This window comes from Miniopterus natalensis, chromosome 4 (genome assembly GCF_054644295.1).
Source record: "Miniopterus natalensis isolate mMinNat1 chromosome 4, mMinNat1.hap1, whole genome shotgun sequence".
NCBI classification, from domain to species: Eukaryota; Metazoa; Chordata; class Mammalia; order Chiroptera; family Miniopteridae; genus Miniopterus; species Miniopterus natalensis.
The window spans coordinates 75,116,706-75,186,952 of NC_142084.1; the positions used below are offsets into that span (position 1 = coordinate 75,116,706).

The 70,247-nt window shown below is 45.1% G+C and overlaps 3 protein-coding genes, 1 long non-coding RNA gene and 2 pseudogenes across 4 annotated transcripts in view; 3 read left to right on the forward strand and 3 right to left on the reverse strand.

Moving 5' to 3' along the window:
- Positions 1-18,702: 18,702 nt before the first annotated feature.
- Positions 18,703-29,216, reverse strand: LOC107536089 (uncharacterized). The gene is made up of 3 exons (XR_001603100.2): positions 28,815-29,216; positions 19,172-19,240; positions 18,703-18,762 (listed from the first exon to the last, which is right to left on the reverse strand). It is a non-coding gene; the product is annotated as an uncharacterized LOC107536089 (long non-coding RNA).
- On the reverse strand, positions 19,919-20,537 carry LOC107536088 (ubiquitin-conjugating enzyme E2 E3 pseudogene; annotated as a pseudogene).
- A 231-nt stretch (positions 29,217-29,447) lies between the features above and the next one.
- On the forward strand, positions 29,448-38,655 carry CHMP7 (charged multivesicular body protein 7). The gene is made up of 10 exons (XM_087816858.1): positions 29,448-29,746; positions 31,737-31,908; positions 33,392-33,577; positions 33,714-33,847; positions 34,825-34,873; positions 35,123-35,242; positions 35,523-35,621; positions 35,848-35,908; positions 36,801-36,980; positions 37,215-38,655. Exons 1-10 carry the CDS (start codon positions 29,448-29,450, stop codon positions 37,265-37,267), a joined length of 1,353 nt encoding a protein of 450 aa, XP_087672984.1. The 3' UTR covers positions 37,268-38,655.
- Positions 38,656-42,272: 3,617 nt separating this feature from the next.
- Positions 42,273-42,877, forward strand: LOC107536094 (transmembrane emp24 domain-containing protein 2 pseudogene; annotated as a pseudogene).
- Positions 42,878-55,205: 12,328 nt separating this feature from the next.
- R3HCC1 (R3H domain and coiled-coil containing 1) lies at positions 55,206-64,340 on the forward strand. The gene is made up of 9 exons (XM_087816185.1): positions 55,206-55,232; positions 55,960-56,109; positions 56,542-56,669; positions 57,086-57,223; positions 57,958-58,558; positions 59,323-59,492; positions 60,786-60,853; positions 62,131-62,226; positions 63,211-64,340. The coding sequence occupies exons 1-9, from the start codon at positions 55,206-55,208 to the stop codon at positions 63,345-63,347; spliced, it is 1,515 nt and encodes a 504-aa protein (XP_087672311.1). The 3' UTR covers positions 63,348-64,340.
- Positions 64,341-64,558: 218 nt separating this feature from the next.
- The window catches only part of LOXL2 (lysyl oxidase like 2), an 86,319-nt gene continuing 80,630 nt past the window's right edge, over positions 64,559-70,247 (reverse strand). Inside the window, exons 12-14 of the mRNA XM_016211726.2 lie at positions 69,470-69,606; positions 66,199-66,310; positions 64,559-65,474 (exon numbers count right to left, since the gene is read on the reverse strand). Of these exons, the coding sequence (XP_016067212.2) occupies positions 65,395-65,474; positions 66,199-66,310; positions 69,470-69,606 (329 nt within the window). The 3' untranslated portion in view covers positions 64,559-65,394. The remainder of the gene's footprint in view (positions 65,475-66,198; positions 66,311-69,469; positions 69,607-70,247) is intronic.

A 70,247-nucleotide genomic window follows, 5' to 3' on the forward strand; every position in this document is an offset into this window, starting at 1 on the left:
TTATACAGTTGGGTCTTGTTTCTTCATTCATTCTAACCTTTCTACTTTTGAATTATACTGATTTGGAATTAATGCGATTACTGATAGGACTGAAGTAGATCCAGAAATAAATTAAATCATGCAGTTCCTGTTTCTCCAGTCTGTTCTTTTTCTTGTTGCTCCTTCCCTGCAGACTTTAGCATTAACAAAATATTTTTTTTATTATTTTTTAGAATTGCATTTTAATTCCATGTTGGCTTTTTGCCTACACGTTTGGATTATTTTTTAGCAGTTCCTATAAGAATTGCATTACATACTTTTAACTGTTTACAGTCTGTCTATTTAAAGTTCTAATAATTGATTTAGAGGTATAATTGACACAATAAACAACATAATTAAGGAATAAAATGTGATAAAATTTGACATATGTATTCATTTGTGAAAATCTGACCACCATCAAGATAATGACCATGTCAACATCACAACAGTTTTCTTTTGCCTCTTCTGCCCTATCATTCTCGCCCCAGGCAACTACTTTCTGCTCTCTAATGTTAGAGGTTACTTTGTACTTTCTAGAATCCTATAAATGGAATCAGATAGTATGTCCTTTTCTGCCTGGCTTCTTTCACTCAAGACAATCATTTGGAAATTCATTCATGTTGTCATGTACATCAATACTTTATTCCTTTTCATTACTGAATGGTATTGCTGAATTAATAGTGTTACATTAATAAAAAATTTTGGCTCTGGCCGGGTAGCTTAGTTGATTAGAGCATCGTCCTGACACACCAAGGTTTCAGGCTTGATCTCCAGTCAGGGCACATATAAGAATCAACCAATGAATACATGAATGGGTGGAGTAACAAATCAATGTTTCTCTCCCTCCCTCTCTCTCCCTTTCTAACTAAAATCAATTAAAAAATAAATTTAAAAAAATCTTTAAGCCCTGGGCGGTGTAGCTCAGTTGGTTGGGCGTCGGCCTATGCACGGAAAGGTTGCTGGTTCAAATCCTGATCAGGGCACATGCCCACGTTTCGGGCTCAATCCCCAGTAGAGGGTGTGCAGGAGACAGCCAATCAATGTTTTGCTCTCACATCGATGTTTTTCTCGCTCTCCCTCTCCCTTCCTCTCTCTTTAAAAAAATCAATAAAAAATGTTTTTAAAAATCTTTAAAATTTTTGAGATTTGCAACAACATTCAACACCTCCCATTCAACCCTGTCCCCTGCTTCCCACCCCACCATTCTTGTTGCTATTGGATTAACATGGATATAGTTTATAAACCTCACAAATAATGCATAATTTTTTTTATGTGTCCTTGGCCAGAATCGAACCTGGGAACCTTTAGTCCACAGCCCAATGCTCTACCACTGAGCCAAACCGGTTAGGGAAGTGATGTATAATTTTTGGGAGTGTATAATATCACAGAATTAAGGGGAAATAACAATCCTTTACATTTGTATTTCCACTGATTTTTCTTCTTTCATAAGATCCGTGTTTCCATGGTGTTCATCCTAAAATCTTCATTTAGCATTTTGTGTAGTGCAGGTCTACTTGTCACTGGAAAGGGATGGGGCTGAGGTGGGTCTGTCCTGGCACATCTTGGAATGTGTGGGTTCTTGACTTTGTGCAGGAAAGAATTCAAGACACAAGTCCAGAGGATGATCTCAATTTAACTAAAAATAAGTCACAAGGGTATTCACATCCTAGGCCCGTAGATTCCTTGACAAAGGTCAATCTTTATCTTAAGTAAGCCTATCTATTATCTTTTTGTATCTAAGATAAACACACCCTTGTAATAATGTCAGAGTAATCCTTGTTTCCCTCAGGGCACACATACCCACAACCAGAGGCCACAAAACCCCACTGTTAACTTATTCTCCAAATACCATCTCTATTTGCTGTAAATGTTCATTGTTAACTATCCTGTACCCATCAATGTAAAAGAAGTATGTGTCTCTCCATTTTACTCTTTATCTAACCTTAAAGATTTCCCTGCTTTGCTTCCTCCCGCCTCCATGGGTTTCATGGAACCCTCCTTTTACTCTAATGTGTAAAATAAGCTGTAAAACTGCCATTCTACAGAGCATTTTCTCAATCTGTTGAGATTTTGCTTCCCAGCAACTGTCGTCAGTGTGGTTCAAATAAACTCATAAAAATTCTCTACAGGTTTGGATGTTTCTTATGTTGACAGAAAGGACCGGAGGCACACCCAGGCCTGAGAAAATGGTTCATGTTCCCCTTGATCAGATCTCATAAAAGGGGTGTTCGATAGCTATCAGAAATTAGTTATTACATCCTTGGTAGTGATAAAGACTAACTGGAACCTTAAGAAAACATAATCAGCCCAGCCGGCATGGCTCAGTGGTTGAGCATCGACCTATGTGTGATCTAGGAGATCGAGGTTCGATTCCCAGTGAGGGGTTGCGGGCTCGATCCTCAGTGGAGGGCGTGCAGGAGGCAGCCGGTCAATGACTCTCTCCTCATTAATGTTTCCATCTCTCTCTCTCCCTTCCTCTGTCCGAAATCAATAAACATGTACTTTTTAAAAAAAAAAAAAGTTATGAACTCTCTGCTTACATTTATCTGTGTTTCTATATGCATGTTCTAGAGATAGCATATTTCTACCATTGAATGTTATTGTAAAGTTATCAGAATTAAATAATACTTTTATTCTACCTGGGCTTATTAGTTAAGTAAATTCATGTTATCTCTGTTGCAAAATATGTCAGCAAGAAAAATAACTGGGTATGATAAATTTTTGGCCTCCCACAAGTCCCCTGCTGGGGATCGAGCCTACAACCCTGGCATGTGCCTTGACCTGGAATCGAACCTCGATCACCTGGATCCTAGGTCGATGCCCAACCACTGAGCCACGCCGGCCAGGCAAAACTGTATGTTTTAAGTAATAGATGGCATAAGGTATGAAAATACATTTTTGAAGTGATTTAAAAAATGAGGTTTGTACTAAAATAAGGTTGGTTATTTCAGATTGAGTAAGAAGAGAAAGACTAAGAGGGACTAAGAAAGTTGTAGAGGGTTTGTGGAAAAGGAATCTTAAGAAAGAAAATTTTATGTGGAGTTTACTTCTTTTTCACTTGGTTAAAAAGTTTTTTTCCTGTATTTACTCTACTCTAGACAAGATATTATAAAAAGTTTTCTACCTAGAAAGCAGGAATTCTATATTTTATTAAAATAGTTTTGCTGTCTTAATCAGGTCCTTGATTACTTAAGAAAATTTCTCAATACTAAGAACTAAAGTTTTGCTAATCTGTGTTTTTACTTGATGCCTTTTTATTATCACTTTACATAAATGGGTAATTTAATGTTGTTTTATAATAATATATGATTTTTTTTAAAAAAACACTTCTTTATTGATTTCAGAGAGGAAGGGAGAGGGAGAGAGACAGAAACATCAATGATGAGAGTCATTGATCGGCTGCCTCCTGCATTGCATGCCCCCGACTGGGGATCGAACCTGCAACCTGGGCATGTGCCCTGACTGGGAATTGAACCCCAATCTCCTGGAGCCCAGGTTGATGCTCAACTGCTGAGCCACACCCAGCCGGGCAATATATGATCTTTTTGATCAACTGTGTTTGACAGACTGCCCAGGGTTCAAATTTTAACAGGAGACCTTTTTCTTAACCTGGAAATGGCTTTAAGTTGTTCCACTGGCTCCCTGGAACACCTGAAAAGATCTGTTTTCTCTCCTTGCAGGGAGTAGTTTTGAACTAATCAGGCCTATTTGATATGTTTAAATGGCACGGGAAGTTTTGTCAACTAAGGAAATAGTAGTGTTGTATTTCTGTGTATACATTATTATTCACTGGATATTACATATTGGAGGTTATCTCCGGAGTCTACAAAGTCCTGATACAAATTTCATATGGCTCCTAAGGCTGAGTTATGAGCCACTGTAAAGGAATTCTGTGGGGTAACTGAGGATCCTCACAAGTTTGCTGAGGAGTTGGATATTATTATTCAGGCCTATCGGTCTGGGCTTTCTGATTTATATCAGCTAGTTCTTTACATCTTAGTTGAAGGCCAGGCTCAGCACTGGGTGAAAATTGCCAGAAGGAAACATCTTGAATGGGACTTAGAAAAGTAAACCTCCAGTTTGGGGGAAGAAGCTAGAGAACTTGCTTGAAAACAATACCAAGCAATTCCTAAGGCTTTCCCAAAGCCAGTGTGAGGCAGGAAAGTTAAAATAGGAAACAAAGGCCTTAAGCTTTACCCTCCCCCCTTTTCTGTCCTGGCTGGAACATCAAAGGCATGACTTTTATTTACCACCTGATCTCCCACTTCTCCCTCCCCAACTTCTTATAGTTGAGACAAACAAATCTGAACTGGTCTCAACCAGATTCTACAGCCTTATTCACCTAAAAGTGACCAACAGGGCCATTTGCATTGTGACACCCTGAATTGCCATGACAGTTCTGGGAAGACCAAAAGAGAAATTGCTATCTGGAGAGTAGGGACAAGGACAAGCCACGTCAGCAGTCACCCCCACCAGCATCAGAAGCTGAGGGCTACCCTATCCCGCCCTTGCCTATGTTTAATAAAAACCTTCCATCCAGACACCATCAGGACGTCTCGTTCTCTAAGGTCACCCGCTCTCACTTCTTCAGTGTATACTTTTGCTTTAATAAATTTACTGTGCTTTGCTAAATCTTCCCATCCAATTTTGAATCCTTTCCTGGGCAGTGACAAGAACCTGGATCCAGTATTGGGCTGAGGCCTCCCTTGGCCTCCCTGGGTGCCCCCCTCCCCCCACTCCTGGGCACCATTTTGATTAGAACAAAATTCAGACTTATTCACAAAAGTCTGATGAATGTGTTCATGAACGTTACAAAAGACTTCAGGCTGTTTTTAAGGAAAATCCTGGTCTTCCTTCAGATGTTGACTCTACTCGGGTAACTTTTAATTCTTTGTTTTTGAATGGGTTGAACAGAGATCTTTCCTTCCTAGTTGAGAGAGCCAGGAGGGAATGAGAAACCACAGCCACCCTAGATTTGTTTAATTTGGTCAATCAGCTTGCCCATACTCTAGATGAGCCACCTAGAAGTAAGATTGCCAGAATTATTAATTTTCAGCCTTGGCAAATGAGGGGCCCTACGTGAAAGTAAAAGACTCCAAACTTTTGCTATTGTTGCAGAGTCAGTACAGTGGAAAAGGGATTACTGAACCATGTTTAATTATTTCAGACTCTCTCAGCCTTCAAACCGTAACCACGTAGAAACTTCACTAATATGACCTTTCCTCCTTTCTTTCGATTCAAACTAGCCTCACCCACCATCATAAATCACCTGCCTTCTTCTGCCCTGCACACTCTACTCCCGTATCATTAAGTTCTCAGGACAGTCAGATACTGGCCAGCATCAAATAATCTAGGAAGAAAGCCTCAGGACTATGGACCCCCAGAGACAGAGTTTCGTTCAAACTAGAGATAACATCTAGGCCTCAGTTGTGTTTCAGTTCCAGGTCAGAAAAGCAGCAAAACCAGATGAAGCAATGCCATGGTTGACATCAGGACCAGATACACTGGACATTTAAAATTGCCTTACAGGCCTGGCTGGCATGGCTCAGTGGTTGAGCATTGACCTAGGATCCAGGAGATCTCAGTTTGATTCCCAGTTAGGGCACATGCTGGGGCTGCAGGATCGATCCCCAGGAGGGGTTGTGTAGGATGTGGCCGATCAATGACACTCTCTCATCATTGATGTTTCTACCTCTCTCCCTCTCCTTTCCTCTCCCTCTGAAATCAATTAAAATATAAAAAAATAAAGTAAAACTGCCTAACGGACCATTTGAGGTTTGGCAAATAGATTATATACAGCTTCTCCAGTTCATGGATATAAATAAGTTTTAGTTATGATATGTATGTTTTCCCACTGGACTGAAGCTTTCCCTTGCAAACAAACTAATGCCTCTACAGTAGCTAAAGTCCTGTTAGGAAAGATTATTCCTACTTGGGGGACTCCTACTGAACTTCAGTGATCAAAGTACCCATTTTACGGGTCAAGTGCTACAATAAGTCTGTGCTAATTGGCCACTTCCACAACATTTTCATTGTGCTTACATCCTCAATTCTCAGGTTTAGCTGAACATACTAATGGCATTATTAAGATTCAATTGGCAGCCCTGGGTGGTGTGGCTCACTTGGTTGAGTATTGTCCCACGCACTGAGAGGTCACTGGTTCGATTCCATATTAGGGCACATGCCCAAGTTGCAGGTTCAATCCCCAGTAGGCAGCTGATCAATGTTTCTCTCTCTCTCCCTTTCCATTCTCCCATCCTTTCTAAAATCAATAAAAAACATTTTTATTTTTTTTTAAATCCTCTCTTTTAAAAAAAATAAGATTCAATTGGAAACTTTGTAGAAACTCTTCAAATACCTTAGCCAAAAGCATTGCCATTAGTCTCTTTTGGGACTCATAAGCTTTCACCTTTCGAGATAATTACAGGATGCCACGTGCATTTGGCTACTGCTACTTTTGATCCACAGTTGGTAAAGGAGACATATTTCAATATTGTAAAAGCTTAATTGCTTCTATTGAAAATAATCATGCTTTGGTAGAACAATATTTTCACAGTGCCCTCCAAGAAAATGAAAGACTTAAAATCCATACTCGACAACCTGGAGATTTTTTTTACTTAAACATATTGCCAAAACGACTGAATCTGGCCTGTACAACACTTACTTACTGTTTCCTTTTCTTTGAAAGGATTGTGCCCTTGTTTACATTTCCTAAGCTATTCTGAAAGGGAGAGACATAAAAACAAAAACAAAAAAAAAAGAGGGAAACTTTTCCAGTTATTGAAGCCTTCATCAGGAACTTGGACCGGCCCTGTCCCCAGTAGCGCAGTTTACCTGATATGGATGGAGCAGTGCACCTAACACCATGTAAGGTGGTGGGTGGGTTCGATTTCCAGCCAAGGAAGGCTTCTAGTGTGTGCATTTGATTCCCGGGTCCAGGCAAGAACGGGAGGCAATGAGTCAGCTTTTCTTTCAGATCAATGTTTCTCTCTCTCCCTTCCTCTCTCTCTAAAAATCAATTTTTTAAAAAAAAAAAAGAACTTTGATCTATCCAAGATAATAATGGTCTTTGTTTCATTATCTACAGGTTTGAGCTCCTAGTTTAAATTCATGTAGACTGGGTTATGTTGTCCTAATTCTGTTTTGAAATCTTCTTACACCTTGCTGACTGCCTAGCCCGTGAAGCTGGCTACTTTGGTCAGCAACATGTTTAATATTACTTAAGTTGCCAGGCCAGGCCTGGCTCAGCAGTTGAGCATCAACCTAGGATCCAGGAGATCAGGGTTCGATTTCCAGTCAGGGAACGTGCAGGAGGCAGCCAATCAATGACTCTCTCATCACTGATGTTTCTATCTCTCTCCCTCTCCTTTCCTCTCTCTGAAATCAATAAAGATATACTTAAATATATATACTACTTAAGTTAATGTAAGTGCAGACACAAGTTATTGAGTGACTGGTCAGCAAGGTGTTAAGCATGCACCAGATGCCTGTTAACCTTGGACAGGATCCATGCTCTTCCTCCTCTTTTGTGAGAGACAACACCTAGAAAAGGTCCTTCCTAACATGGAGGGGCAAAAAAGCTGAAACTGGAAGACCTGACTGTTGATCAGCAATGTTTTCAGAAAGTTCTTGATCAACAGAGGATGGGGAATGGTAAAAACTGGAACTTTAAGAAAACCTAATCTGTCGGGCAGTTGTATGACAGAAGCTGGGGCTTATCTAACGCTCTCCTCTACAGCAGTCTCGGGAGAATAAGGGAAAGGAAGCCTATGATTCAGCTTCCTCTTCCCATCTCGGCAAAGGGTGCAGGTGACTTACAACCATTTTCTTCTTTTCTAGTACACCTAGTCAAGAGTAGCTAACGAATTTAGCCAAGTAAGGCAAATGTAGCTCAGGCATAAAATTTAAAAGCAAATACCTTCTTAACTGTGACCAAAACCGTACCCAAACCTCATTAAGAGAACACAACAAAAGCAAATACCCAGAAAAATAAAAGTAAAGGTCCAAGGAGGCTGTCTAAAGTGCTAGCCCACTAGGCTGTTAGGAGATCCTTTCTCCCTTTCCCAACTTCTCCCAGTTACTTGAACAGGAATGGCAGTAGATGCTTTCCCAGGCCCAATACAGCTGCTATTCTAAAGGAGATCAGGCAAAAAAATAAAAATTTTTGCCTTCTGACTCAGTTCCTTCCTGGGCAAAGTAGAGGGAATAATGAAAGCACAGTCCCCAGCTGAGTGCGGGACACAAGCTGCTGGAAGAGACTCAGTGCCTATTTCTGCTGCCCACGCCCCACCCTGATGTGGAAGGTACTGTAGCTTTTTCTTCCAGCCCAGGAACTACGCAGCTATAAATAAGAAGGATCGCGTACCCTTTGGGACAGTATGGACAGACCTGGAGAGTATTATGCTAAGTGAAATAAGCTGGGCAGAGAAAGACAAACATCACATGATCTCGCATAAATGTGGAATCTAAAGAACTTAATAAACTGATGAGCAGAATAGATTCAATGACACAGAAGCATAGATGAGACTGATGAATGTGCCAGGGCAAAGCCCTGCTCCGGGATTTCTGAGTTGCATTTCCTCTGAAGTATCCAGCCAGCCCAGGGGGGACCGGGCAGGGCGAGGCGGGCTGGAGTGCGGCTTCGGGTCTCAGCCAAGGGTCCCCTCTCTTCACCACGACTCTGCTCACGGTTCGTCGTGCCCGAACAGGCTGGGGCAGGGACCCCCACCCCACCGCGTCTTGTTCCCCTCGCCTCCTCCCTGCCAGGCAAGGCGGCGGGCACTCACCAGTTGCAGGAGAGCAGAGACAATCAAGACCGGGGTTTTGGGTCTCCAGCGTCTACGCCGAGCGCTCACCTCCTCCGACCTCAGGGCTGGGGCGCGCCCAACCTGGCGCTGCCAAGTGCTCCTCGTGCGGCGGGAGAGCACGGCCGGCGGGGGGTTACAACCGGGCAAATTCATCAGGATCCTTAGTGTATTTCGGTGGGGGGTCGTGTCCCTTCAGCCTGCAGGAGGTTTGGTACTCAACTTGCGGGGAAAGCTTCCGATGTCACTCCAAAGTTTCCACAATGTCGGAGAGGCCTCTGACTCAGAGTGCAGCAAAGTTGGGAAGTCACCGAAAGCTTCACTTCCGCGTGGGGTGACAAGGGCGGGAGGGGCAATCTGATGCTCTCTGACACATCCAAAGGCAAGTCCTGAAAGGGAAAAGAGAATAAGAATTCTAACAGCTGTCTTTCGGGAAAAAGTTGGTCTCAGCTAGAGAGAAAGCAGCAATTGCTCCCGATTTTATCCTGGACCCTGATGGGTTCACAAAGAAATTTAACTGTTGGAACATGTAATCCTGGCTATTGTGACCTATTCCAATTAATACACCTACTGGTTCCTGAGAGCAAGGCAACAGAATGGCTGAATACAGTTCACCAGCATACCCCTGTAGAAGATTTTTTAAAACAGAGACAGATGGAATTAGCCCACCGGCTTTATCAAGCCATACCTGAGATTTTTCCTCAGAAAATGGACTGGACCAAGATCCAGAAATGTAAAAGAAAGCCTGACAAACCAGTGCTTGATTTCTTTGCTTTGAAAAAAAAAATTTTTTTTTCAAAAGTAACCATCCAAGAGGTAACTAATTTCGAGACTCACTGAATGTTTGCTAACTATCTTCTCTTCGTTATTAACTTTCATGAGAGACTGAGAGACAGCTTAACAGGGTACCAGCCCTACTCAGAATGGCCTAAAACAGCCCAGAGACTTGCTGAGATGTCTCTAACTCTCAGCTTGCTACATATGTCTCTCTGTAAACAGGGAACCAGTCCACAAGGCGTTGAGAGTCCCCTTTGGGGGTACATACTTGCCAACTGGGAGAAATTTGACTCTGTCCCTCAAGAAAAAGGCTAATCTTTTGTAACATGGCCTGGTCCCAATAAAAGAGAGATTGGCCAGTTAATGGCACCATTAATTTTAATACTATCTTGCAGCTAGGACCTGTTTTACCATTTCCAAGGGAAATTGACAGAGATTCCATATATCTAAAAGCCTTTATGGCTTTCAGAGACAACCCAAAGCTATGTGTTTTCTGTAAACTAGAAAAATATACCCAAATGGGAAGAAACATTCTAAAATTGGGTGAATAGATTTGTCAGCCCGATGTTGAGGTATTAAAATAAATAAATAAAAAGTACTGTCCTTGTTTTACAAAGCAGTCTTTACTGGGACAGAGGTGTGACTCCAGAACATTAGAGCCCACTAAATCCTTTTATCTTCCCCAAAACCTCCCCTGTTTGGCTCAAAAGTTTATGAAACCAAAGTCCTAAGACCTTTGAAATGCAAATGCCTAGTAAACAAACAAACAAACAAACATAAGAAAAATCTTTTATCTGGGCCATTTTATTTATTTATTTTTATTTATTTTTTTAAAGGTGAGCAATTTTAATTTTATTTTTGTTTAAAATATTACAGATGTCCCTTTTTCTCCTCAATGACCCACTCCACCCCGTCCCCTTCCCTTCCCCAACCCCTCTCCCCAACATTGCCCGTGTCCTTGGGTTGTGCATATATGCATATAAATTCTTTGGTTACTCTCTCCCTCTCCACCCACCCGCCCTCCTCCGTCCTTCTGACATTCATCAGTCTGATCCATGCTTCCATGTCATTGAATCTATTCTGTTCATCAGTTTATTAAGTTCTTTAGATTCCACATATAAGCGAGATCATGTGATGTTTGTCTTTCTCTGCCTGGCTTATTTCACTTAGCATAATTTTCTCCAGGTCCATCCATACTGTCCCAAAGGGTACAAGATCCTTCTTCTTTATAGCTGCATAGTATTCCATGGTGTAAATGTCCCACAGCTTTTTTATCCACTCAGCTATTGATGGGCACTTGGGCTGTTTCCAGATCTTAGCTAGTGTAAACTGTGCTGCTATAAACATCGGGGTGCATATATCCTTTCTGATTGGTGTTTCAGGATTCTTAGGATATATTCCTAGGAGTGGAATCACTGGGTCAAAAGGCAGCTCCATTTTTAATTTTTTGAGGAACCTCCATACTGTTTTCCATAGTGGTTGCCCCAGTCTGCATCCCCACCAGCAGTGTACCAGGGTTCTCCTTTCTCCACACCCTCGCCAGCACAGGTTGTTTGTTGATTTGTTGATGGTGCCATTCTGACAGGTGTGAAGTGATACCTCATTGTGGCTTTAATTTGCATCTCTCTGATGATTAGCAACGTTGAGCATTTTCTCATGTCTCTTGGCCATCTGTATGTCCTCTTTGAAGAAGTATCTATTCAGGTCCTTTGCCCATTTCTTAACTGGGTTGTTTGTCTTCCTCTTGCTGAGTAGTGTGAGTTCTTTGTACACTTTGGAGATTAGCCCCCTATCAGACACATCCTTGGCAAATATGTTTTCCCAGACCATGGAGTTCCTTTGTATTTGGAGGCTGTTTTCTTTTGCTGTGCAAAAGCTTTTTAGTTTGATGTAGTCCCATATGTTTATTTTTCCTTTTGTTTCTCTTGCCCTAGGAGATGTATCAGCGAGAATTCCACTACATGGGATGTCTGTGACTTTACTGCTTATGTTTTCTTCCAAAATTTTTATGGTTTTTTGACTTACATTTAAGTCTTTTATCTATTTTGAGTTTATTTTTGTGTATGGTGAAAGTTGCTGGTCTAGTTTCATTTTTTGCATGTATCTGTCCAATTTTCCCAGCACCACTTATTGAAGAGACTGTATTTACTCCGTATGCTCTTCCCTCTTTTGTCAAATATTAATTGACCATAATGGCGTGAGTCTATGTCTGGGGTCTCTGTTCTGTTCCACTGATCTATATGCCTGTTGTTGTACCAATACCAGGCCATTTTTATTACAGTGGCTTTGTAATACAGTTTGAAGTCCGGTAATGTGATCCCTCCCACTCTGTTCTTTTTTCTCAGGATGGCTGCAGCTATTTGGGGTCTTTTTTGGTTCCATATAAATTTTCAAAATATTTGTTCTAGGTCTGTGAAATATGCTGTTGGTATTTTAATAGGAATTGCATTGAATTTATAAATTGCTTTGGGTAGTATGGAAATTTTAATGATATTAATTCTTCCAATCCATGGGCATGGTATATTTTTCCACTTGCTTAAATCTTCCTCTATTTCTTTTTTCAGTGTCACGTAGTTTTCTGAGTACAGGTCTTTTGCATCCTTGGTTAAGTTTATTCCTAAGTATCTTAGTTTTTTAGTTGCAGTGGTAAATGGTATTGTTTTTTTAGTTTCTCTCTCTGAAAGTTCATTGTTGGTGTATAAGAATGCCATTGATTTCCAGATGTTGATTTTGTATCCAGCTACCTTGCCAAATTCATTTATCAAACCTAGTAGTACTTTGATGGAATCTTTAGGGTTTTCTATGTACAATATCATGTCATCTGTAATTAATGACAGTTTTACTTGCTCCTTTCCAATTTGGATACCTTTTATGTTTTCTTCCTGTCTCATGGCTATGGCGAGGACTTCCAGTACTATGTTGAATAAGAGTGGTGAAATTGGACACCCCTGTCTTATTCCTATTTTTAATGGAAATAGTTTTAGTTTTTGCCCATTGAGTATGATATTGGCTGTAGGTCTCTCATATATGGCCTTTATTATGTTCAGGTATGATCCCTCTATTCCCACTTTGCTGAGAGTTTTTATCAGAAATGGGTGCTGGATTTTGTCAAATGCTTGTTCAATATCTATTGATATAATCAAATGATTTTTGTCCTTCATTTTGTTTATGTGATGTATCACATTTTTTGATTTGCGATGTTGTACCAGCCTTGCATCCCCAGAATAAATCCCACTTGGTCATGGTGTATGATCTTTTTAATGTATTGCTGGATCCAGTTTGCTAGTATTTTAGTGATGATTTTAGCATCTATGTTCATCAGGAATATTGGCCTGTAATTTTCTTTCTTTGTAGTGTCTTTATCTGGTTTTGGGATTAGGAATGATCCTGGCCTCATAGAAAGAGTTTGGGAGCTTTCCCTCCTCTTGAATTTTCTGGAATAGTTTGAATAGAATAGGTATTAATTCTTCTTTGAATGTTTGGTAAAACTCGCCTGTAAATCCATCTGGTCCAGGACTTTTGTTTGCTGGGAGTTCTTTGATTACTGCTTCAGTTTCATTAGTTGTTATCAGCCTATTCAGGTTTTCTGCCTCTTCTTGATTCAGCTTTGGAAGGTTGTATGCTTCTAGGAATTTGTCCATTTCCCCCATGTTGTCCAATTTGTTGGCATATAGTTGCTCGTAGTATTTTCTTACAATCCTTTGTATTTCTGTTGGGTCAGTTTGTTATATCACCTCTTTCATTTCTGATTTTTTTATTTGGGTCCTCTTTCTTTGTTTCTTAGTGAGTCTGGCTAAAGGTGCACCAATCTTATTTATCTTTTCAAAGAACCAGCTCTTGGTTTCATTGACTTTTTGTATTGTTTTTTTTTTTTTAGTCTCTACATCATTAATTTCTGCTCTGATCTTTATTATTTCCTTCCTTCTACTTCCTCAGGGCTTTTCTTGCTGTTCTTGTTCTTGTTCTTTTAGTTGTTGTGTTAGATGGTTCATTAGATCTTTTTCTTGTTTCTTGAGATAGGCCTGTAATGCTATGAATTTCCCTCTCAAGACTGCTTTTGCCGTGTCGCATAGATTTAGGGTTGTTGTCTGTTCATTTTCGTTACTTTCTATGAAGTGTTTGATTTCTTCCTTAATCTCATTGGTAATTCATTCATTGTTTAATAACATGCTGTTTAGCCTCCATGTGTTTGAATATTTTTGAGTTTTTTACAGTGGTTGATTTCTAGTTTCATGGCATTGTGATCCGAGAAGATGCTTGATATGATTTCAGTCTTCTTGTATTTGTAGAGACTTGCCTTGTGCCCTAACATGTGGTCTATTTTTGAGAATGTTCCATGTGCACTTGAGAAGAATGTGTATTCTGCTGCTTTAAGATGAAATGTTGTGTAAATGTCAATTAAATCCATTAGGTCTAGTGAGTCATTTAAGGTCTGTGTTTCCCTGTTGATTTTTTGTCTTGATGATCTGTCCAATGCTGACAGTGGGGTGTTAAAGTCCCCCACTATGATTGTGTTGCTGTCAATACCCCCTTAAAGTCCCCCAAGAAATTTTTTATATATTTAGGTGCTCCTATATTGGGTGCATAAATGTTTATATAAGGGTTATTTCCTCCTGTTGGATTGATCCCTTTAGTATTATGTATTGACCATCTTTGTCTCTTGTTATGGTCTTTATTTTGAGGTCTATTTTGTCAGAAATAAGAATTGCTACTCCAGCTTTCTTTTCCTTTCCATTTGCATGGAATATTTTATTCCATCCCTTCACTTTTAGCCTGTGTGAGTCTTTTGCTCTCAGGTGGGTCTCTTGTAGACAGCATATATTTGGGTCCTCCCATATATCCATTCAGCTACCCTATGTCTTTTGATTGGACCATTTATTCTGCTTACATTTAAGGTTACTCTTGATATAAACTTATTTAATGCCATTTTTTCCCTTTATGCTGACGTACTTTTCTCTCACTATTCCTTCTTTTTCTTAGTGCAGTCCTTTTAGCATTTCTTGCATTGCTGGTTTGGTGGTACTAAACTCCTTTGGCCTTTTTTGTCTGGGAAGCTCTTTATTTCACCTTCAATTTTAAATGATAGCTTGGCTGGATAAAGCAATCTTGGTTGCATGTTCTTGCTTTTCATTACTTTGAGAACTTCATGCCACTCCCTTCTGGCCTGAAGAGTTTCTGTTGAGAAATCAGCCGTCAGCCTTATAGGGGTTCCCTTGTAAGTCACTGCTTGTCTCTCTCCTGCAGCCCTTAATATTTTCTCTTTGTCCTTGACATTTGCCATTTTAATTATGATGTGTCTTGGAGTGGGTCTCTTTGGGTCCCTCTTGTTTGGAACACTCTGTGCTTCCTGAGCTTGTGTGGTTTTCTCCCTTGCCAGCACAGGGAAGTTTTCTGTAATTATTTCCTCCACCAAGTTCTCTATCCCTTGCTCTCTTTCCTCCCCCTCTGACTCTCCTATAATGCGAATGTTGTTGTGCTTCATGTTGTCCCAAAGTTCCCTTAGACTGTCCTCATGCTTTTTAAGTGTTTTTTCTTTTTGCTGCTCTGATTGTGTGATTTTTTCTACCTTGTCTTCTAAGTCACTTATTCTATCCTCTGCTTCACTGAGCCTGCTTTTAATTCCTTCCAGTGTATTCTTGATATCAGATACAGCATTCTTTATTTCTGTCTGATTTTTGTTTATGTTATGTATCTCTTTTATCATGTTTTCCCTAAAGTCCTCGATCTTATCCTCTGTTGCCTTGTTTTTCTCTTTAAGTTCCTGGAACATTTTCATCATCAATACTCTGAACTCTGTTTCTGATAGCTTGCTTAACTCCATTTCATCAAAGACTTTTTCTGGTGATGTTTCCTTTTCTTTAATTTGGGGGTTGTTTTTTTGTTGTTTTTTTTTAATTTCCTCCTTTCTTTTTTTTAATTTTTTATAATTTTTATTTTTGTTTAAAGTATTACAGATGTCCCTTTTTCTGGGGGTTGTTTCTTTGTCTCCCCATTTTGGTAGGTCTTAGTGTTTGTATCTATATATTAGATATATTTGCTGTCTCCCAGTCTTGTGGAATGGGATTTTGTCTTGTGGGTCCAGTGGAGCCCAGAGATATGTCTTCCTTATACTTCTGAGCTCTTTGCTCAAGGTGTGTCCCTTTTGTGGGCGTCCCTTTTGTGGTTTCTTTATGTTCTCCTGTTGTGGTTGGGTCTAGATTGTCATTGACCAGTCTTTGGGAGGACTCTCCTCTCAGGTTGGCTGTGTCTCAGCCCCAACTTCATTGTGTAAACTGTTGTACGGGTGTTGGCAAGGCAGGACAATACACAACAAAACTTCCAAGAAACAAGAGGTATCTTACAAAATATCTTGACAGTCACAATGAAAACAACCCAAGTAAAGATAGAACTGGAAGAGTAAAGGGAGAACACACACAAAAAAAACTTAAACAGAGAGAAAGAAAAGTAACGCTTAGAGACAGAGATGTATATTGTTGTTAACAGTGATGAAAATTTAGAAAATAATAAACTAAAATGTAAAAAATAGAGAAACTACTGGGAGATAACCGAGGCAGAGAAAAGATTCTGAAAGAAGGGCCAGCAAAAAATTAAGGGAGAGAATAGGAATAAATAGTTGAAAATGAGAAAATAAAAATACAATAAAGAGAATAAGATAAACTAACAATCGAACAAAAAGACAGGAAGATAGAATGGAGGATAACAAAAGAATGAAAGAAAAGAAGAAAAAGAAAAAAGAAGAAAAAAAGTTATGCCAATGGATCGAGAGGAGAAAGATAAAGCCTGGGCAGGGAGGGAGTCTGGTAAGAGATGTGGGGGAAACTACAGAGGAAAGCAGTAAACTTGGTTATAATGATAAAGTCCCAGTCATTAAGCAGGGATATCAAGAAAGTCTTGATAGTAGAAGCAAGGATAAAACAAAACAAAGTAAATGAACAAAACAAAACAGAGAAACAAAACTAAAAACAAGCTAAGCAAAACAAAATTCTTTTATAAAAAAAAAAAAATTTAGTTAAAAAATGTTTTTTTAAAAAAATATATCTTTATTTCAGATAGAGGAAAGGAGAGGGAGAGAGAGAGATAGAAACATCAATGATGAGAGAGAGTCATTGATTGGCTGCCTCCTGCACGCCCCCCGACTGGGGACTAAGCCCACAACCCAGGCATCGTACCCTGACCGGGAATCGAACCCGGATCGCCTGGATCCTAGGTCGACGCTCAACCGCTGAGCCATGCCCGACCTGGCAAAAAATGTTTTTCAAAAAATTACTATAAAATTTAAAAAAGAAAAAACAAATAAATGTATTCCCCCTTTCTCTTCTTCCTAAGGGAAAAAGAGAAAAAACAAACAAACACATACACAATCATTAAAAAAAACCCAAAACCAAACCAAACCAAAACAAAACAAAAACAAGAAAAAAAGACAATCAGGTGAGTTTCTTCTGGCAGCTTGTGTCGTCTGTGGCTCACTGTTTTGTGTGCTGATTTCCACTCTCCTGGGAGGTACTTGTGTATCAGCCAATGTCAGGAGCTGTCTAGGTTTGGCTCTGGTGTCCTTAGGTAGATGGTTAATCTGAAGCTCTCTGTGGACCACCTCCTCTTGTCAGCTACTTTGCAACCTTGTAGTTGCCTGGTCTTACTCCAGAGTCTTCTGTAGAGTCTTTAGGGTGCAGGGTGGCTAGTGTAGCTCAGGATATCACTCCCCTTACTTAGAGGTTTCGCTGTCAAGCACTCACTGAGCGGGAGTTGATCTCTGCTCCACCACCAGCTCTCAGTCCCTACCCTGTCCTCTGATTCTAGTTCCCCATGCTCTGGCCTGCTGCAGTTCCAGACTCACTTCAGTCTGTTGCCTTTTCTGTATGGGCCAGTTCAGCAGCCTGGGCTGAGTGGGTTTGATTAAAGAACATTCCAGTGAGCTCTTTGCCTGCCCAGCCCCTAGCAGGGATTTTCATCATTTCCTCCAGTTCCCAAACAATAGTCCCTGAGAGTCTTATTCCTGTAAAGCCCTCCTGTGAGCTGCTCTTCCTTCCCCCTCAGGACTGTGCCCTGCGGGGGTGTCTGGGGCCTCAGTGAGCAGGACCCCAGCGCCCCTTTCCTGTTGGGGGCGGTGCTCCTGGCTGCAGGAGAGGCAGGCGGGCCCCGCCCCTCCCTGCCCAGCTCTGATTGGCTGGTCGCACCAGGGGGCCCCTCAAACAGTCTGTCCGCCCAATGCACACTGGGAAGGTGGGAGCCAATTCCAATCAGAACTCAAAAAGGCACAAAGCAATGCACAGGCAGAGAGTCTGCCCTACAGGGTCCCACGCGCCAGGCACCCAGCGGGAGGGGACCCAAAGTCAGCTCCATGCAGCTCCCCACACCGCTGGACTCAGCAAAGTTGGGGTGGCTCCACGCGCCACCTGGGCACCCTCAGGGCTGGTCACAAATCCTAGATGCTCCCCACTGGGAGCTCAGGGCCACCACGGCACCCCTCAGGTCTGGTCACAGATCCCAGCCTCTTGGCACCGGGAGCTCAGGGCAGGAGGGCTCTCCTCCCCTCCCCCACGCCACACAGATTCAGTGCTTTCTGGGGCTCAACACAATGCCCCACAGGGAGCCAGAGGGTCCCTGTATGCAGCTGCTCAGCACAGTCCTCTGGTCCCTTACTACTCAGGTGCCACACGCTTTGGGACAGCCTTTCCTATGGTCGGCATCTTGAGCATTAGATGCTGGTCGCACCCGCCACAAGCAGCTTTGTTTCCTAGGAAGGCACTGTCCCCTCCTCGTGGACTCACTGCTTCCCTGGGTCCCTCTGCCTACCATGCGGGGCGCTCCTTCCCCTCTCCTCCACTCCAGGTGTGAGATCCCCACTTTTGGAGGCCAGTCCACACTCCAAGGGGAGGGGAGGGAGCTTTGCAGCCTCCAAGCCTCGGAGCCCAGCACTGGTGTCAGGGGGGATCCCCCTTTCTACACCCCCCTCTCTTACCGGACTCTATGATATTTCTTCAATGCTCTCTACTCGCACTCCGTCCACTCAGGTATGTTTTTCTGGTTTTTCCAAGCTGGCTACATAGTATTTTAGGAGTAAATGGAGTCTGTGGCTGGGAGCGGGGGCCTCTGCTGCTTCTCACAGTGCCGCCATCTTCCCTTTTGGGCCATCTTTTAAAATGCAAGTTTCTGGGAGGTAGTCCTTATTGAAAGAAAAGCAAAACAAGAACAACACCACCTTAGTCATCAATTAAATAAACATATTTCAGGGTTTCCTTTTTATTTTTCTATTTTTAAAATATATTTTTATTGATTTCAGAGAGAAGAAGAGAGAGAGAGAGATAGAAACATCAATGATGAGAGAGTTGTTATCGATTGGCTGCCTCCTACACACCCCTGAGGGGGATCGAGCCCAAAACCCAGGCATGTGCCCTGACCAGGAATCAGACCATCATCCCCTGGATCCTAGGTCAATGCTCAACCACTGAGCCATGCCCAGCCGGGCCCTTTTTAAATTAGTGAATTTTAATTAAAGTTACTGAATATTTAGATATTTTGAAATCACATGAAATACTAAAACACTGATTGCTAGACAGTCTTAAGTTTCTCACCTGCTTTTTTTTTATGCCTTCAGGAACATGTTTATTGTGTTTGAGATGACATATCAGGTGCTCTCTGAGCTACAAAGAGTAAAAGGAAATCCTCTCATTACAAACTGAAAAACGTAAAATGTACAACATTTTTCATAGCAGCATTAACCACATACTCAGAAATAGATCTGGGTTTAATACAAATGACATAATTCCTAGTCATCCATAGCAACTTTTATAACTTATACAGATAATGAATTAGGCTAAAATGCACTATAATATCTGGTAGGCTTCAGGACCAGTATCCTTAGTACATCACAAAATACATTTTGATATCCCAAAGAAGCAAGGCTTGCAAGTAGGCATTTTAAACATAACTAATCTACAGCTACAAAGTTCTACTATTGATAGCATTTACCTTTTTGGGGCGTCTCCCCGTCTCCACAGGATAAAAGCAGAGAGTAGAATCAGTATAACATATACACAGAAGTCTACATTGTAAAGGCTTTTATAAAGATTTGCAGCCCAGCCTGGCGTGGCTCAGCGGTTGAGTGTCGACCTAGGACCCAGGTGATTGGGGTTCCATTCCCGGTCAGGGCACATGCCCAGGTTGCGGACTCAATCCCTGGTGGGGGGCGAGCAGGAGGCAACCAATCAATGACTCTCTCATCATTGATGTTTCTATCTCTCCCTCTCCCTTCCTCTCTCTGAAATCAATAAAGATATATTAAAAAAAAAAAAAAAAAAGTTTTGCAGCACAGTGAGAAGATGCCTTCTGCTCCTTCACACTGCATACAAATTATGTGAATTATGTCACATATCTCTTGGTCCACTGTCTGGCTATCCTGTCATGTTCTGCTCTGTTGGTTAAATACTGAGTGGCTATGCTTCCAACCAGAGGATCTGCAGGGTTGCAGTCTGTCAAAAGAGAACAAATTGAGAGCAAAACCTTTGAAACAGTCAAAGCATGACTCCAGTTGTCTTCGATAATGTCCAGACAGATGACTCCCTGACTACTGATGTTGCAGTGATAGATTCTGGTGGCTTAAATGGATAATCGGATGAAAATGTGATATCCAGAAAAAACACCTTCATATGCAGAACTTGGTGGACCAAGTATAAATGTTATCTCCTTTTGGCCCAGCACTGCAGTGAGGAGGAGGATCGGGGTGGTTTCACTAGCTCCTTCTGAATTCTTTTACCACTAGTGGATAACTTAGCAGTGGTTTTGCTAGAGTTTGGTGTTTTTCTTCTGCTGGGTGGCAGAAGGTTTTCTTTCTTCTTGTTTTTCAGGCTCTGGAGAGGCTGGGTCTCGCTGGTCTGCATCTGAACTAGCACTGCTGGTGCTGGGGCTCTCATCATTGGACCTTTGCCTGTCATTGGGCATCTTGATGAAGTTAGTACTTGGAAAACGTGGCCACCCACCCGACCAGCTGGGGGGCCACTAAGGTGTAGGGGAGGGAGAGAGATAAAAACCCTTCCTTCCCTCTCATCTACTTTTGTCTTTTCATTGCAGAACGTCCATAAAGTAGATTTGGAGATATTGATGTAATCGCTTGTGCTTTGTTGAAGGTGTGTTTCTTGAAAGTGAGAATGTGTTTAAAATGTGTTCATAAACCTTAATCTAAGGAATGCTGGTCATGTATGCTGTTATCATTGGAAATTGAGGCTTCTAAGAGTTAAAAGTTCAAGTTAAGTTGGAAGAAATTATATGGTTGTGATAATAGAAGGCATGAGGTATGAAGATTCATTTTTGAGGGAAAAGGAAGAAAGTAAGTTATTCTAAGGACAGTTATTTCTAAGTGGGTAAGAAGGTTTGTGAAAGTTGTAGAAAGGTTTGTAAAATGTTGTGAAGGTTATAAAAGTTTGTGAAAGTTTTTAAGTTTATATAAAAAAATTCTTGCATCTTCTCTACAAAAAGTAATAATTTGGATTACATATATGGTCTTTAGGTATTAGTATTCATGTGTACAGTCTTTACATGTTTTTCTGTGTGTTATATGTGGTGTGTTTTCTGCCTCTGGATGGCATTACTAAAGGGTGATATTTTATTGGCCTAAAAAGATTAATTATTTATATAAATTAAGCAGAATTCTGTGGTCTGGACAAAATATTTAATCTTAAAACTGGTTTAAGTTTGATTAATGTCTTTTAGAGTTATTACCATAAAATATATGTTTGTTTTTACCTAGATTTACAAAGAGTTTAAGATATAACCTTTTGGTTAAATATATTTGACAACCTTCCCAAAATTCAAGTTTTAGGAGACTTTTAACTGAGAGATGACTTCGAGTCATTCCAATGGGCCCTGGAATACCTCAGGGATTTATTCTCTCTTTTTATAAAAGAAATGTTTTAGAAATTTCATTCTGCTCTAGAAAGGAACTTGCAAAGATTCAGAGCCAAGTTCAAACAGGAAACTCTCAGGGGTAGCAGGTGTCTAGTCAGTGACACTGGGCAAGCCAAGAGTGATGGTTCCCTGTGGGGGTGTCAAGCAGTGGTACTTCAGACATTGGGAATCTATGAATTATTTCCAGTGCTCAATATACACTTCCAATAAGCCATGTACAACATTTTAAAAATCTTACATATTATTTGTTCTTTAATTTTTTTTTAAACCTCGCCTGAGGGTATTTTTTCCATTGCTTTTCAGAGAGAGTGGAAGTGGGGAGAGGGGAAGAGGGAGAGAGAGAGAGGGAAAGAGAGAGAGAGAGAAACATCGATGTGAGACACATCAATTGGCTGCCTCCCACACGCTCCCCAACCAGGACAGGGGATTGAGCATGCAACGGAGCTATATGCCCTTGGCTGGAATCAAACCTGGGACCCTTCAGTCTGCAGGCCCGCTCTAACCACTGAGACAAACCAGCCAGGGCAAAAATAAACCCAGCCCAGGCGAGTGTTGCTCAGTGGTTAGAGCACCAGCTCATGCACCAAAGGGTTATGGGTTCGATTCCTGGTGGAGAGCATGTGCCTAGGTTGCAGGTATGAGCCCCAGCCCCCGTTCACTTGGGGCGCATGCAGGAGGCAACCAGTTGATGTGTCTCTCTAACATTGCTGTTCCTCTCTCTCTCTCCTTCCCTCCCTTCCATTCTCTCTATAAAGCAATGGAAAAAATATGGGTGAGGATTAACAACAACAAAAAGAATAAACCCAGCCACACCACAATCTCCTGTGCATGGATCCTTGAAATGCTTTTCTCAAGATTCCGTGGAAGCCCGGCCGGGCGTGGCTCAGCGGTTGAGCATTGACCTAGGATCCAGGCGATCGGGGTTAGATTCCTGGTCAGGGTACATGCCTGGGTTGCCGGCTCAATCCCCAGTTGGGCGTGTGCAGGAGGCAGCTAATCAATGACTCTGTCATCATTGATGTTCCTGTCTCTCTATCCCTCTTCCTTCCTCTCTCTGAAATCAATAAAGATATATTAAAAAAAAAAAAAAAAAAAAAAAGATCCCATGGAAGAGCCTAATTTCCCACCGACAACAACTTAACCATGGATGCAAGAGGCACCCTGGAATAGGGCCCAGAAGATGCAGCACCCTAATCCAATGCCCCGCCTGAAGATAGCAGAAAAGAAACTAATTTGCAGTAAGAATGAAACTCTGGTCCCTTTACAAAAGTGAGACAGCTAATCTGTAATACTGGGTGGTACTGAAATTGAAATTCTCAACATGACAAAGACTCTGAGATAGAAGAGGATTTAGATTTAGAGAATCCCAGGACAACTGTCAGCATGTCAGTAAGAATATACTGGCTTGTGTGTCCCTAAGTTGTGTTGGCCACTTCTAGACACAGGCCCAATTTATCTGCACTAGTGTCAGGCAGAAAACCAGAAGGGAGGCTGACTTCCAAAACCAAGTTCTCAGGATAGAAAATCAAAAGTGTAGGGAGAAACTCATCTGGTTTTATTGGTGATTCGCAGTAGAGTTTCACCAAGTGCAAGAGACTGTCTATCTGGCAAAGTCTACAAACTCCCTCTCTGTGAGGTCAGTGTTGAACAACTCACTTATAAAACTGTATTAGTTGGCTTGGGCTATCATAACAAACATCATAGACTAGGTGACTAATAATGGAGTACATTTTATGAAATGTTGCTGATAAGAAAACTCTACTGTGTATAAGGATTATGGTTGTATGTTCATATGTGTACTGAGAGTCTTTTAGTATATCATTCTTTTCGATTCATAATACTTTTTCATCCTAATAGGCTTGCAGTTTTTACTCATATTTATTATACAGTAAGATCCATCCATGTTAATAGGTGTACATTTCCTTATGTCTAGCTATGGCTTAATACTATGGGATGTGCATCTTTCTATTTTTCTATTTGTTTATAGGAGGATGGAAATCTTGTGAAAATGTACTTATTAGATTTTTACATGGATTGATCAGAATGGGAATATGCAGAAAAAAAAATGTAGAGAAAGGAGGGGAAAACCCTACCTGTGGGAGTAGCCTAGTGGGTCCCAGTTCTCTCATATGCAGTTTGAACTTGTCCAGGATTAGATGACTGGAAAGTTCTACAGAGACCACTCTTTTCCACTTGACAGGTGTATTTTTAAAAAATTTATTTAATTATTGATGAGAGAGAGAGACAGAGAAACATCGATTTGTTGTTCCACTTATTTATGCATTCATTGGTTGAGTCTTGTATGTGCCCTGACTGGGGATCAAACCTGCAACATTGGTGGATTGGGACAATGCTGTAACAAAGTAAGCTATCTGACCAGGGCTGAATATTTATATATAGGTAGATGTTTACAAGTAAGCAGGGAAGTGGTATCCATGTGCCGAACTGTGTCTGGGTGTCCCTAAACTGAGCAGTCATGCATGGGTCACTTCTCATCTACGGATGTGGGTGGAGATGGTGAGACATGGGTTAGATAGGAGGTCAGATATGTTCCATGTCATGTACCATTTCCGGTCATGTTAGTGAATCTTCAGCCCCATCTGGCCTCAGGAGAGAGGACAGGGATCTGTTCCCGCTGTCTGCCCTGGTCCCAGAGAGGGAGAGTGGATGGATGGTGCTTCTGATTTGTGTTATGTGTTTGCTAACTTGGTACTAGATGAGTCCTTTCTCTTCTGGTGGTTTGTGAATCTGAGCCCCAGAACAACTTTTAGACACAGATTGACTATTTATGGATCTTAGCCCTTATGTAAGCATCTGTTCCTGAATGCAAGTCTCACACAGAAATACCAATTCCTAAATGCTGTAAGATCTGGCCTAGAATTGCTGAAACATTAGGTTTTGTCCTTTTACTGCTTTGTTTTTGTGTGTTTTTAAAATAAAATTCTTCTTCCACTAGCCCTGGCCAGATGGCTCAGTTGGTTGGAGTGTTGTTGTCCCATACACCAAAAAGTCTGTAGGTTCAATTTCCAGTCAGGGCACATACCTACCTTGTGGATTTGATCCCTGGTCAGGGCATGTATGGGAGGCAACTGATCAATGCTTCTCTGTCCCTCCTTCCCTCTCCCTCACTCTCCCTTCCTCTCTCTAAAAATCAATAAAAAAAATATCCTCAGGTGAGAGGAAAAAAATTCTATTCTTCCATTAAACTCTTCTCCATAGTATTCCATTCATGTCAGGATAATTTTACAGAGGAAGCAATTCTTGGGGTTGTTGTTTTTTTCCAGCTCAAGGCTATGTGTGTTGTCTTGTTCCAGGACTAGTGTGGCTGGGCCGAAAATGGAATTGTTTAAACATTTAGGCATGTTCAGGGTATGGTGTCAATGGAGTTTTAGGAAGGGGTGGCCCCTGTGGCCTTGGTGCTTAAATGCCTCTCCCATTTCCTTTCAAGGTTCTGCCCTTGATGGCCCCTCCCATTTCTTCTTTTTTTTTTAAAATATATATTTATTGATTTCAGAGAAAGGAAAGGAGAGGGAGAGAGAGAGATAGAAACATCAATGATGAGAGAGTCACCAATCGGCTGCCTCCTGCACGTCCCCGACAGGGGATTGAGCACACATCCTGGGCACGTGCCCTGACCAGGAACCGAACCCCGATCTCCTGGATCCTAGGTCAACTCTCAACCGCTGAGCCACGCCTGGCCGGTCAGCCCCTCCCATTTCTGAAAGACACAGGTGTTTACTACCTTTGCTATTCCTTCTGTGCAGAATGCTCTGCTTTCATAGCAGCTCGAATACTGTGGTGGGGGTTGACACTTATAGTCAGCCAGCCTGAGGATCGACCCCATGCATGAATGGGCCAATAGCAACCAGGACTCAATTACAACAGGAGGGCTTACATAAAGCACACAAGGGACATTCCAGGAGTACCCGGCTCAGGTGATCAAGGAGACTGTGCCACTGGATCCAACAGGACACCTACTATATAAGGCTACCCTATCAAGACTGGGAGACATAGCAGATCTATCTGGTGCACAGAAACAAACACAGAAGGGCAGCCAAAATAGAGAGACAAAGAAATATGCCCCAACTGAAAGAACAGGAGAAATCTCCAGAAAGAGCTAAATTAAATGGAGGCAAGCACTCTACCAGATACAGAGTTCAAATATGGTTATAAGGATGCTGAAGGAACTCACTGAGAACGTCAACAAGGAGATTACAAGCATAAAAACGGACATAGAAACCATAAAAAAAGAACCAGTCAGAAATGAAGAATGCAATATCTAAAATGAAGAATACGCTAGAAGGAATAAACAGCAGGTTAGATGAAGCAGAGGATCAAATGAGTGATTTGGAAGACACAATACCCAATCAGAGCAGGAAAAAGAAAAAAATAATTTGAAAAAATGAAGATAGTCTAAGGGGACTTTGGGACAACATAAAGTGTAATGACATCGGCATCATAGAGGTACCATGATGAAAAGAGAGAGAACAAGGGATTGAGAACCTATTTGAACAAATAATGACTGAAAACTTTCCTGGCCTGGTGAATAAAAAGACACACAAGTTCAAGAAGTGCAGAGAGTCCCAAACAAGGTGAGCTCAAATAGGCCCACACCATGACACATCATAATCAAAATGCAAAAGGTTAAAGACAAAGAGAGACTCTTAAAAGCAGCAAGAGAAAGATAGTTACCTACAAGGGAGCTTCCATAAGACTGTCAGCTGAGCCCGGCCAGGCGTGGCTCAGCAGTTGAGCGTCGACCTAAGATCCAGGCAATCAGGGTTCGATTCCCGGTCAGGGCACATGCCCAGGTTGTGGGCTCAATCAATGACTCTCTCATCATTGATGTTTCTGTCTCTCTCTCTCTCTCCCTTTCCTTTCCTCTCTCTGAAATCAATAAAGTAAATTAAAAAAAAAAAAAAAAAAAGACTGTCAGCTGATTTCTCAACAGAAGCTTTGTAGGCCAGAAGGGGTTGGTATGAAATATTCAAAGTGATGAAAAGCAAGGATCTCAACCAAGACTACTATACCCAGCAAGGCTAGGATTTAAAATAGAAGGAGAAATAGAGAGCTTCCCAGACAAAAAACACAAACTAAAGGAGTTCTTTACCACCAAACCAGTATTCAAGAGATGTTAAAGGGTCTTCTTTAAGAAGAAAGAAAAAAAAAGGGGAGGAAAATAGTTATAAAGAATAAAATGGCAATAAATACATACCTATCAATAATCACTTTAAATGTAAATGACTTAAATGCTCCAATCAAAAGACACAGAACTGAATGGATAAGAAAGCAAGACCCATATATATGCTGTCTACAAGAGACCCACCTCAGAACAAAAGATGCACACAGCTAAAAGTAAAGGGATGGAAAAGATATTTCATGAAAATGAAAATTTTTTTAAAAGTTAGGGTACCAATACTTATTTCGGACAAAATAGTCTTCAAAACATCTATAATAAAAGACAAAGAAGGACACTACATCTTGATAAAGGGATCAATCCAACAAGAGGATATAACCCTTGTAAACATTTATGCACCCAACATAGCAGCACTTAGATATATAAAGCAAATTTTAATGAATATAAAAGGGGAGATAGACAGTGATACAGTCATACTAGGGGATTTTAACACCTCATTGACATCAATGGATAGATCTTCCAGACGGAAAATCAACAAGGAAACAGCGGCCTTAAGTGACACACTAGGTCAAATGAATTTAATTGATATTTTCAGAGTATTTCACCCCCAAATAGCAGAATATATATTCTTTTCAAGTACACATGAAACATTTTCTAGGAGAGACCACATGTTAGAACACAAAACAAGTCTCAATAAATTTAAGAAGTCTGAAATCATATCAAGCATCTTCTCTGACCATAATGGTAAGAAGCTAGAAATCAATCACAAGAAAAAAAACTGAAAAACACTCAAACACATGGAGTCTAAATAACATGTTACTAAACAATAAATGAGTTAACAATGAGATCAAGAAGAAATCAAAAGATACCTTGAAAAAAATGAAAATGAGAACACAACCCAAATCTGAGACACAGCAAAAGTAGTCCTAAGAGGGAAATTCATAGCATTTCAGGCCTAACTCAAGATACAAGAAAAATCTCAAATAAACAATACAGCCTTACACTTAAAAAAAAAAAAAAAAAAACCTAGAACAAGAACAACAAACAAAGCCCAAAGTGAGTAGAACAAAGGAAACAATAAAGATCAGAGCAGAAATAAACAAGGTAGAATCTAAAAATAAAAAAAAGTACAAAAGATTGAGGAAACCAAGAGCTGGTTCTTTGAAAAGATAAACAAGACTGAAAACCTTTAACCAGGCTCATTAAGAAAAAAAAGAGAGGACCCAAATAAATAAATCAGAAATAAAAGAGGGAAAGTAATACCTAACACCATAGAAATACAAAGGATTATAAAAAAACATTATAAATAACAATATGCCAACAAATTGGACAATGTGGAAGAAATGGATAAATTTCCATAAACATACACTCTCCCAACACTGAATAAAGAAGAAACAGAAAATCTGAACAGACTGATTACAACTAATGAAACTGAAGCAGAAGTCCCAAGAAACAAAAATCCTGGACCCGATGGCTTCACAGGTGAATTTTACCAAACATTCAAGGAACTAACAACTACTTCTCAAACAATTCCAAAAAGTTCAAGTAGAGGGAAGACTCCCAAGCTCATTTTACAAGGCAGCAGCATTATCCTAATTCCAAAACCAGATAAAGACAGTACGAAGAGCCCAGCCAGCATGGCTCAGCAGTTGAGCATATTGACCTATGATCTAGGAGATCTCGGTTCAATTCCCTGTCAGGGCACATGCCTGAGCTGCAGGCTCGATCCCCAGCAGAAGGAATGCAGGAGTCAGCCAATCAATGATTCTAATCATTGATGTTTTTTTCTCTCTCTCTCTCTCTCTCTCTCCTTCTCCTTTCCTCTCTCTGAAATCAATAAAGATATATTTAAAAAAGAAAAAAAGACAGTACAAGGAAAGAAAATTACAGGTCAAGATCCCTGATGAACATAGATGCTAAAATCCTCAACAAAATATTAGGCAACTGAATCCAGCAATACATTTTAAAAAATCATACACCATGATCAAATGGGATTTATTCCTTGGATGCAAGGTTGGTGCAATATCCACAAATCAATTAACATAATACACCATATAAACAAAATGAAGGATAAAAATTATATTATTATATCAATAGATGCAGAAAAAGCTTTTGACAAAATCCATCACACACTTATGATTAAAACTCTCAGCAAAGTGGGAATAGAGGGAACATACCTCATCATAATAAAGGCCACATTGGGGCATGAGCAAATAAATATCACTTCCATGACATGGTATGTTTGGATGACATTTTGTTCTTCGAACTCTCCAGATCTAAAGAGCTCCTAAAGTCATACATCTACAGTAGATATTAAATTTAGAATTAGAAAGTGGGTGCTAAGAAAAAACCTCATGAGCATAGTGTAGAAACCTTTAATTTATAGAGGAGGAATCTGAGAGGAAATTGGCCGATCTGAGGTCATACAGCTATTTATTAACAGAGATGAAACCTCAGCCGGCCCACTACCTGAAACCTCAAGTTAGAGGCAACACCACTTGCCGCTACCAAACGCTTCCATAAACTGACTCTGGAAACGGCGGTACCGCTACCGACGCTTCTTTCTGAACCAAGGTGCTGCCGAAAGGAGCGACGTAGGCGCTGTAAGACTTCCGAAAATAGTCGCCATTCAGCCTCCTGGAGCAGGACTACGCATGCGCCATAAGGCACGTAAGACACGTCACGCTGGGGCGGTGGTGACGTAATGACAGAGGGGGCGTTGGTCAAAGAACGGAAGCCGGGAGGGACCCAGGGCAAAAGGGGACCAGGGCACGGCTTGTGTTTGGAGCCTTGGCCAGGCTGGGGTTCCGATGTGGTCCCCGGAGCGGGAGGCCCAAGTCCCGGCCGGGGGGGACCCGGCGGGCTTACTGCCCCCCGAGTGGGAGGAGGATGAGGAGCGCATGTCCTTCCTGTTCTCCGCGTTCAAAAGGAGTCGCGAGGTGAACAGCACCGACTGGGACAGCAAGATGGGCTTCTGGGCGCCGTTGGTGCTGAGCCACAGCCGCCGCCAAGGGGTGGTGCGCCTGCGTCTGCGGGACTTGCAGGAAGCTTTTCAGCGCAAGGGCAGCGTCCCGCTGGGGCTGGCCACGGTGCTGCAGGACCTGCTGCGGTGAGGGCGGGCCCGGGCCTGGGGGGGGGGAGGGATTCCCCCGGTTCTCCGACAGCGCGCCGCGCACCCAGCCCGGCGCCTGCCTCAGAGCAGCCTCTGTGTTTCTGCGTAAACGAAGGCAGAGGAAGACCGGAAGGAGGCCTGGGTGGGTATGTGTGGAGGGGGATGGAGATGGGGTATGGGGATAGTCCGATTAGATGAGACCCAGATGGTAAGAGGAGAAGCCAGCCTGGCAGAGGTGACAATGGCCTGTCTGGACTGGAATCCCGTTATGGAGTTATTTTATAGGGCCTTCCAAATTTTAATTACCCCATAACGAAAGGTCTGTAAGATTTATTGAATTGAGGGAGGTCAGAGCTAAGAGGGCAGTGGTGGGGAAGAGGCCAAGTTGTAGGGATCTTGCCAACAACCTCAAGCAGAAGTCATGTGTCTGGCCTATCTCGGCTTGTCCTTGGCACAGGCCGTTTGGAGCAGAGTACATGACGGATGGTGAGGGCTTTACTAAATATCTTTGTGCTCTGAGAAGGTCCTGTAGGTGCTACCTGTGCAACAGGTACAGTGTTTTGAGGCAATAACGTAGATATCTAACAGATATATTGCACTTCACAGTGTGTAGATACTTTCACACGCACCGTTTCGTCTGACCCCCTCAGCAGTTCTGTGGACAAGATGATAGAATTATCCTCAGCAGACAGGAGAAACTGAGCCTGAGAGAGAACAAACGACTTACTTGGGGTTACACAACTAGTTAGAGATATAATGCCAGGACTGGACCCTTCGTCTTCTGATTCTAAATCACTTGCACTTCGCATTGTGTGTATCACCCTGAGAGCAGCCTAACCGGCCTAGTGCCTGCCTCCCTCAGCGAATGAAGAAGAAAGTCAACTTTGAAATGTTGCTTTTAGCTTGCTGTTCTTCCCAATTCGGAAGTGTCCCTTCTCCCCAGTACCTTTCCATTGGCTGAGACTGATGGAACAAGCTATTTCTCAAACTTCTCTTTTCTGAGCAAGTGCACTGTGGACAAAGTTTTAGTTCGTGTTTGAAGTGGAAGGCAGGGGAGGTGGTAGCTGAAGAAGTCGCTTAAGGACAGGAACAGTCTGGGCTTCCTTGTTGCAGCAGGACCATCCTCTACCACTTCCAGTCCAGAGTCCTTTAATACCTCAGTTTCTCCTTTCCTGACTGCTGGCACTCTGCTGACGCTTCCTGGTGTTTGATGGCATCAGGCACCTGAAGAATTTCTTGAGAAAGATACGCTCCATGGAAGCGACCTTGCTTGAGGGCCAAATGGCCTGGGCTCAGATCCTAGTTCTGCCACTTGCTAAATTATGTGACCATGGATGAACTGTTACCGCAGACAAATTATGTACCCTCTTTACGCCATAGTTTGACCAACTATAAAATGGTGATGATTATTGTACCTAGGTTTATTGTGAAGATTCGAAGAGAAATTCCTTGCATAGCCCTTAGCATAGTGACTAGCCCATGGTAAGCTTTCAGTAAATGTAGCTACCACTACCAGTACCATGAAATGCTTATGTCTTCTCTCCACCCTACCTTGGGAATAGCAGAAAACCCTTTCTCTGACTTCTTTGTATTCTTCATTATGCCTTGCATTTCACAGTGATCCATTATTGTTATTTTCATTTTATCGTTTTTGAGCTTCATTTGTAAAAGTCTCATCATAGGCCCTACAGCCTTCTATGCCTCTGCAGTCTTAGTGGAGAGCTTCTGTTTTGGAGCCAAATTATGGTTTAGATTTGGCCTCTCTCACCTTCTCACCTCTCAGTTTTCTCATTAGCTAAAATGAGTTGTGTGGCTTAGAGCTGGAGTGTAAACAGTAGCTGCTCATCATAGCTGGCACAGAGTGGCTGCCTAATAAATGGTGCTGATGGTGATCATGATCAGATTCCTCATTTGGGGTAAGAGGGATCTAACGACTGGAATGGGACATTGCATTACGCCTACTGTATGCCCCTTTCTTTTTTTGCAGTCGAGGGGAGCTGCAGCGGGAGTCAGACTTCATGGCCAGTGTAGACAGCAGTTGGATCTCCTGGGGCGTCGGAGTCTTCCTGCTGAAGCCCCTCAAGTGGACTCTTTCCAACATGCTAGGGGATAATAAGGTTCCTGCTGAGGAGGTGCTTGTGGCTGTGGAGCTGCTTAAGGTAGGTATTCAGAAGGGACAGGTCTGGGTGTCATCTTGTGTGATCACAGGCTCCTCAGCATCTCTTGTATGTATCACTAGAAAAAGAACATATCTTTTTACATGGTGACAGGCAATAACTGAGTTTACCTGACCTCCCTTATTCTATACTTTATTCTGTAGCATGATCTGTGTATTCCATCTCCCTCTCTTTTGGTGCTCACCATCTTCAGCCTCTAAACCCACTCGAGTCCTGTGTGGGACCTGGGCCCTTGCCTAGTTCCCACTCTGTCTCTTTCTGGTCCAAGCTTTTGTTGTCACCACTTTCTCACCTCCCACACTCTCTTTGACTGAGTGCACACCTACTGCAGTCCTACCAGTCTGCCAAAACTGCTGTGGACAAGGTTATAGTAACCTTTGAGAGAGAGAAATATTATACTTGTACAAGATGGAAGTGCTTCTACTCTTTCCCCTTCCCGTCTGATCTGTAAACACCATATAGACTTATACTCCATATCATTGCTCTTTTATTTATTTATTTTTTTAAATATATATTTTTATTGATTCCAGAGAGAGGAAAGGAGAGATAGAAACATCAATGATGAGAGAGTCATTGATCGGCTGCCTCCTGCATGCCCCAAACTGGGGATCGAGCCCACAACCTGGGCATGTGCCCTGACCGGGAATCGAATCCTGATCGCCTGGATCCTAGGTCAATGCTCAACTGCTAAGCCACTCCCAGCCGGGCTCCTCCAGCATTTGAAAAACACAAATCCTTGCCCCAGCCTTGTGGCTCAGTGGTTAGAGTGTCTGCCCATGCACCAAGGGGTCTCTGGTTTGATTCCCAGTCAAGGTCATGTACATGGGTTGCAGGTTGGATCCCTGGCCCCGGTCAGGGCACGTGTGGGAGGCAACCAATCGATGCGTCTCTCTCACATTGATGTTTCTCTCTCTCTCTCTCTCTTCCCCCCCTCCCTCTTCCTCCCTTCCTCCCTCCTCCTCCCTCCCATTCTCTGAAAATCAATGGAGAAATATCCTCAGGTGAGTATTAACAAAAAAACATAAAACCTTTTTCTTTATTTTCTTCTTTAATCCTTACCCGAGGGTATTTTTTCCATTGCTTTTTCAGAGAGAATGGAAGGTGAGGGGAGGAGAGAGAGAGAGAGAGAGAGAGGGAAACATGGATGTGAGAGAGAGACATCGATTGGTTCCTCCCACACACGCCCTGACCGGGGCCAGAGATCGAGCCTGCAACTGAGATATGTGCCCTTTGTCAGAATAGAACCCAAGACCCTTAGTCCAGGGGCCAACACTCTAACCACTGAGCCAAACTGGCTAGATCAACACAAATCCTTTTTCTTTTCAAAGCCGTGGCTTTAGGGAAGATGTCTCGATTTTCCCTGTTCATGCCCTGCATGATCCTTGTTTGGAAGCAGGGGGTCAGGGCTTGCCGGGTTCTGTGGGTGGTGGTCAGCGCTTGTGAACATGTTTTGCCTTGCCTGCAGGAGAAGGCTGAGGAGGTGTATCGTCTGTATCAGAGCTCACCTCTCTCCTCCCACCCTGTGGTGGCCTTGTCAGAGCTGAGTACCCTCTGTGCGGGCTCCTGTCCCGACGAGAGGACCTTCTACTTGGTGTTGCTACAGCTACAGAAAGAGAAGAGAGTCACAGTCCTCGAGCAGAATGGGGAAAAGGTATGGAGTTCAGCTGTTCATTCACTGACTCCCCAATTACTTATTAAGCATCTACTGACATGCCCACCAGCATTCCTGCCTGGGGATGTCTCAGCATTTGTGGTTGGGGCAGCAGTAATTTGTCCCTGTCCCTCAGATTGTAAAGTTTGCCCGGGGGCCACATGCCAAGGTCTCTCCTGTCAACGACGTAGATGTTGGGGTGTACCAGCTGATGCAGAGTGAACGGCTGCTCTCGCGCAAAGTGGAGTCCTTATCCCAGGAAGCAGAGAGGTAACTACCCCTGAGCCTAGCACCCCAACCCCCCCCCCCGCTGGCCCTCAGTCCCAAAAAGCATTGGTGTCTGTGGGCTCTTTAAAAAAAGGGGGGGGTATCTTTTTTTGCTAATTACAAGAGTACTCACCGGTTAATACAGCAGTCATGGAAAGCACAGAATATCACAAAGGAGAAAAAATGAAATTTTTAATATACTTTTATTGATTTAGAGAGAGGAAGGGAGAGGGAGAGAGAGTCATCAATTGACTGCCTCCTGCCCCCCGCCCCCGCTGGGGACCGAGCCTGAAACCCAAGCATGTGCCCTGACTGGGAATTGAACCAAGATCTCCTGGATCCTAGGTCAATGCTCAACTGCTGAGCCATGCCTGCTGGGCGAAAAATGAATTTTAATTCTTCCTCCAAAGATTATGACTGATAACATTTTTATGCTCTCTCATGCCGGTATCCATTTAACCAATATTTTTTGAGCCGGGCCTTGTCTTGGGGACTTGGATTGGGGACTTGGGTACAGTAGTGAGCAAGACAAGTCTCTGCCTTTGAGAGGTCTCTGAGGGACTCCTGCTCTTCCCCTTGGATGACCATACAAGGCATCCCTGCCAGAGGCACATGGACACTTCTCTAAAAAATAGGGTATATAGACACTGGATTAAGATTGATTTATTCACTCCATCCTACTCTGGGAGAAACCTAAGGGATATGTCCAAAGTCATTGCTGGTGTTAGGAATTGATTTCCGCTCTCCTGGCACCCAGGGGCCTTGTTGGCATGCTCTCTCCCCCTGTGGGAACTCAAGCTTATTTCTCAACTTGCTGCAAGAGTTTGGCAGTGGGCTGCCGGGCATCATTTTTCTTGCCATTGGGTGATATGGATTTGATCTTCAGATGTGGACGTACCTTACCTTGGGGACTTTTCAGTGCTACTCTTGGGGACTTTTCAGGACCCTGCCACCCCATCCTATGAACTTTTATTTCATAGGTGTAAAGAAGAAGCCCGTCGGGCATGCCGAACAGGAAAGAAGCAGCTGGTGAGTTTTCTTTTCCCCCCCTCCAGCTGTGTACCTCCACCCTGAGCTGGTGACAGGTGCCCCAGAAGTTCAGAGAGGAACTTGGGGCTCAAGGGCAACAGTCTGCAGGTGGCCAGGCACCACAGCTTATTTTACAAGTGAGAGGGAAGGAAGCCTGGGATGATCTTAGCATCTGGGAATGGCTATCTTCCTCTGGCCCTTTGTTCTGCCCAATCTGACTCTGACCAAGTCTCCATGCACCTCCTCTAGGCACTGAGGTCCCTCAAGGCCAAACAACGGACAGAGAAGCGCATTGAGGCCCTGCATGCCAAGCTGGACACTGTTCAAGGCATCCTGGACCGGATCTATGCCTCCCAGACAGATCAGATGGTAGCCACTGCCCCTCTGCTCCAATACTTGTCTGGTCTCTCTGGCACCCACTCCTTATCCCCTCCACTGTGGCTCTGCTGTTTGGAGGAAGCATGGTTTCTTTTAGGATATGGTTGCCTTAGCCTCTTCTGTTGGGAAGTTTTGGCCTAGTGGATGTGGGGTGAATCAAGCGTGGGTAGCAAAAAAAAACAAACCCAAAGCTGTCTTTTGGAGGTGAAACAATATTATATGTATTTTTCCCAGTCTTCTTCATTTGCACTGATAACTGCTTTCTCCTTAGGTTTTCAATGCCTATCAGGCTGGGGTAGGAGCCCTAAAACTCTCCATGAAGGATGTCACAGTGGAGAAGGCAGAGAGCCTCGTGGATCAGATTCAAGAGGTATGGGAAGGGGCTGGGGAGGGACTCTGTAGAAGGAAGTTACTGAGGACAGATGGGACTATGCTGCACTTCCTCTTTTCCCAAGCTGGACTCTTTACCTTGTGAACTTGAGGAAGCTTTCCTTGATTCTTGGATGGGGTAGCATTACTTTGTAACCCTGAACACTGAGACCAAAGGTCCACAGAGACATCACCCAGAGTTCAAGGCCTGTGTTTTTCCCTTACAGCTGTGTGACACCCAGGATGAAGTGTCTCAGACTCTGGCTGGTGGGGTAACCAATGGCTTAGGTGAGTTGGCAAGGTGGTTCTTTCTTTCTTCCTAAGAGGACTTCATTCCCTTGTGCTGTGGTAGGTTTGGTCATGGATCTGCCTTTCCTGGTGCAGGCAGGGCTCTCCTGCCCTCCCTTCTCTCTGGGGCTTATCCACAGGGCTATTTGGAAGGAGTTGTCATCTCCTCCCACTGTGCTCCAGCATTCCTTACTAACTAGGCTTCTGACTGGAAGATGCTTCTTTAAGGGCAAGAGGAAGCAGGGTCAGTTCTGTGGGATTAACAAAATATACCTTCTTAATGACTTAGCTCCGTGTATGGAAAAAGAGTGTTTGCTTGAAGGTGCCCTCTGCCTTCCAAGTCATGTGATTTTTGGGGTTTTTTTAAACATTTTCATTGATTTTAGAGAGAAAGGAAGGCTGAGGGAGAGAGAGAAACATCAATGAAAGAGAAACATCGATCGGCTGCCTCCTGCACATCCCTACTAGGGATGGAGCCCACAACCCAGGCATGTGCCCTTACCTGGGAATTGAATCAGCAACCTCTTGGTGCATGGGGCTACGCTCAGTCCACTGAGCCACACTGGCTGGGCACATGATTTTTTTTAACCTGCAAGGAGGCCTGGAGTTGTTTTTTAATCCTCACCCAAGGATATGTTTAGAGAGAGAGAGAGAAATACCAATGTAAGAGAGAAACATCAATTGGTTGCCTCCCTCATGCGCCCTGACCAGGGACCAAACCCACAGCCCTTTGGTGTATGGGACAGTGCTCCAACCAACTGAGCCACCTGGCCAGAGAAGGCTTGGGCTTCCTTTGTAAAGCTGAACTGAGATTTGCTGTCCTCAGTCCTTGACTCATAAATACATTTCCTCCCTGGACTGTATGTGTCCTCATATTTTCTTTTCTTTCCAGATTTTGACAGTGAGGAACTAGAGAAGGAATTGGACAGCCTTCTTCAGGATACCACCAAAGAACCTTTGGATCTGCCCGACAACCCCCATGAGTTGTTTTATACCAACAGTGTGCCTATCCCTAGGATCTCGGATGCTGAACTTGAAGCTGAACTTGAGAAACTGTCTTTATCAGAGGGAGGTATGGAGCTGTATTCCCAGGGTTGCTGGTGGGCATGGGGCCCTCTGGCTGACAGGAGCCACACAGGGTTGATGAATCCCAGTCCAGTTACTTAATTGGTCAGGGTACCAGAGCCCAGTAATGGAGCTGCGGACTCCTTATTTATTTATATTAGGACTCAATGCCTTAAACACTGGGATGCTTCCATCTTAAAGATCTTCCTGATACTGTGTTCATCATTTTTTCTCCTTGCAGGTTTGGTCCCAAGCAGTAAATCTCCAAAAAGGCAATTGGAACCGACTCTCTAAAGCCATTGTAGGACCCTCAAGTGAAGGACCTTCATATAAAAGAGAGACCAGGCTTGTATGTGTGTACATAGTTATTTAAATGAGAAACTCAGAATTTTTGGGAAGAGGAGGAAGGAGAACCACTCTGATTTATCTGGATGCTACTACTTACTACAGGACAGATACAGTTTCTGGAAGCGCGCTCCAAAGGCTTGCTCCCAGCTGGTATCGTGGACCTGCCTTCTCATCTTTATAGTGCCACAATTTATACAGTTCTGTGTTTGACCTGTCGTCTCTCATAGCCTGCAGTTCTTGCCATTGGCTCAGTTAGGTTTGTCTTCACCCACCAGCTTTGTTCCAGCCAATGGAGGTGAAATTTTGCAGCTTTGCTAAATCAAAATCAGTCTTCTTCCCCCACCCCTACTGTTTCATAGAGGAATGTGTTCTGTCTGTAAGGTCAGTTAAACAGCTTGTTCCGGTCCCTCTCTACTTTCACTGCAACGAGAAGAATGAAAATCACACAGCTGCCACTTTATGCAGAAACATACAGTGTAAAAGGTTTTTCTCTAGGTCATTTGTCAAATTTTCCAGACATTCAGAAAAAGAGGTCACCCTGAGTGGCTGAGAATCATGACATTTGGAGGGGGCTCGTGGGGTTGATGGTCGCTGCTGCCTCTTCTGTCTTAGTGGAAGAAGATCTGACTGGAGAAAAGGTTATTCTTGGACTGTTGAACTTGAAGGGGAGAAGCCCAGGTGACTGCAGGGCCCCCAGTGTCCAAACCCCATATGCTTTTTTAAAGAGGCATAATCTTTGCCCTGCCCCATCATGGAATAACTTAAAACGTAACATATATATCAGAACAAGCCACACAACAACACACCTCCCCTTCTTGAGCCTGGCACAGCAACAGGTTCTTTGAATTTCAGAGGTATTTTGCTTTGTGCCCACTGCTCAGGGCAGGGGACCTAAGCCAGGCTGTGCAATAGAAGCAGAAGATTGGGGGGCCTTCTGCTGGATCTGCTGCGTACCTCCAGGCCCTGCTCTCCACCCATCCCTGCCTCCTCAAGCCCCATCTTCCTACTTCCTTTGATGAATGGGGGAGGATAGCATAGTGGGACAGACAAGAGAGTCTGAATGCTGTGGCAATGGAGAAGAGAAGATGACAGCCACACTGCCACTTTGCTGCCACAGTGCAATGCAAGTACTTCTGCCTGGAGCCCACCCCTGGCCCTCCTGCCTGAGGTGGTGTGGAGCAGAGGGAAGAGCTTGCTCCAGGCCAGGAGCTCAGATCACCTTTCAACAGATTTCTCTCCCACTGGACCTGGGTCAACTGAAATGTTGGGGGTGAAGAGAAACAATCACTATTTTTTCTTTTTTATCTGGTAAATAATTAAAAGAAAAAACCCAAGTGCTTGTCCTTGTTCCTTCTTTAGGTTGCATAAAGTTTCTTGTTCCTTCATGCCTCTCCACTCCCACCTCCAACATTCACACTCACAGTACTTTCACTTGGGGCCACAGGAGAATTGTGCAGCTTCCTGGTGTGAGTGCTGAGCTCTTTGAAAGCTGGCGAGTCCCACTGGTGACTCGCACTGACGCTGTTCTGGGGGAGGCCGCGTCCATTGAATAGTCTCCTTGGTTATAAGAGTGTTCCGTCTTTGAGTTCTTTTACTTTGCCTGTTTGTTTAAATGACCCAATTTCCTCTGGCCATGGGATCCTACCATATTTTAGTATGGCAGCAATATTTACTCAGCACCTGCTACATGCCTGGTGTTTGTCACTGCCTGGGTGGGGGTGGGGAGGAGGGATGGGCTTTGTTTGAGTCTGAGTGCAGAGCTAGGAACAGGCTAGATCTGCCACAGCACTAGGTTCACAGCTCTAGGTAAGTCAGCAGGTGAACCAAACAGGAAAAGCCCAGAGCACAAACCGTTTAAACAGAGAAAAGTGAAGATAGGCCAGGTTCTCACAGAGGCTCCAGGAAATAGGGAACACTACCCCCCAACTTTTACTACCCTTATCCCCACTGTGCCCCCCTCCCCCGCTGAAAGCAAGAGATCTGGACTTGATGAGCGTCTCATCTGGTCTCATTCCTTGCTGACCTGAGCTGCTGAGGGGTCCTTGTTTAAATGTCTTGGCCTGGTTCTTTTCTGAGGTACAGAAAATTGAAAAATGTTGAGTCCAGGTTGAATCAGTTAAGAAAAAGGAGCCTCTGGCCAGTGATGGCTGCATTTTCAGCATGTGATCCCAATGGGAGGGGGGCAGACTCTTAATCAGGATTCTCCTCTCGAAGGAATGGATCTGGTTTATTAAGGGAGCAGATGAATTGTCTTCCATATGGAGAGAGATCAGGCCCAGAGGGACCAGGTTCAGATACTGCCTTTTTGAAACAGAAGTATCCTGTGAGGGGTACAGACAGAGAGAGGTAAGGAAGTTTGGAGAATAAATACTTCAAGTTGGAGAGCCCAGGGATCTTCATTGAGAGATGACATCCAAGCTGTTGTTTCCCTTGACTATTTCCTTGGGTATTCAAAACCTTGTAAAGCAATCTACAAGTCTTAAAATCTTGTCTATGCGTGATTCTGCTGAGATCAAGCAGGGAGTCAGGAAATCAATCAGGTAGGGGCTGGTCCTGGCTGGGAACCAAGAAACCTGGTTCCAGTTTTCATCTCAGCCACCTTTGGAGACACCAGCCCCTCGTTTGCCATCTGTAATGTAAAGCAGATGACTCCAGAAGTTCTGACTGTCTTAGTGTCCCCCTGTGTATGGTCCACTTCTCCCTTCTCTTGAATCCCTGCTGCCTCTGGACAGATCAGAGCAGTATCATGGCAATGCCGAGCCTGGAAAGGTGGCTGGGGAATCCTCAGTCACTGCTGCCTGGGGGATGGTCATGCGGTAGAGAGAGAGGCGGGGTGGGAAGAGGGGAAAGTGTGCATTTGGGGAGGTGGGAGGAAGGGCCAAGTCTCAGAACCTTCTGGGCTTCTCTGAAAGGGGCTCTTAGCCATAGGCTGGGGACCTGGGTGGGCTCTGAGTCAGAAGCCCTGCTGGTGAGACGGAAGAGCAAGGGTTAAACTGCATCTATTGATCACTGCCTGCCTGGAGGGCAGAATTCAAGTTGAGCTGACTCCTGTACCTCTGCCCCCAAGAGGTGGAGATATTTTGGTTCAGTCTGCTGGAAATGTAATGGAGGCAATTCGGAAAGCAAACCACCAAAGCTCTTCAGAAGCATGAGGCTGCTGACAGCACTGCTGACTCACAAGGAACCAATGAAGCTTGGCTTCGAGGTTCACGGCTGAGCTTGGCAACCCTCTTTGCTTTTGAAGTATTTTACTGTTTCCTCACCAGCATCTCATTTTTATTCAAGTTGCAGCTACTCTTAGGAGAAAAGTGTGGTTCCTTATCTCCTCCTGCACACAATGCACAGTAAGAGACACCTGAACGTGAGAGCCGTAAGGAGCCCTAACAAGTGCAGAAAAAGCCTCCGTTTTACAGGTGAGGACACTGAAGCCCGGTGTCTTGCCTAAGGTCACAGAGCTTGCAGGACACCTTTGGGTTTGTTGGTTTCCAGTTTGGTATTCTGTTACCCTAGGCTTCGCTCTCCCTCTTTTTTATTTTTTAAATCATTTTTTATTTTTCAGTTGTCATACAGTATTATAGTAGTTTCAGGTGTGCACACCAGCGATTAGACATTCTATAACTTACTAAATGATCATCCTGATAAATCTTGTACCCATCTGCCACCATACATAGTTATTAGAATATTATTGACTATATTCCCTATGATGTACTTTCCATCCGCATGACTATTTTGTGACTACCAATTTGTATTTCTTAATTCCTTCACCTTTTTCACCCATTCCCCCAACCCTCCCTCCCATCTGGCACTCATCAAAATGTTCTCTGTATCTATGAGCCTGTTTCTGTTCTGCTTGTTTATTTTGTTTTTTAGGTTCAATTGTTGATAAATGTGTATTTATTTCCATTTTATTGTTCATATTTTTAATATTTCTTCTTTTTCTTAAAGAAGACCCTTTAACATTTCTTGTAATACTGGTTTGGTGGTGATGAACTCCTTTAGCTTTTTCTTGTCTGGGAAGCACTTTATCTGTCCTTGGATTTTAAATGATGGCTTTGCTGGGTAGAGTAATCTTGGTTGCAGGTCCTTGCTTTCGTCACTTTGAATATTTCTTGCCACTCCCTTCTGGCCTGCCAAGTTTCTGTTGAGAAATCAGCTGTCTTATGGGAGCTCCCCTATAGGTATCTAACTGCTTTTCTCTTGCTGCTCTTAAGATTCTCTCTTTGTCTTTAATCTTTTGCATTTTAATTATGATGTATCTAGCTGTGGGCCTCTTTGGGTTCATCTTGTTTGGGACTCTCTGTGCTTCCTGGACTTGTATGTCTATTTCCTTCACCAGGTAGGGAAAGTTTTTTGTCATTATTCTTTCAAACAAGTTTTCAATTTCTGGCTCTCTCTCTCTCTTCTCCTTCTGGCATCTCCATGATGTGAGTGTTGGTACACTTGAAGTTTTTCCAGAGGCTCCTTACATTATTCTCATTTTTTGGATTATTTTTTTCTTTTTGCTCTTCTGATTGGGTGTTTTTTGCTTCCTTACATTCCAAATCACTGATTTGATTCTCATCTTTATGTACTCTACTGTTGATTCCCTGTAAATTATTCTTCATTTCAATTAGTGTATCCTCCATTTCTGACTGGTTTGTTTTTTTATGGTTTCTATGTCCTTTTTAATGCTGTTGAGGTTTGCTCTAAGTTCATTAAAAGGTTGTGCTGAATTTGCATGTAGTGCCACTTTGAATGATTTGGGAAAATAGGTGTATTATCTCTGCTTATAAAAATAACATACATTTATACATATATTATAGAATTACACATATCCTATACATATAGTATAGAAAATTTGTGTCAGAAGTCTAAAGAAGAAAACAACATAATAAAACCACTCAGAGGGAGCTGAGGTGGTAGTGGCTCTGCAGGCCTCAGTCCCGGTCCTGGATTTGGCCCCAGCCCCACCATGGTGACGCTCACTGAGCTGATGGTGCTCCTGGCCACCCTGCTGGCCATGGCCTCAGGCTACTTCATGAGCATCTACGCACATGCAGAGGAGTGCTTCTTCAAGTGAGTCACCTCAGCACCAAGATGGGCCTCATCTTCGAGGTGGCTGAGGGCAACTTCCTGGACATCAATGTGGAGATTATAAGACCTGATAATAAAGGAATTTATAAAGAAGACTAGGAGTCCAGTGGGAAATACACATTTGCTGCTCACATGGCTGGAACATGTAAGTTTTGTTATAGCAATAGGATGTCCACCATGACTCCAAAGATAGTGATGTTCACCATTGATACTGGGGAGGCCCCAAAAGGACAAGGCATGGAAACAGAAGCTCACCAGAACAAGCTAGAAGAAATGATTAATGAACTAGCAGTGGTGATGACAGCTGTGAAGCACAAACAGGAGTACATGGAAGTTTGGGAGAGGATACACAGAGCAATCAACAACAACACAAACAGCAGAGTGGTCCTTTGGTCCTTCTATGAAGCTCATGTTCTAGTTGCCATGACATTGGGACAGATCTACTAACTGAAGAGATTTTTTGAAGTCTGGAGGATCATTTAAAAAGCCTTTTCCTGATGATCCAAAACTCATAATTCACTGTTTACCAAACATCTTGGTCAGAAAAATGTCATTAGTTTTTACATTTTTATTTTCAGAATTGTACATTCACAGCCTGTTTCTTTGTGATTAATAGATATTGGGGAAAAACCTTTTAAGGAAAAGGATAGTGAAAATTTGACATTTGATCAGCACAATTTCTTTCTTTTTTTAAAAAAATGAATCTTTATTGATTTCAGAGAGAGGAAAGGAGAAGGAGAGAGAGAGAGACAGAAACATCAATGATGAGAGTCATTGATCTAGCCTGCAACCCAGGCATGTGCCCTGACCGGGAATCAAACCCCGATTGCCTGGATCCCAGGTTGATGCTCAGCCGCTGAGCCACGCCTGGCCAGGCAGCACAGTTTCTTATTTGAATTCTGCCTCCATTATACAGGCCCTTCCAGAGCCTGTAAGTGATACGTAGGCACGTGGTCCTTATTCTCTCATCTCCTGTTTTCATAATAAATGCAGTTTGTTCAGGACAGTACTTTACTAAAACAACTGCATTCTATTGACCCCTTATCCTGCAGTTCAAGTCATTAAAGATTCATTTTGTTTAGTTCTTATGAGAAACAACAGTCTGAATCTTGGCATTTTCTGCTCACCTAATGGCAGAGCTCTGTGACTTTGGAGTGTGCTGCCAAGTTGGTTCTTTTGCACTTTGTCTATCTTGTTTTTGCTTTAAAGATAAGACCACTCAACAACAATTTCCCCCCTAAATTTTTACTTTGAATCATAGGACTTCACCTTTACTAAACTGATGACACAAGCAGCTAATAACCCTTTTGTGATTTCTGCCTATCCTTGTCTCTATTAGAGCCAGTTCTCTGGGTATTTCGGCTAATGGTAGCTCTTTTTCTTTCTGTGCTAGCACACACTTGCTCCACTCTTGGCATTCATGGGATTGGGAAAACCTGGGTTTTTCTTGATGGCAAAGGGTTAAGCCTCTTGGATTTCATTGCAGTGAGTGATATACAGCCACTATTTTATTTTTGATCAGTGGCATTTAGCCACTTGTTTGTTAGGGTCCTGACAGCACTGTTTGTACTAGGGTTTTTGTTTTTCTTGGGTCTTTTTTGGCACATGTGAATTTTGTTTTTTATAAAACGAAATGATGTCTTCTTGATCTCTGATGATGGTTTAAAATGGAAGGAGCATCAGGTTTGGTGTGGGGATGATCCAGGATTATGTAGTGGCTGATGTATATTAGTTACTTGTACTTTTTTTTTAATCTTTGCAAAGGTAAAACTAAAAGTAATGAGTTCTATATAATTAATTTAAATTTGTTACAGGTTTTCATGTTCAGGATGAAAAGTTTTTCCACCTTGGGCAAAAAAACTTGTACCTTAGGACAACTGTTGCAAGATTTATGTGTAAGAAAACACTTCAAAATTGAATTCAAATATGTAAATTTAAAATTGGTTGTGTATCAAATCTGCTCCAGGTTCAGTAAATTAACAATTCTTTCTAAAAACAAAAACCAAAACAAAACAACCACTCAGAAACAACCACTGCCCGCAATTGAGTGTGTTTCCTTCCAATATTTTTTCTTGTTGTCGTTCTTTAAATAGAGGAGATTGATGTTGCTCCCCTGAACTCTTTAAACAAAGGCATTTCCTATGCCATTACAAAGTCTTAATATTCATCTTTCCTTATGTCCCTTGGGGCCACTGAAGCAGAATGTGAAGTGGTGCTTGAACTGGGGACAATGGATGTGGGTTTGGAGGTGGGTGTGTAAACATCTGCAAATTCACATCACCATAAGGAGTCCCTTCAAGTCACTGTAAGGAGTTCCTGCAGGAGTTTGGAGGCTGAGATGGGACATGCCTGAGCCCCACAGACCATCTTCGAGACTGCCCCGCCCCCTTATACCCCATCTGGGTTCCCTTACTCTGGCCCTTTAAGGAAGATGGAACTCTGGGCAGGCCTGATGCAGTGGTCTCCCAGGAACTGAGAGACAACAAACACAACAGAGATTGGGGGGTGGAGTGAGTGAGGGAGACCCTCCTCAGCAGCTCTTGCCACACCAGAGGCCAACCAGGTAGAGCAGGGACTGGGGGGTGGATTTCTCATTCCTTTCTTCCTCTGGTCTCTTCTTGTCTCCCAGCTCTCTCTCTTCTCCGCATTTTCCCTGTCCCACCTTTCTCTACACCTTCCCCATTCCTGCCCCTTTCTGCCCTTCTGTTGTCGCTCCCACATTCTCTGCTGCAGATGGTCTTCATTTCTGGAGATAATTCTTGCTTATAGTAATTTCTTATTTGATTTCTTTTGGACTTTTAGGTAGAAAAAAAGCAAATATCCTGCAAACAATGGTAATTTAATCTCATCACATTTCCAAACATCTCTCTCTCTCTCTCTCTCTGCCCCCTCTCTCTCCCCCCCAGCCTCCTTCTTTTCTTTTCTTTTCTTTTCTTTTCTTTTCTTTTCTTTTCTTTTCTTTTCTTTTCTTTTCTTTTTTCTTTTCTTTTCTTTTCTTTTTTCTTTTCTTTTCTTTTCTTTTCTTTTCTTTTTCTTTTTCTTTTTCTTTTTCTTTTCCTCCCCTTCCCTCCCCTCCCCTCCCCTCTCCTCTCCTCTTCTTTTCTGCCTAATAAATTTTCCTAGTGTCTCTAAAAAACAAAACAAAAAAAAAACAAAATGGTAAATAATAGAGGTGTTAGTAGATATCCCAGTCTGGTCCTGAAATTAATGTGGCACCTCCAGTGTTTCCCTGTTAAGCTGGATGTAGTGTTTTGACTATTTCATTTAGATCCTTAAATGAATTTTTATAGAGTTGTTCCAGATGTGAGTTTGGTAAAGAATACAGAATGACATTTTGATTTTGAATCCATTTTAATGGTTATGATATAATTGAATCTATTCCATTTATGTTTTGCCATGAAAGTTTTTTTAGTGTTACTTCTATCACCGCTTTTCTGTTTGTTTGTTTTTTTAAGTCCCCCCCCATGTAATATTTTGCTATATGGTGGGCATTTCTTTATTAACCAACGTCCCACGGCTTTGTCAGTTACTTGGAGAAAATAGTACTTGTTGACTTTGCTACAGTTTTATTCCCTTCTTTTCTCCTCCACGCTTTAGAATGCATTCTGATTCCTGTCCTAATCTATTATGATAAGAACAAATGCTTTTGTTTTTACATTCTGTAGCCCTCCTTTCAAGAAATATATTTGTATACCGCTTTGTTGCTGTGATTGTTTCAGTTAATTAACTGTTCAAGCAAGTTAAATGTTCGTCATGATACGTTTCCTCCCATGACATCCAAGTTTGTGAGTCATTTAGTTTGATTCCTCTCTTGGTTGTCTGGATTATGTTTTCTCATAGCTTCCCAAGAAGGATAATGAACGTCAAAACATAACTTAGAAACATTTAGTGAGTTATATAACTAACTCTCAAGTACACCAAGGAGTCATTAGATTCTTATCAATGAACAAAGTAAAAAAAGGGGGTGCTAGTGGAGGGAAGGATTTATATAAGAAAGTGGGAGAGGAAAAGGGGGGGGAAAGGCGCCAGTCTAGGAAGAGTGAATTTTGGTTTGTGATTAGCTGAAAGATGTCAAAGAGACCTTTAATAAAAAACATAAACTGGATAGTCTTAAACTTAACCTTAAACATGAAGAGAATAGTTTGTCATCTCAAGCCAGCTGAGGTTACTGGGTTGACAGTTCAATGCCTGTATTCCATTTCAGGCAAGTTGAGGTGGCTTAGAGGAGACATGACACTGGGACAAAGTCTCCAGAGCTGCAGGCACCCACAGCGATCCTGCCCATGGCAAGGAAAGGTGTACTGGTCTATACTTTAGGGTCACTATGGCAGCAGGGGACTCTAGGTCCCTCCCTTCAGATAGGACTGCTTGCAACCCATGTCCCTGCATTAAACCTTTTCATGCTCTTTCAATCATGCTTCCTGTTTCAGATGAAATTCTACAGCACACACCTAGCATACTTCTCCAACTGCCTGATTCACCTAATTTATTGAATTCCTGACTTCTGCATCTGGCCACTGGCCAGAGTGTCAAGGCAATTCTAATGCCATTCTAAAGATAGACAATTTTAATTTTGTAGTGTTTAGTGGCAGTCAGGCTAGATCTGGATTTGAATGAGTTCCAACTCTGCTCTTCGTAGCTGGGTGCCCTTGGAGAGACCTGGGGTTATTTTCCTACAATAAGGGTAATGATCTCCATCTGAAAGGGCCGCTGTGAAGCTTAAACATGTGCAGTTTATATGGCAAGTTTTACATAACCAGTAGTTATCTTTATTTTCATGAGCCTTTTCTCTGAGCCACTGACTTGTTTTCAGCATCAATGGCTCTAGTTTCTGCTGTTGCTGTGATGAGCATGATTGCCTCTTTTACATCTTTCCATTGCTCTGACAGTTCTCTTTCATCTCAATCTGGTGGCTTATCCGTTGTGACATGGAAATCAGGCTTTCTTTGATTTCCTTGGGAATGTGAAGCAGTTATTAACTGAAATTTCCTTCTTTTTTTCCTCCAAGAAAATCTTTCAATACACTCTCCTCCTCTTTTTTCTGCTATGCTTTTCTTTATTTCTTTGCTGTAGAAATTCTTCTGCATATCCTTTGTGCTGCTCTTTTGTTGTTTACTTTCCTCTGAATGGGAACCATTCTATCTTCACCTGCTATTTGTCCCCAAACAGTGTGGGTAGATGCACTCTGATCCCCACTTGTTTAGGCATCCCACGGTGGAGATCTGTATGCTGACACTTCTTCTGTTCAGCTTCTGAGTTACCTGAAGAGGCTGTGGTAGAAACAAGGTTCATGGGCAGCCTTTCTCTAAGAACTTTGCTTCTTTCTTTTCTTTTTTTAAATCCTCTCCTCACCCAAGGATATTTTCCATTGATTTTTTTTTAATTTTTATTTTTTAGAGAGAGTGGAAAGGAGGGGCAGATAGAGTGTGTGAGTGTGTGTGTGTGTGTGTGTGTGTGTGTGTGTGAGAAAGAGAGAGAGAGAGAGAGACAGACAGACAGACAGACAGACAGAAACATTGATATGAAAGAGACACATTGATTGGTTGTTTTTTGCATGTGCCCTGAAAGGGCTAGGGATCGAACCTGCAACCTAGGTAACTGCCCTTGACTGGGAATTGAACTCACAACCCCTTCCGTGCACGGGTCAAGGCTCTAACAACTGAGCCACACTGGTCAAGGCTGAGAACTTCGTTTCTGAATGTGTTGAATTCCCCTCTCATGGGCCAGCTCTAAAGAGATGGAGGCGTGGCTTTTTTCCTGGGTTTTAGGTTTGTCCCTCCATTTTGAGGAGAGAGGGTAGCTTTGTTGAGAAAGTTGGGCCTTTGTTTTCCAGTCAGCATGTATATGTCTCCCAGGTTGTATCTGGTCCACAGCTGCTAACTGGGCTTGCCTCCAAGGCTCACAGGCTCACACCTATTGTCAGGAAAGCCTCATGGACAAAATAACACCATTATATGGATACTCAGCATTCTCTCAGGTCTGCTCCCACTTTAATTATGCCAGCATGGGGGGGGGGCTGTCAGAGTCGGAACTCAAATGGGTGCCCCATGTCCTTCCTGCTGCCCTCTCACCCTTTGCCCTCCCTCCCACCCATCCCTAGGGGCTGGATGCCCCTCCAGGATGGAGGCTGGGGCCAGAGGACCTGTCAAGCCTTCAGAATCTCCTCTCACAGTCATGCCTCCCACCCAAAGGATCATGACTTGACTCCTAAGTTCTCTTTGCACTTAGTCTAGGTCCTTTTTATTCCTGAAAAATTATTGGAAAGATAGTTTTTGTAAATGTGATCTAATACCACCATCATTTTTAGAAATACTCTGGGAAAAATTACAAGAGTGCAAAAAGCATCTTAATTTTTCTCAATTTTTCTGTTCCCAGTCTTTTCTCTCAGCCAGCCTTCTGAGGTATACTGACCTCGCCCACATAGCCTACATAACAGCCAACTCAGACTATCCCACCCCTGTCCTAAGACCTGGAATTTACATGCTGGTAGCTCAGTTTCTGAATTCAGGATGACCAAGGGGCTTACAGTTCAGTGCCTTTCAGGGAACAGTAGGATGGATTTCAACCTTGGTCTCCTAGGTTACTATAGCCTCTGTTCCATGGCAAGAATTACAAGCCCTATTTAAGGTGGGTGCAGGAGTTTTTTCTAGATGTAGCAAGGTAGAATAATTTGATTGCCTGCAAATCACCATGTAAGTGGTTACCCTGCCTGTTGCCCACAAGGCTGGTGCACCTTATAAGTGACTCTTTGATGTGGGTTGGACCTCTTTGCTGGTTCCATCAATGAGGACCAAGGAAGGGAAGTGATGCACAAAAAGTAGAGAAATACTTGGTGCCCTGACTTAAATGCCCTAATTAAAAGACATAGGGTAGCTGAATTGGATAAGAAAATAAAATGCATATACATGCTGTCTACAAGAGACTCAACTCAGAGCGAAAGATACACACTAACTAAAAGGGATGGAAAAAGACATTTCATGCAAATGGAAAGGGGAAAAAAGCTGGGGTAGCAATACTTATATCTGACAAAATAGACTTTAAAACAAAGGCTATAGTAAGAGACAAAGGAGGAATACATAATGATAATGAGAGCAATCCAACAAGAGGATACAACCCTTGTAAACATTTATGCACCCTCAATATATAAAGCAAACCTTGATGGACATAGGGGGAAAGATTGACAGTAATACAGTCATTGTAGGGGATTTTAACACCTCATTGACATCAATGGATAGATCTTCCAGACAGAAAGTCAACAAGGAAACAGTGGCCTTAAGTGATACACTTAATCAAATAAACTTAATTGATCTTCAGAGCATTTCACCCCAAAGTAGCAGAATATACATTATTTTCAAGTGCCCATGGAACATTTTCTAGGAGAGACCACATGTTAGAACACAAAACAAGTCTCAATAAATTTAAGAAGATTGAAATCATATCAAGTATCTTCTCTGACCATAATGGTATGAAGCTACAAATCAATCACAAGAAAAAAACTGAAAAACACACAAACACATGGAGGCTAAATAACATGTTACTAAACAATGAATGGGTTAACAATGAGATCAAGAAGAAATCAAAAGACACCATGAAGCAAATGAAAATGAACATACAACAACCCCAGATCCATGGGACACAGCTTAAATAGTCCTAAGAGGGAAATTTGTAGCATTACAGACCTACCTCAAGAAACAAGAAAAGTCTCAATCTAACTTTATATTTAAAGGAACTAGAAAAAGAACAATAAACAAAGCCCAATGTGATTAGAAGGAAGAAAATAATAAAGATTAGAGCACAAATAAACAAAATTAAATCTTTAAAAAAACAGTACAAAAGATCAATGAAACTAAAAGCTGGTTCTTTGAAAAGATAAACAAGATTGGCAAATCTTTGAACCAGACTCATCAAGAAAAAAGAGATCACCCAAATAAATAAAATCAGAAATGAAAGAGGTTAAGTAACAACTAACACCAAAGAAATACAGAAGATTGTAAAAAAATATAAACAACTATATGCCAACAAATTGGACAATCTGGAAGAAATGGATAAATTCCTAGAAACATACTATCTTCCAAAACTGAATCAGAAAAAAATCAGAGAATCTGAACAGACACATCACAACTAGTGAAATTGGAGCAGTAATTTAAAAACTCCCAACAAACAAAAGGCCTGGACCAGATGGCTTCATAGGTAAATTTTATCAGACATTCTGGAACTAACACCTATCCTTCTCAAACTCTTTCAAAAAATTCAAGAGCAGGGAAGACTCCCAAGCTCATTTTATGAGGCCAACATTATCTTAATTTCTAAACCAGATAAAGACACTACAAAGAAAGAAAATTATAGGCCAATATCCCTGATGAACACAGATGCTAAAATTCTCAACAAAATATTAGCAAACTGAATTCAGCAATACATTAAAAAGATCATACACCATGACCAAGTGGGATTTATTCCTGGGATGCAAGGTTGGTACAATATACACAAATCAATAAACATGATACACAGCATAAGCAAAATGAAGTATAAAAACCACATGATCATATCAATAGATGCAGAAAAAGCATTTGTTAAAACCCAGCACCCATCTGTGATAAAAACTCAGCAAAGTGAAGACAGAGAGAACATACCTCAATGTAATAAAAGCAATATATGGCAAGCCCACAGCCAGCATTATACTCAATGGGCAAAAACTAAAAGCATTTTCTTTAAGATCGGGAACAAGACAGAGATGTTCACTTTCACCACTCTTATTCATCATAGTACTGGAAGTCCTAGCCTCAGCAATCAGAGTACAAGAAGAAACAAAAAGCATCCAAATTGGAAAGGAAGAAGTAAAACTTATTATTTGTAGGTGACATGATATTGTATCTAGAGAACCCTAAAGAGTCCACCAAAAAATTACTGGGATTGATAAATGAATTCAATAAAGTAGCAGGATACAAAATAAATATCCAGAAATCAGTTGCATTTTTATACGCCAATAATGAACTTTTAGAAAGGGAAGCTAAGAAAACAATCCCATTCACATTTGTTTCAAAAAGAATAAAATACCTAGGAATAAATTTAACCAAGGATGTAAAAGACCTGTATTCAGAGAATTATAAAACACTGAAGAAGGAAATTGAAGAAGATACTATAAGTGGAAGCATATACCATGTTCATGGATAGGAAGGATTAACATCATTAAATGTCCATACTACCCAAAACAATCTGTAGATTCAATGCAGTTCCTATCAAGATACCAATGGTGTATTTCACAGAACTAGAACAAATATTCCAGAAATTAATATGGAACCACAAAAGTCGATGAATAGCCACAGCAATCTTGAGAAAGAAGAACACAGTTGTAGGAATCATGCTACCTGATATCAAACTATACTACAAGGCCATAATAATCAAAACAGCATGGTACTGGCATAAAAACAAACATACAGATTAATGGAACAGAATAGAGAGCCCAGAAATAAGCCCATGCCTTTATGGTCAATTAATATTTGACACAGGAGGCAAGAACATACAATGTGGTAAAGATAGTCTATTCAATAAATGGTTTGGGGAAAATTGGACAGATATGTGCCAAAACAAACAAATTAGACCACTTTCTTATATCATGCATAATAATAAACTTAAAATAGATTAAAGACTTAAATGTAAGTCTCAAAACCATAAAAATCCTAGAAGAAAAATCCTTTAAATGGGCAGTAAAATCTTGGACATTTCTCATAGCAATATTTTTTCTGATATATTTCCTCAGGCAAGGGAAATGGAAGAAAAAATAAATAAATGGGACTACATCAAACTAAAGTTTTTGCATGGCAAAGGAAACCATCAACAAAATGAAAAGACAACCCATTGAATGGGAGAACATATTCACCAATACACCTGATAAGGGATTAATATCCATATTTACAAAGAACTTACAAAACTCAATTCCCAAAAAACAAACAATCCAATTTAAAAATGGGCAGGAGAAACAAGATGGTGGCGTAGGTAACAGTTGAACCCACCGCCTCCCACAACCATGTCAAAATTACAACTAAAATACAGAACCACCATCACTCAGAGCTTCCTGAAATCTGGCTGAACAGAAGCCCCACAACCAGGGAACTGAAGAAGCACCGAGACCAGTAGGAGGGGCGGAGACTCGGGTGGATCGAGGCTGAATCAGAGACTCGCTGCGGGCCCACACCCAGTGCCGCCATTTAAACCCGGGAGGGACATCTCGGCGGTGGGGGTTTCCCAGAAGAGCGAGGGGTCCCAGTCCCACAGCAGGCCCCCAGCCCAGGGCTCCAGGGCCGGGAAGAGAAGCCCCCACAACTCCAGGCTGTGAAACCAGCAGGGACTGTCCCTGAGGGTCGAAGAGGCTGCGGGAGCCCCAGGCTCTCCTCTTAAAGGGTCCGCGCACGGACTCAGACACGCTCCCTCTGAGCCCAGCACCGGGCAGCAGCTTGAAAGGAACCTGGGACTCTTGGGGAGGAACTAACCTGCCTGAAATTGGGGCGAGAGCTGGAGGGGCAGCTTTCTCCTAGGCAGAAGGGCCAGCAGAGGCCATTGCTCCTGTGGGGAGTCCTCCCCACACACAGCCAGCAGGCAGGCACCATATTTGAATCGCCAGCACCTGACTCACGCCTTTGGCCCCACCCTGTGATTCCCAGAGGCCCCGCCCCTCCTCACCTGCAGCTCATCCAGGCCATTTCCAGGGGCTTTTCTGTGCAAGTGGCCTCTCGAGCCTCATGCTTAGGACTTAACTAAAATCTCGCAAACAAGCAGCAGCAGACCCCATACAGCTTGATAAGTGGCCCCAGGCCTGGCACCAGTGGCAGCCTGCATTGGCTCATAGCTTGGCCTCTCCTGGACAATGCCAAGCCCAGCACAAGTAGCAGCCAACTACTGTTTGCTGTGTAGCTCATGCTGGGTGGCCCTGAGCAAGGCACTGACAGAGGCTCACTTTGCACCTCCCAGGAGGCCCCAGAGACAGTGCACCTGGTGGTCAGACTCGACCACGCTGGATTACAACTGTACCACATCCACGAGTGACACTCAAGGGGCACACTTGGTGAACACCAAAGCTCCACTGAAGTAAGTCCTGCTCCATAGGGGTGTCTCCAGCACAGCAGCTCTTTGGCTATAGTTGCAGCTGGTCCTCACAGCTGATTGGCCTGGGGCTCAATTCCTCCCAGTGATGCCAACAGCAACCAAGGCTCAACTACAACAGGACAGTGTACACAGCCCACACAGGGGAGCACCTAGAAGGCCCAGCTCAGTTGACTGGGGAGGCTGAGCCACAGGATCCTACAGGACACCTACTACACAAAGCCACTCTACAAGTTCCAGTAGACATAGCAGCTCTACCTAATACATAGAAACAAACACCTGGAAGCAGCCAAAATGGGGAGGCAAAGAAACATGTCACAAAGGAAAGAACAGAAGAAATCTCTAGAAGAGGAACTAAATGAAATAGATCCAAGCAAGCTAACAGAGTTCAGAATTTTGTTCATAAGGATGCTTAAACAGACTGTTAGGGAAATAACTGAGAAAATTGATAACATAATAAAGTACCAATTTGAAATGAAGGCTACACGAACTGAAATGAAGAATAATTTACAAGGAATCAACAGTAGAGCAGAGGATGCTGAGAATCAAATCAGCAATTTGGAACATGAGGAAACAAAAAACACCCAACCAGAAAAACAAAAAGAAAAAAGAATCCAGAAATATGAAGATAGTATAAGGAGCCTCTGGGACAACTTCAAGAGCTTCAACATTCATATTATTGGGGTGCCAGAAGGGAAAGAAAGAGACCAAGGAATTGAAAACCTATTTGAAAAAATAATTACAGAAAACTTCCCCTACCTGGGGAAAGAAATCGACTTACAAGTCCAAGAAGCACAGAGGGTCCCAAACAAGAGGAACCCAAAGAGGCCCACAGTAAGACACATCATAATTAAAATGCCAAAGGTAAAGACAAAGAGAGAATCTTAAAAGCAGCAAGAGAAAAGCAGTTAGTTACTTACAAGGGAACACCCATATGACTGTCAGCTGATTTCTCAACAGAAACTTTGCAGGCCAGAAGGGAGTGCCAAGAAATATTCAAAGTGATGAAAAACATGGAACTACAACCAAGATTGCCCTACCCAGCAAAGCTATCATTTAGAATTGAAGGTCAAATAAAGAGATTCACAGATATGAAAAAGCTAAAGGAGTTCATCACCACCAGACCAACACTACAGGAAAAGTTGAAGGGTCTTCTTTAAGAAGAAGCTAATGAACAAAAGAACCTGACAAATGAAATAAATCCAGAGACATTGACGCATGCAACAGACTATCATATTTCAGAGGAAAGAGGGAAGAGGGGTGGAGGGTGGGAAGAGATTAACCAAAGAAGTTATATGCATATATGCATAACCCATGGATACAGTTAATAACGGGGTGAAGGCCTGGGGAGGGGGTGGGAGCAAAGTGGAGGGCGTCAGTTGGGGGGGGGGGAAATGGGACACCTGTAATACTCTCAACAATAAAGATAAATTTAAAAATTAAAAAAATTAAAAAAAAATGGGCAAAGGACCTGAATAGACACTTCTCCAGAGAGGACATAGAGATGGCAATAGACATAAGATGCTCAAAGTCACTAATCAGAGAAATGCAAATTAAAACCATAATGAGATATCACCTCACAACTGTCAAAATGGCTATCATCATTAAATCAACAAGTGTTTGCGAGGATGTGGAGAAAAGGGAACCCTTGTGCACTGTTGGTGGGAAGCTGACTGCCCTGGCCAGGTTGCTCAGTTGGTTGGAGCAACCCAGTATGCCAGGGTTTCGGGGTCTCAACCAGGTCAGGGCAAAGGCAAGAGTCAACCAATGGATGCATGAATGGGTGGAGCAGCAAAGCGATCTCTCTCTCCCTCTCTCTCTCTCTTCCTTCCCCTGTTTCTCAAGACAATAAAAAATTTTAAAACAAATTAAAAAAACAAAGAAATCTTACCCTTTGCAACAACATGGATGGACCTGGAGAGCATTATGTTAAGTGAAATAAGCCAGTCAGAGAAAGACAAGTACCATGTGATTTTACTCATATGTAAAATCTAATGGACTAAATGAACTAACAAGCAAAATGGAGACAGAATGATAGAGAGCAGGCTTACAGTTGTTGGGGTGGGGGTGGGGCTGAGCGAGTGGAGGGATTGAGAAAAAAAAAAGTAGAAAAAACTCGTAGACAGCCAACAACAGTGTGGCGAAGGGGGGGATAGGGGAGATAAGTGGTGATGGACGGAGACTTGGGGTGGTGAACACACAATACAGTGTACAGATGATGTGGAATTGTGCATCTGAAACCTGTATAATTTTGTTAACCAGGGTCAATCAATTCAATACAAAGGAAAAAGAGAGAAATACTTGGCGCCCAGAAACTTCCTTTCTCTTTATTACTCTGTCACTTCCCAGGGAGAGAAACAATGAGTCCAAAATCTGGCACCCACACTACCTATTATTTAGGTGCCACTCAAAAGTGTTGGCTGGATTTAATTGACCCTAGGACCCAGTGAGCCTTCCTGGGTAATAAGTCAATTACATGCCCTCTATTTCTGCGATGCCTCCCCCGGGCCGCGCGGTGGCGCTGCGCCTCCGCCGAGGCCCTGGCTGTTGAGAGCCGCGAAGGGGCGCGCAGCTTTCTGGGGATCCTTCAGCCGGCAGTGGCACGACGGGGGCCTGCGGTGAGTGCAGCGGGCGGGGATGGAGCGGGTCGCCTCCTTCGCGCCAGCTCCGCGTCTGGGGAGGGCCGACGGCGCCCGCTGAGAAGGCTGGAGGCGGCCCCGGCCTCTCCGACTCTCTGCCCCAGCCCAAGACCCCGTGAGGTTGGGGCGGGGGGGGGGGGGGGGGGGCCGACTGGGGCACAAAGGCCCCGAAACGTCGGGCTCGCGTGCGGGGGCAGCGTGCTCCAGCGGGGACCAGGAACCCCTCCAATGCCCAGCCGCTGTTGTGCCAGGAGACCTGGGCACGGCCCTTCCCCACCTCGGAGCCTGCTTCTCTCGTCGGAGGCGAGACCTGGACCGCGGTGCCTCTGAGTCCCTTGCAGCACCGACACCGCGGTGCTGGAGTGGCTGCGGTCTGTGCTCTGACCCCGGCCCTGGCCCTCTGCCCCACAGGCTCTCCCACCTATCACCCTGGCCCATCTTTGCTTGGATGGCGTTTTCCTCTCCCCGACCGAAAATGACTTTGTGCACCGCGTCCAGGAGGAGCTGGACCGTTTCCTGCTGGAGAAGCAGCTGTCAAAGTAAGCTGGAGCGAGGTGTTGGAGGGGCCCGCCCTGCTGCTAGGAAGGGCAGGGTGCACCTCGCCCCCTCTGCTCCCTTCCCCAGTGGTGCATCCAGGGTAAATGGCCTGCATTTGCCTTTGACCTTGGACTTTAGGTTTAACGATCTGCTCTCTGGCCTCTCCCAGCTATATTTTTCCTGTGTAATTCTGAGCATTACCTCCAGACTGAAGGCCCCAGCCCAGGAATGGGGATGGGACCAGTAACTCCCTGTGATAACCTCTATGCTCAGGTCCTTTGCACTCAGCTTGGGACTCAAAGGGGCAGAGGGAGCCTAATGTTAAGCCACCTTTAAACCGAGAGTGCACCTGGTGGGGGTCAGGCCTCAGAGGCTGTACTTGGAGCTCCTGCTCAGCACTCCTTCTGCCCCTTCCCAGGGTACTTCTTTTCCCCCCACTCTCCAGTCGCCTTCGGTACCTGATCCATAGGACAGCAGAGAATTTTGATCTTTTGAGCAGCTTCTCTGTTGGGGAAGGCTGGAAGAGGAGGACAGTGATCTGTCACCTGGACGTCAGGTGTGTATCCTACTGCCTTCGAGGGCTCTCTGTAGTCCCTTGGTGTGGGCAGGTGAGTGATCTGGTCAGTTCCTGGGAGGGGAGAGCTTGTCAGGAAATTAGGGTGGGGCTGCTACCTCTATCCCCAGCCTCAGTTGCTTAAAGTCAATGCTGCCTTTTGTTTCAGTAGTGGTGTAGATGTGCATTGTTTGTGGAGTTCATTTAGCAAATTCAACTATACATGTTGGGCCAAAAGAAAGAAAGAGCAGTTTAAGCAAAGAGGGTGTCTGCCCATGACTCGGAGCATTTGCCCCTGAGGCCATGGAATGAAAGTGAGAAGCACATATGAGCCTTCACTCCTCTTTCCGTGTGCATCTCTCAGGATCTTATAATGACTGTGAGTCTAGTGTTTGATTTTTTTGTTGTTGCCAAAACCTGGGATCAAACCGTGTTTAATATTTTTCTAATAACATAGTCCCTAAATGCAAGTATTTATCTAGTACGTAACTGGAGGTTCAGCCATCTCTAACTCAGTTTAAACACTGGAGGGAGCATTGGTCTGCTTTAGCTAGTTTAGAAATAGCATTCCTCCTCCACTATGATGCCTTCCTAAGGTATTTTCAAGGGTTATTCTGGCGCTGTTTTTTGCCTAATGCTGACTTGAGGGCCTCATTTCTGAAAGGCAGGTAGCTCCAGTAAATTATTTTCCTTGGGGTGCAGACATGCTCTGATCACCTTCTCTGTTCCTGCTTCAGGTCGCCCAGTTCTGATGGACTCTCTGGCCCCCGCTGCCCTCCTGCCTCTCACCCTAACAAGTACCGAGGTCCTTGGCCCCCCTCAAACCAGGGACTGGCTGCTGGTCCCCGAGGGGCTCGGGCAGGCCGGGGGCGGGGGCATCGAGGACGGAAGCCTGACCAGGCTTTGTATGTGCCTCGGGTACTGCGCAGGCAAGAAGAATGGGCACTAACGCCTACCCAGGGGCACAAGGCTGACGTTCTTGCTGGCAGCCTCCGGGAAGAGCCTGGAGATGTTGGTGATGGGGACCCCAGCTCTGATCTGGAACACCCTGTGTTGATGACTCAGGCAACGGACGACCTAAAGGGCTCGGGCCAGCATTGTGAGAATGAGCAGCTGCTGGACCCAATGAGCATTGAGCCCTCGGAGCCCAGGAGCCACTCAGGGATGAGAGACAGCCTGGAGAAGGTCACACAGCTTTTGCCCAATTTGCAGCTGGACTTGGAAGAGGGGAATGGAAGTGAGCTGGAGAAGAGCCTGGCAGCAGAGGAGGAAGAGGAAGAGGTGGAAGTTGGGCCTGGCAGCTTCTCCCAGGAAGATTACAGTGAGCTGCTGCAGGAGGTGATGAGCTCTTAAGCCCGGAAAAGGGAGGGCAGAAGTGAGGTGGGTGCAGTTCTGGGTGGAAGGGACCAGAGGTTGTGGTATGGAGGGGCTGGGCATGTGCTGGCCGAGCAGGGCTGTGTGTTGGGTGATAGGGGTCCCTTGGGAGACATGGGGGAAGGCATGGGACTTTTGCCCAAAGGAGTCAGGACTGACACAGTGGAGGGGAGGAAGCTCATGGATACTGGGTCAGGGGTGTGGATTTGGGTCCCAGCTCAACCACGTAGGAGCCATTTGACTATGGGCAAGTCATTTTGCTTTTCTGAGTCTCAGTTTCCTCATTTGAAAAGCAGATGATAATACATCCTTCCCAAGGTAACACAGATAGGATGTATGTGGACTTGCTTTGTGAGGGCCTATAGATGCTGGTCATGAAAATTATTCTTCTTTCTGAAGCTTTGTCTTACAAACCTTGTTTCCTTGGAACTGTGTTTCCCCCTGAGACTGTGGTGTTCAGTTTGGAGGGCAGGTGTCTTATTGGTATTTTATAGATGAAGGATGGAGACCAGAAAGACTTGCTTAATATCACATCATTAAGGAGGGAAGGAAAGATCATGGAATTGCCTAGCTCTGTCTCTTACAGCTCTGGCTCCCATGGGAACTCACCCTTAGCACCCTTCCCCCTGCGCACCCAGAAGCCCACAGGACTCTGTGTGTTGTTTGAAAGCAGTTGTGTGGAGCCTTGTGTCAGAGCTCCCCTCGCTAAAAGGCACAATCTCACCCAGATAATGGACAACCTGACCCAGAAGGAGATTCAGGTAGAGAAGGTCCATGTGGACACATCCTTCTTCGAGGAGCTGCCCGGAGAGCAGGATTTTGCCCACGTGGTGGAGATCTACGATTTTGAATCGACACTCAGGACTGAGGACCTGCTGGCAGCGTTTTCCGAGTTCCAGTGAGTACAGGCGAGGCTTCGGGGAGGCAGAGGAAGCAGGGTGCTCCCTCTTAAGAGGAGCTAGGACCTCCCTTTGTGGTTGGGTATACCTGCCTGCCCCTCTCCCAAGTGCCTAGCTATCTCGAAAGAAAGGCAGAAAGTAGATGCCATTGTTCTGGGCTCCATACTTCTGGGCAGTTCAGCCTACTGGCCATGACTGGGGAAGAGGAGAGCGATTTTTGGTTGTAGGCCTGTTCCTGAGGCCCTAGAGCTGGTCCTGCTGGTGCACGCACACCTCCATCCTGCCCCTGCATGCCTGCCAGGCCCCAGTGGGACCCTCTGTCTGGATGCAGGATGCAGGCAGTCCACCCCCCACCCCTAACCCTTGTTCCACATCCTAGCCACCCAATCAGTCGACAGACTGAGGGCCATCTCCGTGCAGGAACCACCTCTGGGGGTGCTGAGGTGGATGTCCTGGGAAGAGTCGGAGTGGAGATGGGAGCCGAAGGGATATGCTGAAGGAAAGACTTCTGTTCCCCCAAATTCCTTAAGTCCAACTTGTCTTTTCTCTTTTTCTTTTCTTTAATGTTCACTTTTCTTTCTTTAATACTCCTCTTTTCCTATGTAGGCTTTTAAAAATCCCCTTTCTTCATGGCCCCCTTTTCTGACTGCTTTGCAAAAGCCCTCCCATGCCCTCCTGGAGCCTGAGCTGGAGGGGCAGCTGGTGGGGCACGAGGGGCTCACCTGTTCTCGACCCCTGAAGGTGGCCAACCCAGGGCTACCCGTGACTTCTTCAGCCAGCGTAGTCAGTGCCCGCAGAGCTGGGGGTGGGCGGCACTGCTTTGGGCCTCTCCTGGCCCTCAAACTCAGTGCTGCTTTCCTGAGCAGTGGGAAGAAAGTTGAGCAGGAGCAGGAACAGAAACAAGCATATTTTAGGTCCTGTCCCTTGTCCCTACCACATAACCCTTTTGTCTCCAGCCGTAGACCCCACGCCCTTGGCCTGGCTGTGCCAGTGCCAGTAGGAGCCCCCATCTCCCTTGGTGGTGTGCTCTGTGAGCTCTTTTAGTCCGGGCTTCTTCAGACCTAGGAATCAGGGCCCACCTGATCAGCCGGACTGATTCCTGTCTTTCTGAAGCCAAACACATGGTCTTCAGAGAAAGTCTGTTGCAGGTGATTGTCTCCTTCCCCGAGGAGATGGAACTTGTCTTGGGCTCCTAGTGTTTGAGGACTGGAGGTGGGAGGGGACTTCTTTTAGCACAAAGGGTTTTGCCCATTTGCTTTCTTAATCACTCTGCCGTCTCTTCCCCGTCTCAGGGAGGAGTTCAAGATTCAGTGGGTGGACGACACGCACGCTCTGGGCGTCTTTCCCTGCCTGGCCTCAGGTAATGCAGCTTCACGGTGGGCGGGGCCCTTCCTCTGTCACTGAGAAGGGAAGGCGCCTTGGTCTCCCTGATGCAGACCATCCATGTCCAGGTTGTAGCCCCCTCCCAGCCCACCTAATTCAGAAGTCCAGGGGCAGAGGGCTCTGGGCCAGCAGCTCACAGCCTGTCCTATTCACGTTAGTCCTTCAGTCCAGAGGCTTCGGGTTCAGGTGACACTGAACACATGTCACAGGCCAAGCCCTAGGCACTTCCACACATTAAATGAAACCATATGAAATACTGTTTTTATAGGTCAAAAGTGTTCAAATACTGGCCATTTCGTGTGGTTCAAGCACACGCGTTCTTTTCCGTTTTTATTATATCCTCAAGAAGTGGGTCAGGTCACCTCTATTTTCTAAATGGGGAGACCGAGGTTATGAAGATCCTCAGTGTCAAAGCTGGGGACACGAGCCAGCCTCCCGTCACTCCAGTGTTCCTGCTCCCTCTTGGCCACTTTCCTAGGCCGCCCCCGTCACACCACTGCTCACTTTGGGTGTATTTATGAAGAGTAACACTCCTGCCCCTCTTGGCTGGGCTTCCAAATGCCGAAGCTGAGAGGCCATAGCTGGTGTGGGCTCCGTCCTCAAGAGAACCTGAGGGAAAGGGGGTGGTGTTTAGGGAGCAGAGGCCCGGGGTACAGTGGGGGCTCCAACCCCAGAGTGGGAGCTGACTGAAAGGGAGGCAGGGAGGCAAGGCCTGGAGCTATGGAAAGAAGGAACACTGGGCAGGGCCTGGCCAGGGCTGCCTGTGTGCTCTGCAGGCTGTGTGGTGTGAGCAGGTCATGCCCTAGCTTCAGTTTCCTCATCTATAAATGGGTGGCTTGGACATGAAGCCCCTCCTGGCTCTGACATACTGTCTGTAAGTAGCTCAGGCACAACTCAGAGTGAGGGCGTGCGCCCCGGGAGGGTCTTGAGTCAGGGGAGGGGTACAGTTTGAAGTCCCCAGGCTTTAGAAGGCGGAGGCTGCCTCTGCTGTGCTCCTGAGCAGCCCAGGGCGGAGGGTGGAAGCTGGACTCTGCGGGTTTTCCTTCTGAGAGCACAGGTGGCCCGTGCAGGCATGTGGGGCTGGGGGCAGCGTGGGCGGATGACACAGTGGCCTCCAGGCTTCCCTGTCCCAGGACTTTGAATGGGTGCATGAAGCGGCTGCATTCGTTTTGGGTGGCGTGTGTGTTCCTGGGCCCTGAGGGGGCCTTCCCAGGAAGAGGAGAGGATGGCTCCAGATCTGTTTTCTTTCCACAGCTGCCGAAGCCCTGACCAAGGATTTCTCAGGGCTCAAGATCCGGCCCCTCATGCAGGGAAGCAAGCAGTCCAAGCTGAAAGCCTTGCAGAGGCCAAGTAAGGGAGTGGCTGTGTCTCGCTGGGGAGGCTGTGTGTGGGTGGTTAGGCCGTGGGGCCTTTTCTGTGATTCAGCCCCCTTTGTTCAGCTCTCTGCTTTAGGACCCCCGGGCTCAATGGCCAGTGGGGTGCTCCTCTCACACTGCGTGTCTGGGGACGCCCTGGGACGGAAGGGCCCAGCAGAAAGGGCTGTGTGCCAGCTCCTCTGTGTAGGGCTTGCCCTCCTGTTCACACCTCTGCTGGGTGTTGCTCAGGGAGAAGCTTGGTCTTTTCTGCAAGTTCCTGGGAACTGCATTGTGCAGTGGGGTAAAAAGAGTCCTCACTGCGTGTGATCCTGGCTTTGTGACTTATTTAAGTTGACTTTGAGTAAGTTACCTCTTGTTTGTCAGCTGGTTTCTTTCTCTATAAACTAAGCAGATCATACAGATTATGTTATAGGCATGGATTAAAGGGCCTGGAAGACCTGCCAGGAGAGGCGAGAGGCACACAAAAGGTGCCAAATAAATGATAGCTCCTCCCCTTCGCTCTTCTTCCAGAAAGCATGATGGGGACTTTTAGAGGCCAGTTTTCTGTGGCTGCAAAGCAGTGGCCAGAAAAACTGGCCCAGAAGAGGTCTGCTGATGCCATCCATGCTCTTGTGGATCATATGACCTTTCCCCCTTACTTTTTGGGGACTATAAATATCCTGTCTGTCCAAGAGCTCTAGGTGTCCCATCCTGACATGGTGATTTCCCTCCCAAATGGCCCTACAAAGCAGGGAGGAGTACTGTGCAGGTGGAGAAACAGGGAGGGCACAGAGAGGTAGCAGGGTTAGGGCAGGACCCAGAAGCCCTAAGTGGGCCCCCTCACTGCATCTGGCCAGGCTGTGGGCACAGCTGGTCTTAGAGGTTGGCTCAGATGGCCTCTGAGGCTGCTGTGTTGCAGGGAGGGGAGGTGGCCATGGCCTTGAATTCAAATCCCCACCCCATGGGGCTTTCCTTTTAGAGCTCCTGCGTCTGGCAAAGGAGAGACCACAGACAAGTACAGCAGTGGCCCGGAGGCTGGTGGCCCGGGCCCTGGGACTTCAACACAAAAAGAGAGAGCGGCCTGCTGTTGAGTCTCCTACCTCCCCGAGGCCCTGAGAGGCCCAGCCAGCCTGGATCAACACCCCCATGACAAGCTGGTGCCTCAACACCACAAGCCTTTACGGAGACCAGAATGGCCCTGTATTCCCGTTGCAGCGTCACTGTGGGGCATGGGCTTTAGTTTGGTTTAGTTCCAGAAGCTGAGAAAAAATAAAAACTTAAAAGTTGTTTTAATCTGCCCTGGCTGGTGTGGCTCAGTAGTTAAGAGGGTCGGCCCGTGCACTTAAGGGTCATGGGTTCAATTCCCGTGAAGGGCACGTACCTGGGTTACAGGTTCAATCCCTGGCCCCCCTCTGGGCACATGCAGGAGGCAACCAATTGATGTGACTCTGTCACATCGATGTATCTCTTTCTCTCTCCCTCCCCTCACCCCCTCACACTCTCTCTCTGAAAAAAAAAAACAACAAACAATGGAAAAAATATCCTCCAGTGAGGATTAACAACAAAAGTTGTTATGATTATTTCAAACTATGATCAACTGTGGGACACTAGGGGGTGCTGTTTGTCTTCCAGTTTAGACCTGGATGCTGAAGAAATTGGTCATTCCAGACTGGCATGGAGGATTCCGCTGGGCCTGGAAATCATTTTTGCACAGAGCCTGTCACCTGTTGTGTGACACCTGTGCAGTCTTCCCTCACAAGTCAGGTACCCTAACCTGCCCCTGGGAGCTACAGAGCTGTGGGCTATGGCAGTGCTAATGGCTCTGCCCCGTGGACTTGTCCTAATGTTTCCTGTCAGTACGAGCTACAGACGGGCTCCTTGGAGAAATAAACATGAACAAAGCCAAGAGGTAAAATCTGACGTGACCACTGAGTTTGCCTCCCTCACAAGAGCAGATGTAAGGACATCTTTGTGGGGACAGGTCCCCGTGCACTCATTTTTCTAGTTTGGATGGAGTCAGTGCTGAGGCTAGGTGTCCCTTCTCGTCCTAACACAACTGCTGTGCCTGCCCCCTGACACATTTCAATAAAAACTAAGAGCTCAAGAGAAGTTGTGACTTGTATTTTTGTTGATTTTGTGACCTCCTTGGACAGATCTCAAGGGGCAGGGTTGCTCCTTTGGGGGTGTAGGGAAGGGGGGCCCCTGTAGCCACACTGGACCACAGCTCTCTGCAGGAGCGGACCTGAGTGTACAAGGCTCCCTACGGCCCGCTGGGCAGGAGCTCTGCTGCTCGGCCTGGGTGCAGCAGTCCAAATGAAACACAGACGAGAATCATAGATCTTTTATTCCAAGTTTCAAGTATGTGTAAGTGTCCATGATGACACATGGTGTTCGGTAGTGTCCTTGTCACCCAGGACCCTGGTTATAGCACCGTTAACAGTTACCCGCAGAATCAGAATGACAGAAACGTGAGTCACTTACACAGGTGGGCGGGCTTTCCTTTTGAGCTATATTTTCAAAGGCCTAGATCGCCAGTATTAAATACCACTACTTTGTATTTCAAAGTCCATGAAAATATAATATAATAATGGCATCTTGAAAAATAAGAGGACGCAAGGGCTGGGGGAAGAAGCACCAACTCTTGAGCTCACCGCTCAGAAAACATGGCAGCTTATTTCTATATGTGAATAGAATGGGGTGGGGGGGAGGCAGTTCGTTTAATTGGAAGAGAGCTCTAGACATTCAAGTTGGCTGGAAAGGACCTAAGAGGAGGAGAAATGGGATTCAGCCTGACTACCTCGGGCTGGTAAGCCCCGTATGATCAGTGGTGAGCTGAGCAGGGTGGTGTCAGACTTGGCGGGGACGGGGGCTGGGGTTTGGATGGGACAAGTTGATGACAACCTGGGGTCCTGGACAAGATGGCTGGTGGCACTGCTGCCAGGGCCTTGCAGACAAGCTCGTTCCCAGAGGCCTCCCAGGCTCTATGTAGCAGCGCCCAGCGAATGTCAGGAACACCCCTTCCTCCTGGGCTTGGACGCGGCCGCAGTGTTCAGACGGGGCAGGGGCTGGGCTGGGCGAGGGGGAGTGTGGCGATCCAGCCATCAGCCGGCGGCTGGGGAAGATGAGCTGTGGTCCGGAGGCAGGAGGTGGCCCGCGGGCTGCCTTACCGCGTGGACAGCTGGTTAGTCAAGAGTCCACCGAAGTGCTCGAACTTTTTTTCCGTCTCTTCACTGAGGGAACCACCTGAGGGGTGGGCATCAGAAGACAGAGCTTGGCAAACGGGATGCTCGGCCCTCGCCCTGGGTGGAGCGGCCGGCCTCAGGAATCCTGGAGCCACCACCCTCCACCAGGTGGCCCACTGGGGCCACTTCTATGTCACGCCACCAGGACAGCGCTAGGGCCGGGCACACGCCAGGTGTTGTGTCAGGTTAAGCGAAGGAGTGAAGGAATACAGTGTGCTCAGGTTGCCCTCCCCAAGTGAGGACCTGCACTCTTCCTGCAGAGGAGAAAGCTCCGCTTCCCTGCGTGCCCCAGGCTGTATAACGCAAGGAAAAGTTCCTTTCTTTGGGGCCAGAAGCCACATCAGTTCACTAGCTTCTAGTTCTGGACCGGAAAACTGATACACAGAACCACAAATCGCTGACGCCCACATTTTTGAGGTCACATGCATAATGAGGTGGTGGCCTCAGCTCCCGCCCTTAAATAGCTTTGGGGTCCATGCTGGGCCAGCCGGTTCTGTACCGCCCCCTTTGCCAGAGCTGGCTGTGAAAACCCAATCCACAACCAGGCCTTATGTCTTCCTGTGAGTGGAAAGGCTAGGCTGGCTGCATTCCCCGAGCTCTATACCCAAATTAGGAAGTGGCTCTGGCTCCTCGAGGAAGAAAGGAGGCTCTTGCCTGTCTCCTGCAAGGGGGGACCTAGTTGGCCTGGGGAATCCCAACCTGGGGTGCTTGTCCAGGGCCCTTACCTATGTGGCAGTTGTACATCCAGATGCGGTGGCCATCGTAGCGGGTCCTGCACTTCATGATGTTGTTGGTGTAGTCAGACTCTGCCACCTCGTAGTTAGGGTTAATGACAACCTGGGGGAGAGTCAGGACAGACTGGTTGCGGAGTCCTGCCTCAGCCACCCACCACCCCAGCCCAGGGCCCTGCTGAGGCCAGTGCAGCCTCCAGAGCCAGGTGACCTTAGGAAAGGGAGCATGACAGATACTGTGCTCCGAGAGGAGCCAGAGCAGGACTGGCCAGAGCCGAGGTCAGGGAGTGAGATATCCATGTACCTCTGTCTGTCTCAGTGTGATTCACACACAACCTACTAAAACAGCCTTTGAAAGGGGTCTCCCTCTCCTGGGTGACCTGGGAGGCCTGAGGTTGGTAGAGAGGTGGGAATTGGGGCTTGGGGGAGGGCACAAACAGGCTGTTGAGGAACAGAAGGGGGCTGGGGAGTAGCACATGCTGAGACAGGGTGGGGACAAGGACAGGCACTGTGGGGAGTGGGAGAAGGGCTGCCCTGAGCATTGGAGACCAGATACTGCTCCTGGCAGTGTGACTTTGAACTGTCCCTCCTGCTGTCAGGGCCTTGGGGTTGCTCTAGGGGCGATCCCCAAGCCCTCCCTGCTCAGCCAGTCCAAGGGCCTGGACCCCCTTGCACCCCTTCCTCTGATCGCCCCAGCTAAAGGGGTGTAGCCCAAAGGAGTCGGAATAGGGAGCGTCATCATTTAGAGGTTTCTGTGAGTGGACAGAAAAGGGAAATTAGAGGTGAGGAACCAAGAAAGGAGAAAGGGGAGGGGGAGGGGGGGAAGAGACAAAAGCTGCACCTGGGCTTTTGTGAGGTATGGGGGGAAAAACGAAAATTTTCCTTTGAGGGCCCTGCCACGCCCAGTGGGCAAGAAGGACCATGCTGTCCAGGGTCTGTAGAGATAGAGGAAGCTGCATCCTGACAGTTAAGGAATAGTTTCTAGTTTGGGGCCCTAAGGACCCCTCCCTCCAGGAGGGCTTGGGCATGACCCTTTAGGAGGCTGGCTGGGCCTTCCCAGAGGGAAACAGGCCAGCACAGCCCCAGCCCTGTGCCCTGGCCCAGTGCCGGCCATTCTTGGGCCCTGTATCTGGCCCTAGGCCATCTGGCTTGCCAGACCTGCCCTAGGCCATGTCCCACTTTGACACTGTCTCTTCTGCTAAGGCTGGTAGACATCTCACTCTGGGATGGCCTTACTTTTCTTTATCTCTTTTCTACCCAAAAACCTTAGCTGTCCCGTCCCGTGACCCCAGCCCATGCATGGCCCATAGTGCCGGGCAAGCACACCCTGCACAATTAGACTTGTGCAGCTCCTTGCCCACAGATAGTTGTGCCCCCAGGGAGCACACCCAGCCACCCTCACAGTGCGGCCATCAGGGCAGTAGGTACAGCACGGGCTTACCCCAGGGGCACCAGGGTCAGCCTGACCCACTTGGGGGCAAGGGTGGGGACTGAAATGTGTGGTCTCCACAATCCCATCTGACTCTCATTCTATGATTCTAAATCTACGGGATGTGGCTGTAGTTTCTCAGACAAAAGATCTGCTGTGAATCCAGGAAATGATAAGTAGGAGGCTAGAGCAAGGCCACCAGGAACTAGTCACCCACAGAGCTGGCTTCTGAGCCTTGGCCCCTCTGCCTGGAACCACTTCGTCCTGGCCAGGCTCCCCCCGCCATGTGCAGGGTTACTGATGTCTGCATGGGGATCCATGGAATGGGGAGGGCCAGGGAATCCCAGACCAGGGCTTGCACACAAGTAAAGCTCCGTGTCTACCCCAAGGGAAACATTCTTTTTCATTAATCGGAGGCCTTAACATGCCCATAATGAGTTAATTTGTGAATTGCATAGTTTAGGGGTCAAGAACACAGAATAAAATACAGAGTTATTATGAGCTGGGTTTGCCTGGCTGTCAGGTGAGGGTACTAGCAATGGCCATCGCTGGTGATGACACAGGACAGTGCATCCACAGGGCTTCAGCAGGGCCTGCCTGCCATCAGTCTTCACTGAGCCACAGTTATTACACAGATGGCATTTGTCAGAACAGCTTGCATGATGATACATATTCACCCAGCAAAGTGACAGCAAACCTCAAACGCAAACCACCCTCCACAGTGTACGTGCACAGACACCGAGCTTCGTTTTTAAAACACAGAGCACTCAGCTCTTTCGCTGGGCCTCTCCAAGTCTGTGGTTTTGGGCTTGTGGGTGGAAAAGTGCTTGGCTGTCTGATTTTTAGCCTCTGAAATTGCCCAGTGAGACTTTTAAAGCCCCTCTGTGGTCACTTCTCTGCAGGTGTTGGTTCATCCCAGGGCTGTCTATAGGGTAGAAACTATGGGCCAGGCCCGGGGCTGGCTGAATGCCCCCTTGGGAAAACTTTCAAGGCACAATAACACATTTCTGGTCATCTACTTTGCCACCCATGGGGCAAGTTGGAAAGCAAGACGGGTGGGAATGTGGAGAAAATGAGAGGGTGTGAAGAAGCCTCTGTAGGAGCAAGTGCACCTGTGCATGGGTCAGGGCCCTGGCTGGAGCATCAAGCCATCTGCAGGGAGGTAGGAGGCCAAGGCTCCTTGGATCCTCCCCAGGGCTGGCGTTCTACCCAGACAGAGTACGTGGAAGCCCTGGCAAGTGCTCACACAGTCACTGGACAGGCTGTCTCTAGTGCCAGACATTCTACCATTATAGATGAATTTCTCTGCATTGAGAAGTGACCCCTCTGCAGATCCTCATTTATGAGGCAAACATTTCTGGGAGAGGCAAGTCACAGGCATTTGTAAGAGCCTGTTTTTAAGGTTGCTTTCTACACTAGGCAGGGTGAGGACACCAGGAAAAACCTGCATAGGGTGAGAGTACAGCTCTAAAGGAAGCAAAAGGTATAGGTGGCCTTAGAGTCTGTGGGACAAATTCCTGGCCTGAGGATCAAATCTGGCTACAGATGCATTTTGATTTGAAAGCACCAGATGTTAAATGAATTGAGTGCCAATGTCTCAGGAGGTCTGCAGTCCACCTCCCCCCCCCCCCACCCGGCCTGCATACCCTACATATTCAGGTTACCCGACTGACCGCACAGGCCTCTGGGTATAGGGCTCCTGCACTTTAGACAGCCTGGCCTCCATGCACCTGTTTTGTTTGGGCACCAAGAGAAGGGAGGTTGCCTTCCCCTCACTGGGAAAAAGACCCTTCCTTCCACCTGCAGGGTCCTGGAATGCCTTCCCATGGCCCTCACCTGAAACAGGTAGTCTCCAGGAGGCACGTCGGTGATGTCCACCCACTGGCAGTCGATGTCATGGCGGTACACGTCCCAGCAACCCATGGTGATGCCCTGCTCACCAAAGTTGGCACACTCGTAATTCTTCTGGATGTCTGCAGGCAGGTGCCGAGGGAACCCCAGTCACCATGCACACATGGTGCCTCCACTCTGTGTGCCACCCCTCTCCAAAATGCACCCCAAACAGCCCTGCTAGGCAGGTGATATCCCAGACCCCACCCTCAGCATTCGATTCCTTCCCCAAGGCCTTTAGCCTCAGCTTCATCAGGGCTCAGCATCCCACCCACATTGTGTGGTGTCTAATCCTCTCTCCTTTCTATAGAATCCCTTGCCCGATTGTCTACCCACATCCCAGCCCTCTTTCCAGACCCAGCCAGGGTCCCCCTCCTCCACGAAGCCTTCCCTGACCACTGTGGCCCACCATGGCCTTTCTGAGGAATCATTAGCCTGGGAATGAAGTGCATGCTTATTGGGGGAAAGCTCTGGTATTTATCGTTTAGCTTAATGTGGGGTCATCTTGTCTCTCTCTGGATAATCAGCAGTTGAATTTGGCCTCGGGTCTGGTTTGTCTGTCTGACCCTTACTGGACCAACCGCTTGTATGGCACATGGGAGGTGCTCAAAACCCATTTGCTGTGTGGTTTCATGGCACATCAGTGGGAGTTACATTTACTGAGAGGCTGCCACGTTGGGCACTACTCTAAGCACTGGGCGTATCGAGAAGAATCATGTGTCTC

Excerpts from the sequence above, each read along its gene's own strand:
- R3HCC1 (XM_087816185.1), top strand. The coding sequence starts at position 55,206 with ATGCCAGGGTTTCGGGGTCTCAACCAG. Across the intron at positions 56,670-57,085 it reads CTGGAGAAGCAGCTGTCAAA|GGTACTTCTTTTCCCCCCAC; the intron begins GTAAGCTGGAGC and ends GCCCCTTCCCAG. Across the intron at positions 58,559-59,322 it reads ACAGTGAGCTGCTGCAGGAG|ATAATGGACAACCTGACCCA; the intron begins GTGATGAGCTCT and ends AATCTCACCCAG.
- CHMP7 (XM_087816858.1), top strand. The coding sequence starts at position 29,448 with ATGTGGTCCCCGGAGCGGGAGGCCCAAGTCCCGGCCGGGGGGGACCCG. Across the intron at positions 33,578-33,713 it reads TCGAGCAGAATGGGGAAAAG|ATTGTAAAGTTTGCCCGGGG; the intron begins GTATGGAGTTCA and ends CCTGTCCCTCAG. Across the intron at positions 35,909-36,800 it reads TGGGGTAACCAATGGCTTAG|ATTTTGACAGTGAGGAACTA; the intron begins GTGAGTTGGCAA and ends TTTTCTTTCCAG.